Here is a 70,871-nt window from a genome sequence, read left to right as displayed (position 1 = left end):
AAGTCAAAGTCAGCCCCTAAAGGAGGGAAACGGTCTGTTACTTCTCAAGTTCTGAGGAAGGAATGACTTCAGAAACAGATGGAGAAGTCACCAGAGACCCACATGACTAAAGACTTTCTGAATATCACACTGACCAGGATGTCATTTGAAAAAGTAAATTCCTGACCATTTTCACATGGTTCTTCCTTCAGATGACAAGAGTAAGAGATGAGAGCAAGAGAGAGAGGGAGAGAGAAATAACGTCCTTTGTAAATCAACTGTGCTGCCTGGACCCAACTGGGACTCAGAATCTACCTGCACACAACTCTCTCTGATTGATTCCCCATTATCTCCTCCCAGGTCCGCAACACCTGACCTGGTAAGCGGACCGTAAGAGGTAGGGCAGGTGACTGTGATCTCATCTGATCCGTGACTGACAGATTCTGATCTGTGTCTGAAAAGTGGCTCTACCCACCCAGTTGGGCTCCATAAACTAATGTGACATTCATGCTAGTTTCAAAGCCAGCCTTCTAGGTTTCTTTGTTTTGTTTTTGTATTTTTTTTTTTTTTGAGATGGAGTTTTGCTCTTTTGCCCAGGCTAGAGTGCAGTGGTGCAATCTCAGCTCACTGCAACCTCCGCCTCCCGGGTTCAAGCCATTCTCCTGCCTCAGCCTCCCAAGTAGCTGGGATTACAGGCGCACGCCACCACACCTGGATAATTTTTGTATTTTTAGCAGAGGCGGGGTTTCTCCATGTTGGTCAGGCTGATCTTGAACTCCTGACCTCAAGTGATCCAGCCGCCTCAGCCTCCTAAGGTGCTGGGATTACAGGCGTGAGCCACCTTACCCGGCCCAGCCTTCTAGTTCTAAGCTTTTCAAATCCCAATTAAGGTCGAGGCACATTTTATATTGGGAGTGATCAAGGAGGCTCAAATGAAAGAAACATGAGGGGCTACATCAAAATGAATCTTTTTTTTCAAAACCATATGAAAATACACAAGTAATGAATAAAAAGCACATGATTTTTCACATATATTGTATAGAAAGGAATAAGAAATCTCATAGCATAAGAACGTATGTGTTCAGGAAAAAAAGCATACTAGAAGAGAAAGACACTTCTTGAAATGATTTATTTTATTTAAAGGTGAATCTCTTTGGGGTTTTGCCCTAATATCTGGAAAAAAGCTGTCTACCGTATTTACAACTCCATGTATTAAAAGTTGTCCTGAGTTTTCTAGCAAAGGCAATAGAACTGAATTACAAATAAACTGTAAAGAGAACATATAAATCCAGGAACGGGGAAAATTTTTAAAACCCATTACCAAATAATATGACAGACTTCTTAGAAAAGGTCAGAAATGACGAGAAAAAAATTGGATTTTAACAAAGGGTCATCATTTCATAGATAGTAAAAAAATACATACACAATCGTTTCTACGTGACAGAAATAAACAGAAAAATAGTGGACACGAAAATGGATTCAGAGTAACAAAAACAAGGAAAAAACACTTTAGAAACCCATTGACGGAAACAAGAGAAAGAGACAAATCTAATCTCAAAGAAAAAGCTCAGGCCAGGCACAGTGGCTCACACCTGTAATCCCAGCACTTTGAGAGGCTGAGGTGGGCAGATCACCTGAGGTCAGGGGTTCAAGACCAGCCTGGCTAACATGGCGAAATCTCGTCTCTACTCAAAATACAAGAATTTGCCTAGCATTGTGGTGCATGTCTGTAATCCTAGCTACTTGGGAGGCTGAGGCACAAGAATCGCTTGAACCCAGGAAGCGGAGGCTGCAGTGAGCCAAGATCACGCCACTTGAGGATCTGTCTCAAAAAACAAAACAAAACAAAAAAAAGAAAAAGCTCAACATTGAAAACGCATTACCATTCCTTGAATCAACCTATGATTATAAACAATTCAAACGAAATTAAAAAGAAGGTTTTACTTCTCCCAAGAGAAGAGACAACAGCAAAATGATTCCCAATTTAAATGGAAAAGAAAAAGTTACATGAAGCAGGATACCCACACAAACGTAAGACACCATTAAAAAAATAAACATACTGCTTGTAAAACATTCCTGTTAAAAATATTCAAAGGCAAAAATCAAGTGCAAAACCATTTTCATAATAAGTGGCTGGTAATCTTTTATATCGATAAATCACTGAAGAAGGCTTATACATCAGTAGGTAGCGAGGCCGAGACAGGCGGAACAAATGAGGTCAGGAGTTGGAGACCAGCCTGGCCAACATGGTGAAACCCCGTTTCTACTAACAATACAAAACTGAGCCGGGCCTGGTGGCGGGCACCATGAATTGAAGGATAAAGGCCAAAGCATCCAATACACAGAAGAAGCAGTCTCCATGGCCCATTGGGATGCATTATGCTTTGTACATTTCAGAACGAGAGATGTGAAACTAAGACTAGTGTGATATAATAATGACACTATTCGACAAAGGTTTTGTAGGTGATCATTGCTACTGGAAAAGGTTTGAAGACACAGACATTTGCAGATACCCTGGTATCAAATCAAACTGGTGCGATTCTGCGGCAAGCAAACAACCAGGTTAAAAGCTATAAAAGTAGTCATATGCATTGATCTAGACAATCTGAATACCAGAAATCTCTTCAAAGGAATGAAAAAGAATAGATAAAGTTGACTCAAATTGGCTTTGTAATTCATAATTCTAAAATGTCAGAGGACACGATGTTTTCAACGTTAGGGATTAAAGAAATTAATGTATTTTATTATATACTTAGATAGAATAGTATTTGTCAGTAAATGTCATATGATAGAAATGAGAAAACGACATGAGAAAACGTGAATAAATATTCTTATTAATAAGTATAAAATAATGTTACAATAAACAACATAGAGACCACCCGTAGGGTTAGAGGCTCTTACCAGTGAAACCAGGTCAGTTGGGGTTTGGATCTGGCTTTGGTTTGGGGGGATCAAGGGGTGCTGGGTCACCTGTTTATAAGACATGAGAGTTGTGATCATCAGTGCCTGTAGTCAAGAAAATGAAAAATCAATTGCCACAGCGACCAGAAAATGAAAAATCAATTTCAATAGCGACCAGAAAAGAAAATGAAAAATCAATTTTGATAGCAACCAGAAAATGAAAAACCAATTTCGATAGCGACCAGAAAAGCAAATGAAATATCAATTTGCATAGAGACTGTTTACTAAACAGGTAAAAATTGACCCCTGTTTTTGTCATGGTGGGGATGCCCATACTCATAGCCTCCTGCCAATTCCCTTCTGTCATCTTCCAGCTACAGGATTTAACTTCAAGTATTTTCAAAGAAAACTAAATCAGGCGTCCAGACCACCTCCAGAATTTGGGAGGTCCTGTGCAAAATGAAAATGTGCAACCCATTGTTCCAGCTTTATGAAGAACTTGAAGATGGCAGCAATACAGCAATAAACCGTGGCACCCTTGTGAGCACAGGTCCCTGTGTGACTGCACAGGTCATATGCCCATGAGGCCTGACCTGGTCAGGGGAGTCACATTTGCCTTACATTGTTCCAAAGACTGTAACCATTTTAAAATAAAAGCCAGCATACTGGCTGGGCGTGATGGCTCGCATCTATAATCCCAGCACTTTGGGAGGCCAAGGTGAGTGCACAGCTTGAGTTTAGGAGTTTGAGACCAGCCTGGTCCACCTGGCAAAACCCAGCCCTTACCAAAAGACAAAAATTAGCCGGGCATGGTAGTGGGCGCCTGTAATCCCAGCTGCTGGGGAGGCTGAGGCCTGAGAATCGCTTAAGCCCAGGAGGCGGAGGTTGCAGTGAGCTGAGATCGCACCACTGCACTCCAGCCTGGGCCACAGAGTTAGACTCTGAAACTACACTTAAAAAAAAAAAAAAAAAAAAAAAAAAAAAAAGCCAGCATACCGGTAAAAAAATAATAATAATAATCAAAAATGCAACAACAAAAATAAACAACACATGTACTTCCTCTGTTTCCACTGTCCAAACTCCATTCATTTATCATGCAAAAGAGATGTCTCGAAAATGATAATAATTCGATGATAATCAGCAAAGCCAGCAACAGAGGAGACTTTAAAAACTTCCTCACTGTTTCCTCCATCACGAAAGGCATCTGCTAACTCAAATCAGCCCCTAAAGGAGGGAAATAAGCTGTTAATACCAACGTTCTAAGGAATGAGGAAGGAATGACCCCAAAACAGGCGGAGAACACACCACGGCCCCACATTTCTAACCACTTCAGAAAAAGTGAATTCCTATTTTCACATCACTCTTCCCTCAGGTGAAAACAGTAAAAGATGAGCATGAGACAGAAAAAGAGGGAGTAAGAGAGAGAGAGACAGACATAGAGAGACGGAGAGAGAGAGAGGGGATGAGAGAGAGGCGGGAGAGAGAGAAGAGAGAGGAGAGAGAGAGAAGAGAGAGGAGAGAGAGAATAGAGGGGAGAAAGACACAGGAGAGAGAGAGCGGAGAGAGGAGACGAGAGAGAGGAGAGGGAGGAAAGAGGAGAGAGGAGAGAAGAAAGAGAGGAGAGAGATGAGAGAGAAAGGAGAGAGAGAAGAGGGGAGAGAGAGGAGAGAGAGGGGAGAGAGGGAGAGAGGAGAGAGATAGGTGAGAGAAAGGAGGAGAGAGATGAGAAGGAAAGAGGAGAGAGAAAAGAGAGAGAAAGGAGAGAGAGGAGAAAGCAAAGAGGAGAGGAGAGAGAGGAGAGTGAGGAGAGAAGAGAGAGAGAGGAGAAAGAGGAGAGAAGAGAGAGGAGAGTGAGGAGAGAGAGATGAGAGAGAAAGAAGAGAGAGAAGGAAGTAGAGAGAGGGGAGAGAGAGAGAGGAGAGGGGAGAGAGAGAGGAGAGAGAGGGAAGGGGGAAAGAGAGGAGAGAGAGAAGAGAGGGGGAGAGAGAGAGAGGAGAGAGGGAGAGAGAGAGGAGAGGGGGAGAGAGAGAGGAGAGGGGGAGAGAGAGAGGAGGGGGGAGAGAGAGAGGAGAGGGGGAGAGAGAGAGGAGAGGGGGAGAGAGAGAGGAGGGGGGGAGAGAGAGTAGAGAGGGGGGAAAGAGGAGAGGGAGAGAGAGAGTAGAGAGGGAGGAGAGAGGAGAGAGAGGGGGAGACAGAGAGAGGAGAGAGGGAAGAGAGAGGAGAAAGAGAAGAGAGACGGGGAGAGGAGAGAGAGAGAGGAAAGAGAAGAGAGGAGAGAGAATAGAGAGCGAGAAAGGAGAGAGAGCACGAGAGAGGAGAGAGAGAAAAAATGTATTAAATCAATTGTGCCACCAGTACCAGGTTGGAATTCCAACTCTCCCTGCACACAAGTCCCTCCTGCTGATTCCTCATCCCACCATCCTCTCCTCCCACGTCCCCAACAGCTTTTTTGAGGGAGACCCTAAGAGGTGGAGACAGATGACTGTCATCACATTTAGGGTAGAGGGTGTCCAAGAAGTGGCTTTCCCAACCCAGCTATGCCCCACAAACTGATGTGACAATTTACCATGATGTCAGAGGGGCCATCTAGTTTCAAGCTTTTCAAATCCCAACTACAGTTGAGGCACTTTTCAATTGGGAAGGGCGAATAAGGAGGCTTCCATGAAGGAAACTCGAGGGGCTACACGGAAACCAACACTCCTGCAAATCATCGTTATTGATGCAAGTATGGTGGTACCTGTCGCCCTATCGCCTGTCTGCCTGTTACGTGCCTTTCTTCTCCAGGAAACAGAATTCTTAGGCCACCAGAACTCCCTTGGATATATTTCCCTGACCCCAAGCACACCGTAGGTGCAAAGGAAGGAAGGAACGCATGAAGGATGAAGAAATGAATTTGCAGAGAGACAAGAGAAAAACCCTTTCTGCAGGTGGCTTGGGAACAAATGCAGCCGATAAAACCCGACAGAGCCATCCTGTCTACGGTGGTAGCCTGCCAGGAAGAAGGAAGGACAGTTAAGAAGAAAAGAGAAAATACCCAGTAGCGGGATTGCTGGGTCAAATGGTAGTTGTACTCTCAGTTCTTTAAGGAACTTCCATACTGTTTTCCATAGTGGAAAAGAAGTCATCCTATGAAAAAAATACCTGCACACGCATTTTAAAAGCAGCACAATTTGCAATTGCAAAAATGTGGAACCCACCGAAATGCTCATCAATCAACAAGTGGATAAAGAAACTGTGGTATGTATATACAAAGGAATACTACTCAGCCATGAAAAGGAATGTCATTCGCAGCGACCTGGATGGGATTGGAGTCTATTATGCTAAGTGAAGTAAGTCAGGAATGAAAAACCAAACATCGTGTGTTCTCACTCACATATGGGAGCTAAGCTGTGAGGATGCAAAGGCATAAGAATGACACAATGGACTTTGGGGAATCACGGGGAAAGGGTGGGAAGGAGGTGAGGAATAAAAGACTACCAATAGTGTGCCGTGTATACCGCTCGGGTGATGGGTGCACCAAAATCTCACAAATCATCACCAAAGACCTTCCTCATGTAACCACACACCATGTGTTCCCCAATAACCTATGGAAATAAAAAAATTAATATAAAAAAATCTGGGAGGCCAAGGCAGGTGGATCAGTTGAGGTCAGCAGTTCAAGACCAGCCTGGCCAACATGGTGAAACCCTGTCTCTACTAAAAATACAAAAATTAGCCAGGCGTGGTGGTGGGCACCTTTAATCCCAGCTACTTGGGAGGCTGAGGCAGGAGAATCCCTGGAACCCAGGAGGTGTAGAGTGCAGTGAGCCCAGATTGCGCCACTGCACTCCAGTCTGGGCAACGGAGCAAGACTCTGTCTCAAAATAAATAAAAAATAAAGAAAACGGAAAAACATGAAACCCTGTTCGGAACCTCCCCTGCAGGCTGCCAGCTCCTCTAAGGTTCCCCCTATGGAGCAGGCCTCACTGTCTCTAATCTCTACCAATTGAAAGCACAATTTCTAGGATGCCCAGGGCACATTTTTTGAAATGTGGAAAGCCATTAACAATTCCTCCTTAAACATAGAGGGCCGGACTCCTAAGAGATGCTCTAGGCTGAGTTACATACTATTAAGAAGAAATTTTGCTGAGCAAACCCGGCCTCCTCTGTCTTCCCCAGAGCCGGGCATGCAGGCTTTTAATCCTAAATATATTCAGCCCTGGTAAGTGTGGGTGGAGGATTACCCAGATGCCGAGGCAAGAAACTGAAGGCACAAACTGTTTCAGTGTAATAAAGAAAACGGTTAGAATAAGAATAGTTGTAATATAAATTAGATATAGAGATGATCATGGACATTATCAATCACTAGTATAAATATTACTAATCATTAGCTTTTAATATTACTCTTTGTTGTATTACTCATATAACCAAGGAATAACCGGCGGGTATAGGGTCAGGTGCTGAAGGGACATTGTGACAAGTGACCCAGAAGGCAAGAGGTGAGCCCTCTATCACACCCGCATAAGGGTCGCTTGAGGGTTCCTTGGTCAAGCGGTAATGCCAGTGCCTAGGAAGGCACCCGTTACTTAGCAGACCACGAAAAGGAGTCTCCTTTCCTTTAGGAGCCAGGGAACACTGCTCCACCAGCTTCTTGTGGAAGGCTGGATATGATCCAGGCCTGCCCGCAGTCATCGGCCTAAGCCCCCTCCTGTGGTGCTGTGCTTCAACGCTCCTTGTCCACTTTCACGTTCCTCCCATACTCCAGGTTCCTCTTTAAAGTTCTTAGAAGATAGTGGTAGAAGAAATAGTGAAAGTCTTAAAGTCTTTGATCTTTATGATAAGTGTATAGAAGAAAACGTTGACGTATGCTGCCTTCCCTCTCTGCTACTTGACCTTATCAATCACTTGGATGACTCACCCTCCTCACCCTGCCCCCTTGTCTTGTATACAACAAATTATCAGCGCCCAACCATTCGGGGCCGCTACCACTACCGGTCTCGGTGTCTTGGTGGTAGTGGTTCCCTGGGCCCAGCTGTTTTCTCTTTATCTATGTGTCTTTTGTCTTTATTTCTTATGATCTCTCGTCTCCACACACAGGGGAACACCCGCCAAGCCCTGTAGGGCTGGACCCTACAGGTAAGGCCAGTCCAGACACGACACTGCCTGCAAGCCGGTCTACTTAAAAGCCTGACTAGGCTGGCATGGTGGCTCACCCCTGTAATCCCAACACTTTGGGAGGCCGAGGCAGGAGGATCACCGGAGGTCAGGAGTTCAAGACCAGCCTGGCCAACATGGTGAAACCCCATCTCTACTAAAAACACAAAAATTAGCCAGATATGGTGGTGGGTGCTTGTAATCCCAGCTACTCAGGAGGCTGAGGCAGGAGTATTGCTTGAACCTGGGAGAAGGAAGTTGCAGTGAGCTGAGATTGCACCACTGCACTCCAGCCTAGGCGACAGAGCTAGACTCTGTCTCAAAAAAAAAACCTGACTATATTAAGGACCAAAAATGCACCAGGGAGTGGAAAAAGGAATTTATAACACAGGACAGCCAGCAGGTTCCCCTGTTTTATTTTAAAAGGTTGGGGATAGAAAAATGTTGTTAAAGAGTATAATTGAATCGCTCGCTACGCAAAGGATAAACGCGTGAGGGGATGAATACTGCATTCTCCATGATGTGATTATTGCTTATTGCAAGCCTGTATCAAAATATCTCATAGACTCATAAATATATACACCAACTATGTACCTACAAAAATAAAAAATAAAGAAAAACACTGTTAAGGTAACAGTGTCGGGGATGGCAGGGGAGCCTTCCTTCCTGGTATTTTTTCTGTTTTCCGAATTCTCCTCTGGTACACACGGACAATCTGGTAGGGGCACATTTCTACCCCCACGTGTCGCTTTTCACAGGGACCTGTCGCACAGCGCACGGGCTTAAATTCCTGGAGCCTGTATCCGCTAATTTTTTGTTTGTTTGTTTTCAGACAGAGTGTCACTCTGTCGACCAGGCTGTAGTGCAGTGGTCCGTCCCATCTCGGCTCACTGCAGCCTCCGCCTCCTGGGTTCAAACGATTCTCGTGCCTTAGCCTCCCAAGTAGCTGGGATTACAGATGTGCACCATCACACCCAGCTAATTTTTGTATTTTTAGTAGAGATGGGGTTTCACCATGTTGGCCAGGCTGGTCTCGAATTCCCGACCTCAAGTGATCCTCCCGCCTCGGCTTCCCAAAGTTCTGGAATTACAAGCGTGAGCCACCGCGCCCGGCCCGCAAAGTATTTTTGAACGTTTTCAGGAGTGAACATTTTTTCTAACTTTCCTTCCCCTCCCCCACCCCGGGTCTCAGGCTCCCAGCAATTCCAAATTTAGGCCCGGGATGCAGGGCGTGGCTCCGGGAGGCTGCTCCAGGGAGACCTCCCCAATTGCCCTAACCAAGACCCAGGTCCCAGAATCCTGGGGGGCGGTGGGGAGATAACAGGGGACGTGAGGGGCTCATGCAAAGGGGCAGAGATCCCTAAGAACGTCACCAGGGTTGGGGTGAATCGGATGCCACCTCTTCCGCAGGTCCCTCTAAATTTAAGAGCTTGCGATTCTGAAAAGTGTAGAAGGAAAATTAAAACTTGGAACCCCAGTTCACTCTGCCAAAATAATAATGATAATAATAATAATAATAAATAAAGCTGGAAGCTGAATTAGGCAAAAAGCTGTCTTTCCTTCTGTTCCCAAGCAGATAGATGCAGAGAAAGAATGCAACAACTCTGTTGACCTTATCTTAGTAAAGTGCCAATTTAGTGAGCGTAAGACAAACACATAATTGACTATTCTACCTGCTCCTTTTCTTTTGCAACAGGTAAATTGGGTAAAATGAGCCTTCCTCCTCCTTTCCCCTCCAGCGTGCTTCCCCCCCTTTAAATACCTAAGCCCTCAGTATCACCTTTGGAGAAAGGGCTCCTTCCTGACCTTCGCCAAATTAACTCAAATGTATTGAGACTTGTCCCAGGTACTTTTTGGTTTACAAAAGAAACGCCGACCTTTCCCTCTGAAACGGCTGCCACTCGGCCCCAGGAAGAGCGTTGTGGAGAAAGTAGGCGCCTCCTCCGGACCTGGGCCCCCGTGGGCACAGCGCGTCCCGCCGGGCAGGGAACAGGGACCGGGTGTCCCAGCGGGGTGCACCACCCCGCAACCCACATCCCCAAGCGGATCTCCAGGCCCGACCCGCGCCCCACCGCGTCCCCCGACCCGGATCCCGCCGCTCGCTCACCAGGGGCGGCCACCAGAGGGCGGAGCAGGCCGAGGAGCAGCAGCCCAGCGCGCCATGGTGCGCCCAACGCGAGCAGGAACCGTCCCCGAGAGCAGCGCGCCCGCGAAGGCTGCGGGACAGAACCTCCCCCACTAGCCGGGTGGGGCGGAGCCCGCGGAGGACTCGAAGAGGTTGGGTGAGTGGAGCAGCCCTGCAAGCTCAGCCCGGGCTGCGCCTGGCCCGCCCCACCCCGGCCTCCACGTGCACACGGAAGGGGCGGCAACGCCGGGCCCCGGGGAGGGGGCGGAGGAGGGGCCCCGGGGAGGGGGAGGGGGCGGAGGAGGGGCCCCGGGGAGGGGGAGGGGGAGGGGGCGGAGGAGGGGCCCCGGGGAGGGGGAGGGGGAGGGGGCGGAGGAGGGGCCCCGGGGAGGGGGAGGGGGAGGGGGCGGAGGAGGGGCCCCGGGGAGGGGGAGGGGGAGGGGGCGGAGGAGGGGCCCCGGGGAGGGGGCGGAGGAGGGGCCCCGGGGAGGGGGCGGAGGAGGGGCCCCGGGGAGGGGGCGGAGGAGGGGCCCCGGGGAGGGGGCGGAGGAGGGGCCCCGGGGAGGGGACGGGCGGAGGTGACCCAGGCGGCGCCGAGGGGAGCACGGGACGCCCCCCCTTCCCTTCTCAGGAAACTGTGAGTGCCCCCGGGCCACAGGCCCGTCCCCAGGACGCCCAGGACGGCGCCAACTAGAGCAAAGTGCAACCCCCGGGAAAGTGCGGGTCCCTCCCTCTTTACAGCCCCTTAAATGCACGCCCCAGGGTGGTCCCTACCTGGAGCCAAGAGAAACCACTGCCCTTCTTGGAGAGGTGTGGGCCTCTCCGCACTCGCCCTTGCTGTCCCCTCTCTGTTCCTAACAGGCACCCTCCCAGGCAGCCCCAACGGGGAGAAAATGAAACTTTTCCTGCTTCTCTGCTCGGAAAACTATGGGGCCCTCTTCCCGCTGCTCGCGGGGCGCTCAGGGCGCTCCCCAAGGGGTGCAAAGTGCAATCCCTTCCCTGCTCAGAAAGGCGTAGGCCTCGACAGGCAGCCACGGCCCCTGGTCCTTTCTGGAGCGTCCGAGCTGGGGGCGCTCAGTGGAGAGGGATGGCGGGGGTGAGGGGCTTTGGGACACACTGCGGATACCCACTCTGCGCGGGACCAAGGACGTTCGGCCACAAGCTCAGAGACAGGGTTGGGAGTGAGGACTTGTGGCCGTGGTTTGGGGTTGGGGGTAAGACCCCTATCTGGGTGGCCTGGCTGAGTCCTGGTCCTTGGCGACTCGCCCCCGCAGGCTGAGTCAGGGGCCCTTCGGTAACACTGGTCTTGTGTTGTGCCAGGCCTGCGGCGACACCGTCTTTCCCCAGACCATCTGTGCCCCTGGATCAGACACAGGCAAGGCCAGAGGGCCTGGCTCCGCACCCCAGGGCCCACCTCAGGGGTTTGAGGATTGCAGCAGTGAAACTATGCACTCCACTCCTGGAGGCGGAATCACTTTTCTTTTTTTTTTTTTCCTTTCTTTCTTTCTTTTTTTTTTTTTTCTTTTGTCTTTGCTTCGTCCTGAACCTACCTGGGATAATGACGTGATGACTGAAGTCCCAGCAGCCAGTTTGGAGCAGGAAGTCTCCTACAGGATAGAAGTTGTGTATGTGTTGTTTGTTTGTTTTGAGATGGATTCTTGCTCTGTGGCCCAAGCTGGAGTGCAGTGGCACCCTCTTGGCTCACTGCAACCTCCGCCTCCTGGGTTCAAGTGATTCTCCTGTCTCAGCCTCCTGAGTAGCTGGGATTACAGGCGTGCACCACCATGCCTGGCTAATTTTTAGTAGAGACAAGGTTTCACCCTGTTGGCCAGGCTGGTCTCGAACTCCTGACCTCATGATCCACACACCTCGGCCTCCCAAAGTGCTGGGATTACAGGTATGAGCCACTGCGCCCAGCCAGAAGTTGTATTCTAAGCATGGCAGAACACGTTGAGCAAAGGTGTCAGGGTGGCTGGTGACATAGCACGATGGCCATGCCAGCCCCAGACTCACTCTCCCAACTTATTTTACAGGACAGAGGCGTACATTTTTATCTCACTGTTTGCTAAAGTCAGGTCTCCATCAGCTTTCTTTAAATCACTTTTATTTCTGTTTTTCATTACCAGGGTCTGAACCCAACTTAGAGACCTCCTGTGAGGTTCTTGTGGACAACCAAGACCCTTAAGAGATGTCTGAGCGTTACACACCATGTCTGCTGCACAGACGATCAAATGAAGTTTTTGAGGTCAGTGGATGATGGGTGGATATAGATGGGTCTGAGGGTAGGAAGTGGTGGATGGATGAATGAATGGACAGACAGCCATCTGCATGCACGAATGGGTGGATCACTTGCTGTAAGGATGGATAAAGAGATAGATGGCTGGATGAATGAATAAATGGGCAGACAAATGGGTGGATGGATGAGAGGATGAGTGGATAGATGTATGGAAAGATGAGTGGGCGATTGGGTGGATAGATAGTTGGATGGATGGATGGATGGATGGATGGATGAATGGGTGGATACATGTGAATAAATGGATGAATGGATGGGTGGGTGGATGAATAGATGAATGAATAGATGAATAAATGATGAATGGATGGGTGGGTGGAGGAATGGATGGATAAATGGACAGATGAATAAATGGATGGATGAAAGCGGGGATAAATGGATTGATCTATGGATAGATGGATAGATAGGTGAGTGGATGGGTGGGTGGATGGATGGTTGGAAGGATAGATGGATGGACAGATTACTGGGTGGATGGAGGAGTAGAGAGATAGATGGGTAGGTGGGTGGATGGATGGATAAATGGGTGAACAAATGGATGGATAGATGGGTGGACAGATTACTGGCTGGCTGGATGGGTAGAGAGATAGATGAGTAGGTGGGTGGGTGGATGGATAGATGGATGGATGGATGGATGGATGGATGGATGGATGGATGGATGGACGGACGGATGGATAGATGGATGGACAGACAGACAGGTGGATAGATAGCTGGATAGATGGGTGGGTAGAAGAATAGATGGATGAATGGATGGATGAGTAGGTGAATAGATGGATTGATGGACATACAAGTAAATTTTTACCTGACATTTTTGTATTGTCGTATAACTTTCTATGTGTTGATTCACTGGGAAATAATTGTGATACATGGATATTGGACTTATTAGCTCATGTCTGCTGATAAGAAAAGAACACAGGGCCATAGAGTTCATTAGCAGTGGGCTGGGATCAAAACGAAGGGCTCTTTGATTCTGAGTTCAGGCCATTTGGACCACTTTGCCTTGTGACTGCCCCCAGATCACTGGAATTTTCCTCGCGGTTCACAGCGCCCAAAGGTAAGCAGTATTTGGTAGCCTAGAGTTCATACATTGGAAATTTCATGATCTGTGTCCCCTCAGTGGTACAAAGCATTTTTACAGCAATAATTAATTTGGCAATAACTTGATGTGTGAGCCTGTGTATGCGTCTTTTCAGCTGGCTAGTACAGTATCAGTGATGCCATGTTCGCATGCTAAATACCAGCCAAAGACATGCAAGAAAAGAAGGGCAGGCCGGGCGCGGTGGCTCGTGCCTGTAATCCCAGTACTTTGGGAGGTTGAGGTGGGTGGATCACCTGAGGTCAGGAGTTCGAGACCAGCCTGGCCAAAATAGTGAAACTCCGTCTCTACTAAAAATACACAAATTAGCTGGGCGTGGTGGTGAGTGCCTGTAATCCCAGCTACTCAGGAGGCTGAGGCAGGAGAATCACTTGAACCTGGGAGGCAGATGTTGAAGTGAGCTCAGATCACACTACTGTACTCCAGCCTGGGCAACAGAGCAATATTCCATCTCAAAAGAAAAAAAAAAAAAGGGGGCACAGCCTACCAGAGCTGCTCAGACACATGTTCTTTATCTGAATTTTTGGGGGTCAACTCAAAATCCAATCAACCGATGACAATGACATCCTAGAAACTGTTCCCAGATCAGACAGTAAAATTTCACAGATTCTGCCTTTGAGTCATGGGGATTTGAGTCTCTGTAGGTTCAGGAGAAATATCTCATGCATACAATTCCAGAGAGTCAGGGGCCAGCCTTTTCTGTAAAAAGAGAAACAAAATGGAATTGCACATTGGCATGGACCGGATGCAAGGAAACATCACTAATTTAAGCTCCTTTACAAACCCTATCCTAGGAAGCACTTTCCTTCTTCACTTTCAGCAGTCAAGCCTCTCCAGTGTCATTGCGTCTAAACCTGTTGACATGATGGGGCTGTGCTTCACCTGGAACATGGTCTCTATTCCTGACCATTCTGAAGGCAAAGAACTTGAAATAAGTTCAAATTCAAGTTGCAGCACATCCACGGAGCAGCTGGGAGTGCTGCCTGTGGCCTGTCGTAATGGCAGGGTAGCAGGGGGAGAGAAATGTTTTTCTTCACCCATCATCGGCTTTATGACTAAGGCCCCTAGAACAAAAACAGAATAGCAAGAGAAAAGCAGGTCCATGTATTTAGGTTTTATGTGACATGGAAGCCATCATAAGAAATAAATAGGGAAATGTGAGTATTTTTGTGCTTCGGTTTTGGTTTTTTGTTTGTTCGTTTGTTTGTTTTTTGAGATGGAGTCTCACTCTGTCGCCCAGGCTGGAGTTCTATGGCGTGATCTCGGCTCATTGCAACCTCCACCTCGTGGGTTCAAGCAATCCTCCTGCCCCAGCCTCCCGAGTAGCCGGGACTATAGGCAAGCACCACCACGTCCGGCTAATTTTTATATTTTTAGTAGAGACGGAGTTTCACCATGTTGGCCAGGCTGGTTTCGAACTCCTGACCTCAGTTGATCCACCTGCCTCGGTCTCCCAAAGTGCTGGGATTACAGATGTGATATGCTTAGTTTTAATGAAGAGTGAACAGTGATGGAGAAGTGTGATTATTGGACAAGTGTGACAGGAATGGGGTCCCGAACCAGACCCCAAGAGAGGGTTCTTGGATCTCAAGCAAGAAAGAATTCAGGGTGAGTCCACAGAGTAAAGTGAAAGCAAGTTTATTAGGAAACAAAAGGAATAAAGAATGGCTACTCCATAGACAGAGCAGCCCCGAGGGCTCCTGGTTGCCCATTTTTATGGTTATTTCTGTGGATATGCTAAACAAGGGGTGCATTATTCATGCTTCCCGTTTTTAGACCATGTAGGGTAACTTCCTGATGTTGCCATGGCATTTGTAACTGTCATGGCGCTGGTGGGAGTGTAGCAGTGAGGATGACCAGAGGTCACTCTTGTGGCTATCTTGGTTTTGGTGGGATTTGACCGGCTTTTTTTTTTTTTTTTTTTTTTTTTACTGCAACCTGTTTCATCAGCAAGGCCTTTCTGACCTGTATCTTGTATCAACCTCCTATCTCATCCTGTGACTTAGAATGCCTTAACCATCTGGGAATGCAGCCCAGTAGGTTTTAGCCTCATTTTACCCAGCCCCTATTCAAGATGGAGTGGCTCTTGTTTACACACCTCTGGCAAAAGGATCTGATCTAATGAGAATAAACTGCGAGAACTTAGCAGGGCCTGTTTGTTCAGATTCTTCTGCGTCCCTGCGTGTTCAGAGTTAAGGATATTCTCTTCCTCCTGGTATAGGGAGGGGACCTCCGGAGTGGGGGTCCCGTGACCTGCTTCAGGGTAAGATCAGAGAGTCCTTCTGAGCTTTTATGACCTACGTTAAGGAAGACCCGTGAGGGTAAGGTGAAAGCGACCTTCTTACTTACATTGTTTTCTCAAATGCCACAGTTCCGGGTGGAATGTTTCCTGACCCCATCAGGAAAAGCAAAGCCAGGAGAAAACAAGACAAGTAGATATAGCAGATGGGGGAGGTTTGTGGTCAACTGTATCACTCTGAGAGGCATTCAAGGAATATTTCAGAATTTCTGATAGCACACACCAGGAACAGCCTAATCTCCCTAAAAGGAGTCTAGTTCATTACTGAGTTTATGGCTTCCCTACATTTACTTGTTTCTGACCACAATCAGATAGATAGATAGATAGATAGATAGATAGATAGATAGATAGATAGATAGATAAGATAGATTAGATAGATTAGATAGATAGATAGATAGAATTTTTTTTTTATTTTTATTTTTATTTTTTATTTTTTATTTTTTTTTTTGAGACGGAGTCTCGCTCTGCCTCCGAGGCTGGAGTGCAGTGGCCGGATCTCAGCTCACTGCAAGCTCCGCCTCCCAGGTTCACGCCATTCTCCTGCCTCAGCCTCCCAAGTAGCTGGGACTACAGGCGCCCGCCACCTCGCCTGGCTAGTTTTTTGTATTTTTTAGTAGAGACGGGGTTTCACTGTGTTAGCCAGGATGGTCTCGATCTCCTGACCTCGTGATCCGCCCGTCTCGGCCTCCCAAAGTGCTGGGATTACAGGCTTGAGCCACCGTGCCCGGCCGAATTTTTTTTTTTTTTAATACAAGGTCTTCCTCTGTCCCCCAGGCTAGAGTGCAGTGATGCAATCTTGGCTCACTGCAACCTCTGCCTGTCGGGTTCAAGTGATTCTCTTGCCTCAACCTCCTGAGTAGCTGGGAGTACAGGCATGCACCACCATGCCCAGCTAATTTTTGTATTTTTAGTAGAGACTGGGTTTCACCATGTTGGCCAGGCTGGTCTCAAACTCCTGGCCTCAAGTGATCCATCTGCCTTGGCCTCCCAAAGTGCTGGGATTACAGGCATGGGCCACTGCATCTGGCCTGACCACTGCCATATTTAATGAAGAGGAGACCCCTCCCTCCCTGAGGGTGACGGAGGGCATCACATCCAGCCTTTGTGACAAGGAGAAAGTGTTGGTCAGCACTAGAAGTAGAAAGGGTGTGTTTTAGTCTGTTTTCTGTTGCTATCACAGAATACCACAGACTGAGTAGCTTATTAAAAATAGAGGGTGTTTTTAACTTGCAGTTGTGGTGGCTGGGAAGTCCAAGGTGGAGCAGCTGAATCTGATGAGGGCTTCATTCTGGTTCATAGCTTGGAGAGAAAGTGGACGAGGAGAGAAGGTATGTGCTCAAGAAAAACAAGGGGGCCACAGTCCCACAATAGCTAGCCCCTTCCTTCCAGAGACATTAATTCCACTTAATAACCTAATTACCTCTTCAATGTGCCACCTGCAAATGCCGTTGCTCGACGAGTAGAAAAGCTTTTCAGACCTTCTCTCCTCTTCCAGGGTCAGGCACAGTGGCTCATGCCTGTAATGTCTTTGGGAGGTCAAGGCAGGAGGATTGCTTTGAGGCTAGGAGTTCAAGACCAGCCTAGGCAACTAAGTATGGTCTCATCTCTACACAAAAAAATTTTTTTTTTGAGATAGAGTCTAGCTCTGTCGTCCATGCTGGAGTACAGTGGTGTGATCTCAGCTCACTGCAACCTCCGTCTCCTGAGTTCAAGCGATTCTCCTGCCTCAGCCTCCCAAGTAGCTGGGTTTACAGGTGTGCGCCACCACACCCGGCTAATTTTTGTATTTTTAGTAGAAACAGGGTTTCACTATGTTGGCCAGGCTGGTCTCAAACTCCTAACCTCAGGTGATTCCTGTGCCTCAGCCTCCCCAAGTGCTGCGATTACAGGCATGAGCCAAAGTGCCCACCTCCCCCGCCTCCCCATTTTTTTTTTTTTTTTTAAATTAGCCAGGCATGCTGATTGCTTGAGCCTGGGAGGTGGAGACTGCAGAGATGTAATTGCACCACTGCACTCCAGCCTGGGCGACTGAGACCCTATCTCAAAATACAACAAAATAAAAAACAAGAATGCAGACTCGGAGCACAGCCGAAACCAAGTTTTAACTGCAAGACAGGTTATGGGAGGGAGAAAGGAAAAGGCTTTGCTAGCAAAAGTGGGCTCGTTATGTAGATGCAACTTCACAGGTAGCAGCCCCCAGAGAGAAGAGATGGTGAATATTTCTTTTCAGGTCTTTAAAAGCTCCATACTCTCAGTTAATCTCTCCTAGATCCGGACAAGAGAAGAGTTGGTCACTTTACAGCTGACTGTCTAATCCAGACAAGAGAAGGGCTGGCCGCCTTACAGTAGACCCTCTACAGATCAACAGATGCAGGGTTCCCCCACAAAAGACAGTGTTTCTTCTTTTTTGTTTTCCTTCACCTTTAATTTAAAATTCAAGGGTGCATGTGCAGAATGTGCAGGTTTGTTACCTAAGTAAACATGTGCCATGGTGGTTTGCTGCACAGATCAACCCATCACTCAGGTATTAAGCCAGCATCTGTTAGCTATTCTTCCTGAGGCTCTCCCTCCCCTTACCCCCGAGCTTTTCACAGTCCCCAGTGTGTGTTCTCCTCCCTGTGCTCTCATTCTTCAGCTCCCACTTATGAGTGAGAACATGCAGTATTTTATTTTGTGTTCCTGCATTAGTTTGCTGAGGGTAACGGCTTCCACCTCCATCCATGTTCCTGCAAGGGACATAAACTCATGCTTTTGTATGGCTGCATAGTATTCCATGGTGTATATGTACCACATTTTCTTTTTTCTTTTTTTCTTTTTGAAATGGAATCTTGCTCTGTCACCCAGGCTGGAGTGCTGTGGTGCAATCTCAGCTCATTGCAACCTCTGCTTCCCAGATTCAAGCGATTCTCCTGCCTCAGCCTCCCGAGTAGCTGGGATTACAGGCACCCGCCATCACACCAAGCAAATTTTTGTATTTTTGGTAGAGACGGGGTTTCACCATGTTGGCCAAGCTAGTCTTGAACTCCTGACCTCAAGTGATCTGCCCGCCTTGGCCTCCCAAAGTGCTGGGATTACAGGCGTGAGCCACTGTGCCTGGCCACCACATTTTCTTTACCCAGCCTATCATTGATGGGCATTCAGGTTGATTCTGTGTCTTTGCTATTGTGAACAGTGCTGCAGTGAACATACGCATGCATGGATCTTTATGATAGAATGATTTTTCCTTTGGGTACATACCCAGTAATGGGATTGCTGGGTCAAAGGGTAATTCTGCCTTGAGGTCTCTGAGGAATCGCCACACTGTCTTCCACAGTGGTTGAACTAATTTACACTCCCACCAACAGTGTAACAGTGTTCCTGTTTCTCCACAACCTTACCAGCACCTGTTGTTTTTTGACTTTTTAATAATCGCCATTCTGACTAGTGTGAGATGGTGTCTCGTCATTAGTTTGATTTGCATTTCTCTGATGATCAGCGGTGTTCAGGTTTTTCCATATGTTTTTTTTTTTTGGCCACATGAATGTCTTCTTTCGAGAAGTGGAAAGATAGCATTTCAGGAGTACTCCCCAATATATTAAAGAAATATATTTTGAGATAAAATATTTTTATTTCCTTTAGTATGTTTTATTTATTTATTTTTATTTTTTATTTTTCTTTGAGACAGGGTCTTGCTCTGTCACCCAGGCTGGAATGCAATGGTGTGATCTCGGCTCTCGACAACCTCCACCTCCCGGGTTCAAGCAATTCTCCCACCTCAGCCTTCCAAGTAGCTGGGATTACAGCTGCCTGCCACCACAACTGGCTCATTTTTTTGTATTTTTAATAGAGATGGGATTTTGCCATGTTGGTCAGGCTGGTCTAAAACTCCTGAGCTCAGGTGATCAACCCGCCTCCCAGAGTGCTGGGTGTACAGGTGTGAGCCACTGCGGCCAGCCTGTTTCTTTTCTTATACAAACAAACCTATGATGATAAAGTTTAATTTATGAATTAGGCACAGTGAAAAATGAACAACAGACTCATAATGAAATAGGACAATTATAACAATATACTGTAGTAAAAGTTATGTGAATGTGGTGTGCTCTTTCTCTCTTTCATGTGTGTGTCTCAGTCTCTCTCTTGAAATATCTTAGTATTTTCAGCCTATAGTTGACCAGTGATAACGGAAACCACATGTTGTAGGCTGTTCTTGCATTGCTGCAAAGAAATACCAGAGACTGGGTAATTTATATGAAAAAAAAGAAGTGGGCTGGGCACGGAGACTCACGCCTGTCATCCCAGCACTTTGGGAGGCTGAGGCGGGAGGATCACTTGAGGTCAGGAGTTTAAGATCAGCCTGGCCAACATGGTGAAACCCTGTCTCTACCAAAAATACAAAAAATTAGTCGGGGTCATGGTGGGCACTTGTAATCCCAGCTACTCAGGAGGCTGAGGCAGGAGAATCTCTTGAATCTGGGAGGCGGAGGTTGTAGTGAGCTGAGATCGTGCCACTGCGCTCCAGCCTGGGCGACAGCAGGACTCCCGTCACACACACACACACACAAAAGGTGTCATTGGCTCACGGTTCTGCAGGCTGTGGAGAAAGCACGGCACCAGCATCTGCTCAGCTTCTGGGGGGCCTCAGGAAGCTTCCAGTTATGGTGAAAGATGAAGTGGGGGTGCGCATATCACACGAGAAAAACAGGAGCAACTCGGGGGTGGTGAGAGGTGCCACAACACTGAACCAGTCAGATCTGGCAAGAACTAACCCACTATTGTGAGGACAGACATAAGCCATGAGGAATCTGCCCCCATGACCCAAACACCTGCCACCAGGCCCACCTCCAGCATTGGGCATGACAATTTGACGTGAGATTTGACAGGGACAAATATCCAAACTCTTTCACCACAGAAAGCAAAACCACAGATAAGGGGGGCTACTGTGCATTGTGCAGGAAGGCAGTGCCTCGGAGCCGGCTGGGGGAAGGAGCAGGTCTCTCAGCTGCCGAACAGTTTTGGGAGATTACCTACCATCACTTCTCTCTGTCCCAGAATCACACAAAATGGTCAGCTGTGCCAGGTACCTTGCCCACTTGCCCAATTCTCTCCACCTTTCCATCTCCTTCCACATGTGACCACCCCCTTCACACTCCCATCGTCGCGTCTAAAGCTTGCTCCACGCATTGCATGACAGCCAGTAAGTCTAGAGACAAGGTGTGAAGGTAAGGACAGCAGCTTTATTTTGAAGAACCAGCAAGTCGAGAAGACAGAAGAGTGCCGTCCTAAAAAGCCATCTTTAAAAAAAAAATTATTATTATACTTTAAGTTCTGGGATACATGTGCAGAATGTACAGGTTTGTTACATAGGTATACATGTGCCATGGTGGTTTGCTGCACCCATCAACCTGTCATCTAGGTTTTAAGCCCCACAGGCATTAGGTATTTATCCTAATGCTCTCCCTCCCTTTGCCCCCCACCCCGCAACAGGCCCCGGTGTGTGATGTTCCCCTCCTTGTGTCCATGGGTTCTCACTGTTCACCTCCCACTTATGAGTGAGAACATGCGGTGTTTGGTTTTCTGTTCCCGTGTTAGTTTGCTGAGAAAGATGGTTTCCAGCTTCATCCATGTCCCTGCAAAGGACATGAACTCATTCTTTTTTATGGCTGCATAGTATTCCATGGTGTATATGTGCCACATTTTCTTTATCCAGTCTATCACTGATGGGCATTTGGGTTGAAAGAACCATCTTAATAGAATTTTAGGCTCCTTTTATGCTAGGGGGAGAGGGAGGGTGATAGAGGGCAGGAGGTGAGCAATGATCGTAGACATCTGGGCGGCTGTTATGGTCCAGGGGGCCTTGTGGAACTTCCTCGTCCTTGGTCAGGTCACAGTGCTCTTACAAATCTTTGACATAGCATTTTTCCTTCTGTGTACATCCTCCTGATCCCCTTGGGGGTTATTTTTGGGAAGGGACTATGATCATTCTTGCTTTAAAGTTAAACCATAATCTGAATTCATGATTAGCTTGGCCTATTTGTAGGAATGAGCAAACGCAGTTAGCTTGTGAGGTAAGAAGCAAGACGGAGTGAATGGTGCTAGATTTTTCTCACTATTAGACTCACACATAGGTTCTTGGCCAAGGAAGTACATGACGAACACATTCTCTCTCCCTTTTTTTTTTTTTTTTTTTTGAGACAGAGCTTCGCTCTTGTCCCCCAGGCTGGAGTGCAATGGTGCGATCTTGGCTCACTGCAAGCTCCGCCTCTCCGGTCAAGAGATTCTCCTGCCTCAGCCTCCTGAGTAGCTGGGATTACGGGCGCCCGCCGCCATGCCTAGCTAATTTTTTGTATTTTTAGTAGAGACAGGGTTTCACTATGTTGACCAGGCTGGTCTCGAACCCCTGACCTCAAATGATCCGCCTCGGCCTCCCAAAGTGCTGGGATTACAGGTGTGAGCCACCACGCCCACCCCAACATGTTCTCTTGTTAGAGGCATTTGAACCAGAGCAACTCCATCTTGAATAGGAGCTGGATAAAATGAGGCTGAGAACTGCTGGGCTGCATTCCCAGGAGGTTAGGCATTCTTAGTCACAGGATGAGATAGGAGGTCAGCACAAGATACGGGTCATAAAGACCTTGCTGATAAAACAGGTTGCGGTAAAGAAGCCGGCCAGAACCCACCAAAACCAAGATGGTGACGAGAGTGACCTCTGATCGTCCTCACTAATTATATCCTAATTCTAATAAATTTGCTTCTCAAAGATACTCCCACAAGTGCCATGACAGTTTACAAATGCCATGGCAACATCCAGAAGTTACCATATATTGTCTAAAAGGGGAGGAACCCTCAGTTATAGAAACTCCCGTTTCCCAGAAAACTCTTATATTTAGCATATAATATGGTATTTAGATTATATGCTAAATGCCCTTTGTTTAGCATATGATCAAGAAATAACCATAAGTATACTCAGTCAAGCAGCCCATGCTTCTGTTCTGTCTGTGGAGTGGCCATTGTTTTATTCCTTCCTTTCTTTTTTTTTTTTTTCCCTGAGACAAGATGTCACTCTGTCACCCAGAGTGGAGTCCATTGGCACAATCAGAGTTCACTGCAGCCTCAACCTGTTGAACTTAAGCAGTCCTCCCACCTCGGTCTCCCAAGTAGCTGGGACCACAGGTGCACGCCACCACACCCAGCTAATTTTTGTATTTTTGGTAGAGACAGAGTTTTGTCTTGTTGGCAAGGCTGGTTTCAAACTCTTGGGCTCAAGCATTCCGCCCGTCTCAGCCTCCCAAAGTGTTGGCATTACAGGCATGAGCCACCCTGCCCAGCCCTTTTACTTTCTTAATAAACTTGCTTTCACTCTGTGGACTCATCCTGAATTTTTTTCTTGCATGAGATCCAAGAACTCTCTTGGGGTTTGAATTGGGACCCCTTTCTAGTAACACTTTGACTCCTCTGTTCAGATGTCATCACTCCCTCCAGCAAACCTGGAGTGTTCAAACTCTTTTCCATCCATCCTTTCCTCTCAAGGCAAAGAGGCAACTTGGCTATTCTCATAGACAAACAGATAGGAGATGTAGGAATTCATAGGCAGATGTTAGAGCTATTGATAAACAAGATGGCAGCTTGTCTTGCTGCTTAGATATGAAAGATGCCATTGCTTGCTTGTGAAAAAAAATGAAGCATGTTCCTGGAGTTCACCAATATGGCGTGGACTTTATCTCCTTATCAGTATCAGTCAGTGCAAGACGGTCCAACCTCTGGGTGCCAAGACACGCGCTCATTTTCCCAATGGCATTCTCTTATCCCTTGAGCCTGCTTTCCCACCTGCTATGGTTTGGATCTGTGTTCCCACCCAAATCTCATGTCAAATTGTAATCCCCGATGTTAAAGCTGGGGCCCGGTGGGAGATGGCTGGGTCATGGGGATGGTTTTTCATGAATGGTCTAGCATCCTCTTCTTGGTGCTGTTCTCATGCTAGTGAGTGAGTTCTCACAAAATCAAGTTGTTTAATAGTGTGTGGCACCTCCCTTCTCACTCTCTCTCTTGCTCCTGTTCTAACCACGTAAGATGCACCTGCTTCCCCTTTGCCTTTCACCATAATTGTAAGTTTCCTGAGGCTTCCCTAGTCAGGCTTCCTGTCCAGCCTGCAGAACTGTGAATCGATTAAACCTCTTTTCTTTATCAATTACCCAGTCTCAGGCATTTCTTTATAGCAGTGAAAGAAGGGCCGAATACACCACCCATTGAGCAGATTGGAAGTGCAAGAAAACTAGCACATGCCCCCGTCCTAGAAGCAGCCTCAGCCAACACATTTTGGGAAATGACCGAAAAAGACCCCAGTCTTCCTCACTCCTCAGGTGGGATGACCCTGAGTCTCCAAGCTCTCATTGCAGTCACTGGCTTGATAATATCTTCTACTCTCTGTCTTCCTTCCCTCTCCCCTCCCACCCTCCCCAAACACAAAGGCTTTGTAGTAAAATCGTGGTCTCGAGGTCTGCTTTCACCTCCTTGAAATCTAGACTTTCTGTGCTTCCAGAAAACATGTTGAAATGTTACCTGTCAATTAAATTCTGGGAAGCCTGGGTGTATCACAATTTGAATCATACAGAGAGACACCATGAAGAGCCTGGAGTTTGGTGAACTTTGTTGAAACCCCTCCTTCACTTTCCTTGTTGAATCCAATCCAGTCCTCATGTCCTCATGAGTTCGTTTTCATTTCCTAAATGACATCCATGGAAAAATAATGGGGAGAAAGGAAAGCACAATTTTACATTTGTATCTGACAGGCTCTGAAAGGGAGCCAGAGAATGTAGTTAGCATCCACAAATTATGGAATAAGGTATTTCCCATCTTCTTAACACACACAGCACTTCTAAGGGGCCTGCAAAAACCCCAGCGGCCTTTCAGTGTCCCACACATCTTAGCACACATAGATATTTATATCTCTCCTATCAAGAAACAAATATGCATGCATATCATTATTTTGGAGATATAGCATGAGCACTTTGTTTGCAAGAAACAAATATGCACGCATATCATTTTGGAGATATAGCGTGAGCACTTACATTTTTTGCAAGAAACAAATATGCATGCATGTCATTATTTTTGGAGATACAGTGAATGCACTTTTCAGTTACATGCTCAAAATGTTTGGTAAACTGAAAGTGGTTGTCATTACCCTTAATTTCTGCAAGGAATAAGCAAGTATGTCCTGGTGGCACATTGCTACGAATAAAGCAGACTATGTCAGTGCTACGGGAGTTCTATGGAAAGCATGAACCACAACATGGTTTTTCCTGTCTTGTTCGTGATGCTTATTTATAACGGGAGAGAACAGAATATTGGCTTCATTCATGTCCTTGATTTATGATGGAATCCATAGGAATCTGCCATCTTGGGTGAATGAGCAATACCTAAAGGAATGTCCTATATGATACCGAGCTATACCACCACCCAAAATATGACTTAGGAGACCAAGATTGCGATTTTTATAAAAAGCTCGTAAGCAATCATTGGTGTTAGTGGGTTTTTTTGTTTGTTTTTGTTTTTGACAGAGTCTCACTCTGTCACCCAGGCTGGAGTGCAGTGACATGATTTTGGCTCACTGCACACTGCAACCTCCATCTCCCAGGCTAAACCAATTCTCATGCCCCAGCCTCCCAAGTAGCTGGGAGTACCGGTGTGTGCCACTGCACCTAGCTCATTTTTGCATTTTCCTTTTAGTAGAGATGGGGTTTCACCATGTTGGCCAAGCTGGTCTCTAACTCCAGGCCTCAAGTGATCCACCTGCCTTGGCCTCCCAATGTGTCGGGATTACGGGCATGAGCCACTGCACCTGGCCAGTGTATGTTGTAAGGTTCACCCACATTGTAGCATGTGTCAGTACTTGAAACCTTTTTCTGCCCGAATCACATTCCACTGTATGGATATGCCATATTTTGTTAAATCCGTTCATTGGCTGAGGGATGTTTGGGTCACCTCCACTTTTTGGCTATTGTGAGTATTGCAGCTATCAACATTACGTGTACAAATGTACGAGCTCTTGGGTGGACACATGTTCTCATTTTTCTCTTGAGTATATGCCCAGAAGCAGAATTGCTGGCTCATAGGGTGATGTGGTTTGGCTGTGTTCCCACCCAAATCTCATCTTGAATTCCCAGGTGTTGTGGGAGGTAATTGAATCATGGGGGCAGGTTTTTCCTATGCTGTACTCATGGTAGTGAATAAGTCTCATGAGATCTGATGGTTTTATAAAGGGGCGTTTTCCTGCACAAGCTCTCTCTTTGCCTGCCACCATCCATGTAAGACGTGAGTTCCTCCTTGCCTTCTGCTGTGATTATAAGGCCTCCCCAGTCACGTGGAACTCTAAGTTCATTAAACCTCTCTTTCTTCTGTTAATTGCCCAATTTTGGTACGTCTTTATCAGCAGTATGAAAACAGACTAATACTTATGGTATGTCTTCGATTAACCTTTTGAGGAAACATCAGACTCTTCCATCTCTGTATCTTTCCAATTTCAATCTAAATGGACTCAGATCTGACTCTTAGACTCCACTCCCATGGGAAATGTGATCTCGGCTATTATTGCAGTTCCTGTCCTCCCTAGAGTCTCCTAAGAATTTGGGTCACGCTCCATTTTGAGCCGATTTGAAAACTGGTCCATCATGGTCTCTGCTCTGAAAAGCTTCATTCTCATCCCACCTCCTGCCCCAGCTTCCAGCAGCCTCCCTTAAAATTCTGGGGATGCAGATATCTGTGCTGAGGCTGAGAAGCCAGGAGCCTGGAGACCAGTGTCCCTGGGCAGGTGCAGTAGAACCAGCTGGCCATGCACCAAAATTCCTGTGACCCTGGTACTGTGCTGTCTGCGCTGAAAGCTGGCCGCCTGCTTAGGCGTCCCTGGATCTTACACTGGATAACTGGATAAGTAAGAAATAATTATTTAATTGTTAAGCCACAGAAATTCCAGGGCTCATGTGTTACAGCCAGTCATTTCTCATGAACTAATACAGTAGATGGCTTGGATCAACCCCCTCTGATGGGATGCTGCTTCTCTTCTCGGTTGGTGGAAAACAATTTCCATCAGTCTCTGTGTGTGTGTGTGTGTGTGTGTGTGTGTGTGTGTGTGTGTGTGTGTCATTCTCTCTCTCTCTCTGTATTCCTTTCCCTTTCTGTCTCCATCTCCCCCTCCCTGACTCTTCTAGTCCCTCCCTACCATTGTAAGATAAAAGATCAGGTTGCACGCGGTAACGCACATGTGTAATCCTAGCACTCTGGGAGACTAAGGCAGGAGGATTTCTTGAGTTCAAGAGTCCAAGACCACCCTGGACAACATAGTGATACCTCATCTCTACAAAACAAACAAACAAACATATTAGCTGGGCATGGTGGCACATGACTGTGATTTTAGCTGGTCTGGAGGCTGAGGTGGGAGGATTACTTGCCCCCAGGAAGTCAAGGCTGCAGTGAGCTGTGATGGCACCACTTCTTTCTAGCCCGGGTGACAGAACAAGACCCCCATTTCAAAAAAAAAAAAAGACACAACATCATCAAAAATAATACTTAAATATAAAGGTTTGAATGCTTAAAAATCTCCCACAGCAAGCAGGCTTTAAAACTCCAAAATCTATCTGAACACAGTAAGCATGTTTTTTTTAATTTCACTCTTCTCAGATCTGAAAACGATGACAGGTGGCCATGGTGCTTTACATCCCCTTGCAGGGATGCAGGGGTACACACACCTTTTTTTTTTTTTTTTTTTTTTTTTTTTTTTTTTTTTTTGAGACGGAATCTTACTCTGTCACCCAGGCTGGAGTGTAGTGGTGAGATCTTGGCTCACTGCAAACTCTGCATCCTGGGTTCACGCCATTTCTCCTGCCTCAGCCTCCTGAGTAGCTGGGACTACAGGCGCCAGGCCATCACGCCAGGCTACTCTTTTGTATTTTTAGTAGAGACAGAGTTTCACCATGTTGGTCAGGCTGGACTCGAACTCCTGACCTCATGATCTGCCTGGGCTTCCCAAAGTGCTGGAATGACAGGAGTGAGCCACTGCGCCCAGCCTCCGTGAAAACCTCAGAGGCAGGCAGCTTATTCCCTGCAGAACCGGTAGGTGGCGCAGCCAGATAAGCATTAACTAAATCACATCTCACTCTCCCCATCAGAATCTAGAGGGTAACCCCAAACCTGAGAATTTGGTCAGGTCCCCACACACACAGGCATCATCATTCTTTAGCACCATTATGAAGGGCTCTTCTCCCACCGTTAAAGGAAACTAACACATAGTCTTCTGAAACAGCCAGTCAAAAACTCTGTGATGCAGGAAAGAAAAAAAAAAGGATGATTACAGAATAAATATTTACATTTCTGCCTATAACACAGACTCTGAAGCATTGGAATAATGAGGACTTGCACACTGCAAATGGGCATCAAAATCTGGCTTTAGCCTTGAAAAATGAAGATTTGTGTCAAAGAAAAGGAACATTTCAAACACCACATTTATGTTTGACCCATATATATATGTATATACGTGATTTTAGCTGGTCTGATATAATATTTAATGTTATAATATATAATATATATAATAGATTGTAATATATATTATATATAATATAATAGATTATATTATATATTTGTTTGTCTTGAGACAGAGTCTCACTCTGTCGCCCAGGCTGGAGTGTTATGGAGCAATCTCGGCTCACTGCAGTCTCCGCCTCCTGGGTTCAAGTGATTCTCCTGCCTCAGCCTCCCAAGTAGTTAGGACTACAGGCGCCCGCTTCCATTCCCTGCTAATTTTTGTATTTTTAGTAGAGATGGGGTTTCACCATGTTGGCCAGGCTGGTCTCGAACTCCTGACTTCAGGTGATCCACCTGCCTCTGCCTCCCAAAGTGCTGGGATTACAGGCGTGAGCCACCGCGCCTAGCCAGTACCTTTATACCCTTCTGGAAACAGAACATGTTCTTTCCCCTAATGACACTGAATTATGTCAACAGTTCTCCCCCAAGTAATGCACGGGTTTAAATCACACGGGTGATTTCACCTGGCTGCCCCCACTATTTCATTTGAAAAAGGGACACAGTCATGCCTACGTGAGAGGCAGTGGCTCTATGTAAAAAGTTTTAACACACAGGAAACACCATTAAATGGTTAGTGACTAACCTGTATTTCCTGTTTTTGTTTCTTGTTTTTCCCAAATATCCCCACTGGCCTGAATGAGACCTCAGGGTGTCTCATTCTTACTTTATCTTACAATCGCTCTGATGGTCAAGAAGGTTGACCACATGGGAATTCTTAAATCAAGGCACATGATTGTTACAAAGAATAGACACCGAGGTGGGCGGATCACCTGAGATCAGGAGTTTGAGACCAGCCTGGCCAATATAGTGAAACCCCTTCTCTACTGAAAATATAAAAATTAGCCAGATGTGGTGGCAAGTGCCTGTAATCCCAGCTACTGAGGAGGCCGAGGTAGGAGAATCGCTTGAACCTGGGAAGCGGAGGTTGCAGTGAGCTGAGATTGCGCCACTGCACTCCAGCCTGGGCAACAGAGTGAGACTCCATCTCAAAAAAAACAAAAAAGTTGTTGTCAGATGTCCAGTGGATAAAGCCATGAGATCTTCTTGGTATGCCTGTCTTTTTGGAAAGGCATGGGGTTGAGACAGAGGGACAGCTTGTCTTAAAGGAATTAAAGGAGAAGAGTTAAGCTTGTTCGAGCTTTTCTTCTCCAACTCAGCGTTTTCATACAAGCTGTCCCGGAGCAAGTATGTGACAATAATCTGCATCTGCTTCCACCCCCACCCAGGATATTTTCTACTTTTCAGTAGGTTGGAAAGCCATCCTGAATAATGATTATAGAAAGTAATGTAAACTGGCTGGGTGCTGTGGCTCATGCCTATAATCCCAGCACTTTTGGAGGCCAAGGCAGGTGGATCACACAAGGTCAGTAGTTCGAGACAAGCCTGGTCAACATGGCAAAACCTCATCTCCACTAAAAATACAAAAATTAGCCAGGCATGATGGCAGGTGCCAGTAATCACAGCTACTTGGGAGGCTGAGGCAGGAGAATCGCTTGAACCTAGGGAGCAGAGGTTGCAGTGAGCCGAAATCGCACCACGGCACTATGGCCTGGGTGAAAGAGCGAAACCCCATCTCAACAAACAAACAAAAAACAAGAAAGCAATATAAACTCTCCTAGACTTGGAGATTTTGCCCCCTTCTCACAATTCAGACACAGACCATCCGTTTTTGTCAGGCAGCTACTCTCCTATCTACATAAAGGGCAAAGCTATAAAATATGGATTGAAGTTGGGTCTCAACACCTCATAATTAAAGATTGTTTCAAATGTTAATTGAGAAGCCACAGATTTGTATGCAAATCATAACAAATCCCATATTCTGTACATAGTAGCCTGAGAAATAAAATGATTGCATACAACTTATAAGAAAATTTTAAATGGAGACGATAAATTCAATCAGTACACAGTGTTTTATAGCTTCCAAACACTGTATAAAGAAATTTATCGCCAGGTGTGGTGGCTCATGCTACTAATCCCAATATATGGGGAGGTCAAGGCAGGAGGGTCACTTGAACCCAGAAGTTGGAGATCAGCCCTGGAAACATAGCAAGGCCCCATCTCTACAAAAAATTAAAAATGAGCTGGGCATAGTGGTGCGCACCTATAGCACCGGCTACTTGGGAGGCTGAGGTGAAAGGTTAGCTTGATCCTGTGAGGTCAAGTCTGCAAGGAACCATGACTGCATCACTACACTCCGGCCTAGGTGACAGAGCAAGACCTTATCTCAAAACACAAACAAACAAACAAAAGAGAAAGCAAAAAATGTGTGATAATAATTCAACTTTTTCCAAGGGAAAAGGCCCTTCCTTTCCAAGACACGGAGGCAGGAAGAAATATTAACTTATGTGAGATGCCAGTTGAAACAGCCTACAATATCAAAAAGCAATGTACAGCCCTTAACAAAACTCCCCTCAAACCAATGCTGAAACCACTAGTCGACAAAGAAATTCAGTTTGATTCGACTTAATTTCAACATTTTTTTAAGTCGCCAGGCACGGTGTGGCTCATGCCTGTAATCTCAGCACTTTGAGATGCCGAGGCAGATCGATCACCGAGGTCAGAAGTTTGAGACCAGCATGGCCAGCATGGTGAAACTCTGTCTCCATTAAAAATGCAAAACTTAGCCAGGCGTGGTCATGCCTGTAATCCCAGCTGCTCAGGAGGCTGAGGCAGGAGAATCGCCTGAACCTGGAAGGCACAGGTTGCAGTGAGCCGAGATCATGCTACTGCACTCCAGCCTGGGTGACAGAGTCAGACTCCATCTCAAAACAAACCAAAAAAACAAGTTAATTAGAATGCATGGCCAATGTTGTGTTCCCCAACTCTGTTGGTTTTCATATTTTTTCCTACAAACTAAATAAAAATGAGAGCAAAGCTTAAAGCTAAAAAGCATACCCATTTAGACAATCTGGAAATATATACTCATTGTTGAAACAACACTATGAGAGTTTGTGCATATTTCTTTGGTCGTTTTTGTCATCTGAATCTATGACTGACTGGTTCCCGCTCTGCTATTTTAGAAATAAAATGTCCTTTCTTCTGTCATTCATATGGTTTTGTCACCAACCCATACTTGCTGGAATAAGGTAGTAAAAAACATACACTAAAGTTTCAACTCCCCATCAGCTCTGCTAACTTATTACTAGTTTTCACACATACTGAGTTTAATGAATCTGTGTTTTGGAACAAAGCAATTACCTTAGGAACCTAAGAGATGTTTCTGGCCGGGCGCGGTGGCTCACGCCTGTAATCCCAGCACTTTGGGAGGCCGAGGCGGGTGGATCACAAGGTCGGGAGATCGAGACCATCTTGGCCAACATGGTGAAACCTCGTCTCTACTAAAAATACAAAAATTAGCTGAGTGTGGTGGCACGTGCTTATAATCCCAGCTACTTGGGAGGCTGAGACAGGAGAATCGCTTGAACCCAGGAGGCAGAGGTTGCAGTGAGCTAAGATTGTGCCACTGCATTCCAGCCTGGTGACAGAGTGAGACTCTGGCTCAGAAAAAAACAAAAACAAAAAACAAAAACAAAACAAAACAAAAACTAGAGAGATGTTTCCTTGTAAAACTACCCCATTCTAAAAAGCAGGTGGGTGATACCTGCTTCCCTGTAAAGATAACTCTTGGCAGTGTGAGCTCCTCTGTTCATAGAGGAAAAATGCTGCACACCTAAAATGTTAGTTTAAATTTATTAATAGCATCTACATAAAATCTTAGCTATTTTACACAACACTGCCCTGTATCATCTTTGAAATAATTTGAGCAAATAGTAAAAAGACATATCCCAAAGGCAACAATACTGGCGGACTACAGAAAAGCAGCAACCATGAACTAAGAAAGTAAAATGCTTTTGAACCTCTAAGCAACTCCTGCTACTACAGAAACATCCGTTTTCGTCCATTGGGTTTTATCGGTTTTTATCACTGGCTTTGTGTTTTGCCTAAATTAGCAAATATAGCAAGTCTGTTTATGCCTCAGTTAAGCTGTAGACTTAACCTCACTAAAAATAACACATTAGGAAAAAGTATCAGAAAAAACAATAACTGTTATTTTGACACATGTCCACATCTCCACCCCAACACAAAGGCACACATAAAGAGGGACTGGACACAAATCCATACCACAAGCTTGATTTGGTTTACAGACTTGATTTTGTAACCCAAATCTTTTTTGTTTTTGAGATAGAGTCTCACTCTGTCGCCCAGGCTGGAGTGCCCTGTGCAATCTCAGCTTGCTGCAACCTCCGCCTTCCGGGTTCAAGCAATTCTCCTCCCTCAGCATCCCGAGTGACTGGGACTACAGGCGCATTCCACCACGGCCAGCTAACTTTCGTAGCTGGGACAACAGGTGCCTGCCACCACACCCAGCTAATTTTTGTGTTTTAGTAGAGACAGGGTTTCACCATGTTGGCCAGGTTGGTCTTGAACTGCTGACCTCCAGCAATCCATCCACCTCAGCCTCCCAAAGTGCTGGGATTATAGGCGTGAGACACCACACCCAGCCAAATGAGTTTCATATAGCAAATTGTGAAAGCTGGTCACTGGATCACCTGAGTTTGAATTATTTTCAATATCGATGACCTAACATGCAGATCCAGGAGACAGAGCCAGGACCCAAGATTTTCAGTCCTCCAAAGGAGCCCAGGATTGTAAAGAATTTGGGCAAGTTTCCTCTGGTTAAAAAACAAAATGCATGTTTCAGCATTCAAAGTGAAACAGAGGAAAAGCACTTATTATTCAATTACTTTAGGCGATTGAGTCAAGCCAGAGATAGACACGGTCCAAAAACTCTTGGGAAAGATGTTCCATCTTCTATATGGAATGCTGGACCTATCCCAAAGTTCTCCAGGGATACCCTGAAGAGTTGTAGCACATTCAAGAAAGTGCACACATTTCTTCAATAAACAGACCCAGAGAGAGCTGTCCACCTGGAGCAGATTCTGGTCAGCCCATGAGCAGCTCTTACTCACACAGATACTGAGCCAATCAGAAATGATAAAATCCTTCCAATACTTTCAATCACCCAGTAATGAATTGGTCAATGGGGGACTTTCCCTGCCCTCATCTGCCTGCCCTAGGGCTCATGGTTCATCTTGTCCATGAGTTTCTACATGCAACTATAAGCTAAAATAAAAACACACCGGCCCAGGCACGGTGGCTCATGCCTGTGAGCACTTTGGGAGGCCAGGCAGATCACTTGAGGTCAGGAGTTCGAGACTAGCCTGGCCAGCATGGAGAAACCTCATCTCTACTAAAAATACAAAAATTAGTTGGGTGTGGTAGTGGGTGCCTGTAGTCCTACCTACTCGGGAGGCTGAGGCAGGAGAATCACTTGAACCCAGGAGGTGGAGGTTGCAGTGAGCTGAGATTGCACCACCGCCCTCCAGCCTGGGTGACAGAGTGAGACTATGTCTCAAAAACAAAAACAAAAACAAACAAAGAAAACCCAGATACACAGATTAAAAAGGAGAAGTCCTAATCACTCATAGTAAATCAATAGATTACTGTCCCTGTTAGAAGCTCTGCATCTCAGGAGCAAACAACTGCAAGCCATATATAGAAAGAGCATTTAGTAGTTCACACATCGTGATTTAGGAAGCAACCACTTCTCTGATTCTAAAATAATTCCCTCTAGGGAGAGTGGCTGCACTGAAACATTGCCTTCCCACCGGATTTAGTTCGAGAAGTCACTCAGGGATGAGGAAAATGAAGGATATGTACCTGACTGCAGGATTAAGCAGCAGAAACAGCATCTTATTTTTATTTTTATTTTTATTTTTGAGACAGAGTCTCACTCTGTTGCCCAGGCTGGAGTGCAGTGGCGCGTTCTTGGCTCACTACAACCTCGGCCTCCTGGGTTCAGCATGTTGGCCAGGCTGATCTCCAACTCCTGACCTCAAATGATTCACCCGCCTCAGCCTCCCAAAGTGCTGGGATTACAGGTGTGAGCCACCGCACCCAGCCACTAGCTTCTAATAACAATAATTCTACTCTCTACTTCTATGAGCTCAACTGTTTTTTAGCTCCCACTTATGAGTGAAAACATGGGGTATTTATCTTTCCATGCCTGACTTTTTTCACTGAAAATAATGTCTTCCAGTTTCATCTGCGCTGTTGAAATGGGAGAATTTCATTTTTTATGGCCAAATAGTATTCCATGGTGTATAGATACCACATTTTCTTTATCCGGTCATGTGTTAATGAACATCTTAGCTATTATGAAGAGTGTTGCAATAAACTTGGGGGTGCAGATACCTCTTGGATAGACGGACTTTCTTTTAAGAAATGTATAAAGTAGTGAGATTACCGAATCATATGGCAGTTCTACTTTGAGTTTCCTGAGAAAGTGCCGTGTGGTTTTCCATCCTAGCTGTATTCATTTACATTCCCACCAACAGGGTATGAGTTTCCGTTTGGCCCAGTCCTCACCAGCATTTTTTACTTTTTGTCTCTTTGATAATAGCGAATCTAACTAGGACGAGTTGGCCATGAGTCTCTCTTCGTTGGGTGAAATTTGTATTCAGATCCTTTGTTTTTTGTTTTTTGTTTTTTGTTTTTTTTTTTAAGACAGAGTCTCACTCTGTACCCCAGGCTTGGCACCATCTCAACTCACTGCAACCTCCGCCTCCCAGGTTCAAGTGATTCTCCTGCCTCAGCCTCCCAAGTAGCTGGGATTACAGGTGCCCCACCACCACACTCAGCTAATGTTTTGTATTTTTAGTACAGACAGGGTTTTGCCATGTTGGCCAGGCTGGTCTGGAACTCCTGACCTTAGGGGATCCATCTGCCTCAGCTTCCCAAAGTTCTGGGATTACAGGCGTGAGCCACCACGCCTAGCCCCTTTGGTAATTTTTAAATTGGATTACTGTTTTTACTCTTGAGTTGTTTGAGATCCTTGTAATTTTAGAGATTCATCCCCTGTCAGATGAGTAATTATTGTCTCCCAAATATTTGTAAATATTTTCTCCTATTCTGCAGCTTGTCTCTCCACTCAGTTGATTGTTGCCTTTGCTGTGCAGAAGCTTTTCTGGTTTAATATAACCCATTTATCTATGTTGGGCTGTGGTACCTGTGCTTTCGAGTTGTGGCCACAAAAGTGTGGCCTGGACCAAGGTCCTGAAGCATTTCTTCCTCTTTTAGCTTTAGTCATCTCATCGTTTGGGGTCTTATATTTCAGTCTTTAATTCATGTGGAGTGTGTTTTTGTGTATGGTGAGGGATGGGGGCTAGTTTTATTCTTCTGAGTACAGTATCCAGTTTTTCTAGCACCATTTATTGAATAGAGGGTTCTTTTCCCTGTGTACATTCCTGCTGCTTTTGTCAAAAGTCAGTTGGGTGTAAATCCATGTTTCTTTTCCTGGGATGTCTATTCTGTTCTGTGTCTTCCTACATTAAAAATCACATTCTAGGCCAGGCACAGTGGCTCATGCCTGTAATCCCAGTACCTTGGGAAGCCAAGGTGGGTGGATCACCTGAGGCCAGGAGTTGGAGACCAGCCTGACCAACATGGTGAAAACCTGTCTCTATTAAAAATACAAAAAATTAGCTGGACGTGGTGGCGGGCTAATCCCAGCTACTCAGGAGGCTGAGGCAGGAGAATCACCTGAACCCGGGAGGCAGAGGTTGCAGTGAGCCAAGATCGTGCCACCACACCTCAGCCTGGGTGACAGAGCAAGACTCTGTCTCAAAAAAAAAAAAAAAAAAAAAATCAAATTCTATTTGTGACAAAGGAATCGTGGTGTATTAGCTCTGACACCTGCCTTATACCTTTCCACCTGGATGTTCTTTCTGCTCTTGGCTTCACTGTGGGTATCTGATAAATCGTACAGACAAAATTAAGTTTAACCAACTGTCTGAAACTTTGGTGTTTCTTCCCCTGAGGAATTCTCTTCATGTGCAGAGAAGTGGAAGTATAGAAATTCAATTATCCCTCTTCTCTCAGCCGATGAACAGCTAGAGGCTGGAAATGCAAGTTCAATTGAAAGTTAGAAGCTGCTGCCCTGGAAATGTGCGCGCTATCGCTGCTGAGCGGGGACCTTTTCATGCAGCACACTGACAGTTCACCGTGTGGGCACGTGCACACACACACACATACACACGCGCGTGCGCACGCACAGACACGCACACGCACACACACACAGGCGCGTGCGCACGCACAGACACACACACACAGGCGCGTGCGCACGCACAGACACACACACACACACACACACGCTTGATTTCCTCTCTAAAGTGGCAAGAAGAAGCTGCCTGGCTGCAAGCCCTGCTGGCATGGGTCATACCATCCACAAAACTCTTCCCTTGCTCCCCACTTTTGCTTGAAAACCTTTCACAGACTGCAGATTCAAGGGAAAGCCATGCCAGCCACGCCGCTGTCTGCTGGGAGACCCTGAGGTGGGCTCTCCTCTTTGCCCTCAGCAGGAAGAGGGTCTCCTCCCTCCCACCTGTGTCATCTGGGGGAAGAGCTGTCTCTGGAATGGAAACACTGGGAAGGAGGGTGCAGAGGACAGACTGCATCACCACTTTAGTGCTTGACGAATTCCTTTCCCCCAGACCCGCACAGCCCTCTGATATTGTGGTACATTTTCCTGGCATCCTTACTCAGCTGCAAATCCATCCTAGACCATAGCAGGGGAGGCTATTTTTACCTGGGTCAGGTCGTATCTTCTCCTTTGTTCCTGTTTCTGAAGGTCAGGAATGCCTTACCCTCGGGAGCCAGGATCTCAGACAAAGGCTCTCCAACCCTGAAGCTCTTTCTGTCTCCCAGAACCGCAGGGCATCGGTGCTGGGGTCACTGCATGCAGGTATATAATTTTCCCTCAGCAGTGCGTCACTGCAGGCAAGCCAAGACTTCTACCAGGCATCGGGGACCAGCTCCTGCTCACCGGTGTTAGGGGCCACAGGTAGCGGAGACAAAAATCAGGGCATGAAAGGCCCGAATTGTGTATTTGCTGGGAAACTGGGTGGTCCCCGTTCTTCCATGTCATGGATTCCTGGTGCAAGCCCTACACCCCTGTCCAACACCGCCAGCTCCCTCCCTCCCTTAAAGAGAGTATTCAGGATGCCCAGCTGGGGAGGAACTACCTTCTTTCCCGATAATTTGGGCTCCTTCGGCCTTCTGTGCTGTGCCCTGACCTGTTCGTGTCTCCACCAGACATCAGCCCTAAACGCAGCTCACGCTTCAGGAAAAATGTGTGTGCACCCACGTGCCGCAACGCCTGTCTCTCCATTCCCCAGGGCTAAGCCCCAAAGAGTAAGAGACAAACGTGGTGTGGAGGGCTTTCTGTGATGCAAGGGCAGAAACCTGGATTCTTAAACTAAGGCGTCTGTGTGCATCGCCCTTTATCACGGGACTGTGAGTCTCACACCAAGACGTCTTCCTCACCCCTTCATCACAGAACCCAGTCGCCCCCTTCCCCTTATGTAAGCTGTGACTCTGGGCAAGGGTGTATGCTTTTTTCCTGCCTGGACCCATCCTGCTTGGTGTCAGCAATGAGTTAGGTGCAACTTGAAACCCCCTTCCCTGTACAAGAGACAGAGAGAGAGAAGGGGCAGCCTGTCTCCATTGGCACCTTCATTCTTTGATGAGAATATCGCAGCTCACCCATACCGGGGTGCAGGGTGAGAGTGAGGGAAAGAGGAAAGAAAGGGGACTCCCAAAGAAGGGGTGACATGCAAGACCAGGACGAGAGAGACATCCACCGCTGCGCTGGAGGGAGGGGACCGGGGAAAGCAGAGAGGTGGGAGGGGTGATGGAGAGGCGCGCAGTAGGGGACGCCTGCTCTCCCCGCACCCTCCCCATCTGCAAAGGGAGGCCCCCCGCCCAGCGCCGCAGCCCCTCCCCGCGCGCTCGCCCCCGCGCCTCCCTCCCGCGCCCCCGCGCCCCCCGCCGCCGGTGGACGGCAGCGCGCTGCTGCCCGCGGGGCTGGCGTTTCCACCTGTCACCGCGCCGCCGCCGCCCCAAGTTTTCGGGGGACTTGCCCGGCGCGCCGCCTTCCTCCTGCTCTCCCCCATGGCCGCCGCCCCCTCTTCCCGGCCGCCCCCCGGGGCCCCCGTGCCCCCCGCCCAGCCCCACGGCCGCCGGGCCCGGTGAGCGCCAGCAGCTGGGGGCACCCGGACGGTGGGAGCCCCGCGCGCAGCCGCCTGCACCCGAGCGCGCCGGCCTCCGAGCAGCCACCACTGCCACCACCGCCGCCGCCGAGCAGCCACCCAGGCAGCGTCTGTCCCGGGCACGGAGCATTGCGGATGCGGCGCGGGGCCGGCGCGGGGCTCCGGGCGCGCTCGGGGGTCGTGAGCGCCGCGCCCCGCGCCCCCGCGCGCCCCCCGCTCTCCCGCGCGCCCCGCTGGGGCCATGCAGTCTCTCATCTCGCCGGTGACCAAGGCGATCCTGGTGGCCCTCTTCATCTTCGCCATCCTCCTCATCCTCTATGTGATCCTATGGTACATCTGCCGCGATGTGGACTGCGACCATGGCATCTGAGCGCCGCGGACCCCCGGGGTCGCCACGCAGGGGGCGCCCCCAGCGCCGGGGCCATGGGGACTGAGCCGTCCCGCAGTGCCCCCCAGCTCAGCGCCCGCGCCCCCTACTCCGGGCCCCGCCGCCCGCCCTGCACCTCCACCGCCTCCTGGCCTTGACCTTCAGGGACGCACCGGAGAGAGCGGGTGAGTGCGCTCGTGCGGGCGCTTTGGGGGGCCACGGTTGGGGAACCCCAACTTCGGGGAAGGAGCTGAATCCGGACGCGGGACTGAACCCGAGGATTCACTGAGCCCGGGGCTCCCCCATGGGGCACGGGAAGCGGCAGGTGCGCGTGCAGAGGGGTGGGCGCAGGTCCTCCCGTGCCCCCTCCAGGTCCGTCCCACCCACCCCCTGGGCGCCTTGGGTTCGAGAAGCATAGGCGCTCCCGCCTGTGGCCGCCACTGGTGCAGCAGAACGCGGGTTCTCAGGTGGGTCCGCTGCGCTATGGCACACCAGGCGCTATCAAGTCCTCAGCCCTCTGCTTCGGCGATGAGGACCCTGCACTCAGGTCCCCTATAACCTCCACGGACAAACACGGTGAGCGCGGGGCTAGGAACCGAGCGAGGGTTATCCACGGCCAAGGGACACCTCTAGGGAGCAATGGAAAACAAAATTTAAACCAGGTCGGAAGACTGTTTGCCTTTCTCACACTTCCGAGCGCCCCCAGGGAAGCCGAAGCCTTGGGGGTGGGGGGAGGAGGTGTCCTCCAAAGTCCTCTGGCCCCTGCTCCAGAGGGGAGAGGGACAGATGTGACAAGGATGAGGCTTTGCCCTACACCAAGCGTGCCGGGCAAGTTTGGGACGGTGAAGCAATCTGTGACTTAAATAAATATCTTCTTAGCCAGAAAAATGCCTCCCTTTGAATATTTCTCTGGGAAACAAATAAATAAATAAAACGGTGAGGTTTGAATATTTCTCTGGGAAACAAATAAATAAATAAAACGGTGAGGAAAAACACCCAGTTTACACAGACTGCCAATTGATACGTGGGTATGGCTTCCTTTGGTAATCAGGGCAGACAGAAGCTGTTTGGGGGCTCACTTCGGATTTGAGAGAGCTCGGCTTGGTGTTATTTATGTTCATGGATTCCTCTCAGATTAACAGTTTCCAGCCGCTTATGGGTTAAGGAAACTAAAAATCCTGGGATTTTTTTTTTTTTGGGTCCAGGATAACCTATGGATTGCTTGTCCCAGGAATCTTTGGAAATCCAATGGGACTGCAAATGTCTGATTTGGGATGGTTAGGGTGTGAGTGTGAGTGTGACTGTGTGTGTGTGTCTGTTTTCTGTAGTTAAAATTGGAGTTGACACCGTGAGTGATTCTGCAGCACCTAACTCATGTCCACAGACAACAGTGTCTGCAAAGGTGGCGGGGGGCCAGGGGGTGTTAGGCGGAAGACACACCACTTTCAGAATAACAGATATGCCCTAAGAAAATGAAAACATTTGCAAAGTCCCCCACATTCTCCATTAAAATACCTTCTCATGGGACTCTGTGGCTGGGTATGTGTATTACATCCCCCAAGATGCCAAGTTTGTTTCTGGAATTTGTTGCCTCTCCTCAACCTGGCCCCCAACTCCCAGGTCACGTACCCAAATGTACCATTTTTACAGCTCAGTCCGAAAAGACTCTCTGACACCAGAACGGACCAATATTTTTGAAGTACTGCCTGTGCTCCAGGTATTAAATTAACTGAAAAGAAATATTATGAAAATCCAAAATGGGACGCTTTGCAGATTATTCCCGGCATAGAAGAAAAGGCTACTGGAGATTCACACAAGCACATCCCACCCAGGGGATCCAAAATTACGCCAAGCACATACCCAGTGGGCTAGTCGAATAGAAAAAGGAAGATTTAATCCAAGAAGCCTGTTTCTCAGGTTAGGATTTGGGAAGAAACAGGGTTATAGAGTCAGCCACTAGCGGGGCTTGTCTGGGAATGATATGAAAATACAGTTGCAGCTGAAACTGGATGTGAGCCGCTAACCAAGCTCACCCTAAACATGATAGCTGAAGTCCTATTCACATCTGATAATTCCTTAGGGCTTGTACATTCTCAGCCTCTCTTGGATTATTTTTTTACATAAAATTTCCATTCCAATTGAGCACTGTTTATTCAATTTCCCAGAGAATGCCTTCTCATAAATTAGAAACTAGCCATCTACATATTGATTCTACGAATGATTACATTAAATTTCCTGCTTAATAGTCACTGCCATGTCTGCTGAAAGCTCATCACCAAATGAGAACAAAACGCAGGGATTCAGAATTCAAATGGCAGGGCGCTCACCAAGTCACCAAGTGAACAGCTAATTAACGCTCTTGGAAAACAACACTCACCCCCATCACATAGCCTTGTCTCCTTCCCCCAGATAGACAAGGCTAGAACCAGAAAGAAACCTTTAGACAAAAGGAAATCACAGTAACTCGTGTCTGTGTAGCCTCCTGTGTAATCTACAAAAGCCCTTCCCATGCAGTGTTCCTCCACATCTACGCCACTGTCCTGGGAAGACGCCAGGTTGGTGCTCACATCCCTGTTTCAGGTACACAAACCAAGGCAGGTAGAAGTGCTTCTTGCCCAAGGTCACACAGCAAGTCAGTGCAGAGCTGTCACAGTGACAGCAGACTACCACTTGGAGCTTTTGGCTACAGATTGGGGGGCATTTCTTTCCGCGCGTGTGACTCTTCTCTGTGGTCCTGTTTTATGTCCATCAGTGCACACTGACATCCAACAGTTCTCCAAGGGAGTCCTTAGATCATGGTGACCATTTGGGTATTTCTTTTCTTTTCTTTTTTTTTTTTTTTTTGAGATGGAGTCTTGCTCTGTCACCCAGGCTGGAGTGCAGTGGTGCAGTCTCGGCTCACTGCAACCTCTGCCTCCCAGGTTCAAGCGATTCTCCTGCCTCAGCCTCCTGAGTAGCTGGGATTACAGGCACGTGCCACTACGCCCGGCTAATTTTTATATTTTTAGTAGAGATGGGGTTTCACCCATGTTGGCCAGGCTGGTCTCAAACTCCTAACCTCATGATCTGCCCGCCTCAGCCTCCCAAAGTGCTTAGGATTACAGGTATGAGCTACTGCTTCTGGCCCGTTTGGGTATTTCACACCTAAAGAAGATATGAGTATCAAAACAGCAGCATGGTCACTCAGGATGCTTTCCTGGAACCTAGAAAGATAAGCCCTGACTGGAAAAAAGGACAATCTCAATTAAGCTGGGAAGAGCATGATGACACAGAAACCTGTGTGCTATTATCTTAATTTTCTATGGACAACCCACACATGCCAGGGTGGTTATGATTACTGTCAAAAGACCTACAGTTTCCTATGAATAACAATTACACCTAATAGTTGCTGAGTCTTTTACTGAACACCAGACCTGGAGCGAAAATAATATTATATACATTGTATTTTACCCTCCTGACAGCAACATGAATATAATTAGTATCCCAATTACACAGAAGGGAAAAATAAGGCTGGGAAAAAAAAAAAAAAAGGTTATGTAACTTCCCCAAGAATAAAAGAAAAATCTCAATCATCAGTAACCAAGCTTTTACCAACGGACCTGTGGCACACATGTGTGTTTATGGGGGGTGTGTGTGTGTGCATGTAAAATCTCACATATATTGCAGTGGTATTACACAAAAGTTTTAAATTATATTTCTACTTGCAGCTCTCCTTTAGGGTTTAAAATTAATCATTCTCTTTAAAGTTTTTTAAAAATTGATTATGGAATAACTGCTAATTATCTGTTTCTAGATGCTGCTCACACAGGTTTCCATTTTTAAAACTTTTTATGTATTTTTTTTTTTAAGACAGGGTCTGGCTCTGTCACCCAGGTTGGAGTGCAATGGTGTGATCTTGGCTCTCTGCAACCTCTACCTTCCAGGCTTAAGCAATTCTCATGCCTCAGCCTCCTGAGTAGCTTGGACCACAGGCCTGAGCCACCATGCCCAGCTAATTTTTGGACTTTTTAGTAGAGACCTCATTTCATCATGTTGGCCAGGCTGGTTTCGAACTCCTGACCTCAAGTGATCCACCCACCTCGATCTCCCAAAGTGCTGGCATTACAGGCTTTTGATGTATTTTTTGATATTGACAATCAGTCATAAAAAATTTAAAAAGTCAATTCAAGAGTTTTTCCATCTTTTAGAAGTTGTCAGTTATATCCCTAGAATAAGGAAAACTCTCTTATTTTGTAAGAGGATCTTTATATATATATAATGTGTGTGTGCGCGCTGTTTTTTTTTTTTTTTTTTTTTGAGAAGGAGTTTCTCTCTCTGTTGCCCAGGCTGGAGTGTAGTGGTGCAATCTTGGCTCACTGCAACCTCTGCCTCTTGGACTCTAGCAATTCTTCTGCCTCAGCCTCCCGAGCAGCTGGGATTACAGGCTTGTGTCACCACATCTGGCTAATTTTTGTATTTTTAGTAGATATGGGGTTTCGCCATGTTGACCAGGCTGGTCTCCAATTTCTGACCGCAAGTGATCTGCCTGCCTCAGCCTCCCAAGGTGCTGGGATTACAAGGGTGAGCCACCACACCCAGCCAATATATTTTATGTGTTCCAAACTGTAAAGATTTTTATGAGTCTAAAAAAAAGTGAACCTTAAAGCGAAGATGCTGAAAAACTGGCCCTAAATGCATTTTTTCTTGGGATCCCATGTAGTGTGAATCCTGCTCCTAAAATCTCCCTTTTATGGTTTTGGCAGCTTCCGAATTTAAGGGGCAGGTCCCCCAAGGGGCAGAGAGGGCCTCCTGGAAACCTCAGCTTCTGTACAAGAAGAGTTGAGGGAAGAGGGTAAGTTAGATGTGTAATGAAGCCTGAGATGTAGCAAGACAAAACATCTAGACACCATAATGAGGGACAGTTGGTGGCAGTGATGAGAGAGATGTGGTCAACTAGATGAGAGAGAACTTTCTCAAGCTGATCGTTAAAGACAGGGTGGGCACGGCGGCTCACGACTGTAATCCCAGCACTTTGGGAGGCCGAGGTGGAAGGATCGATTGAGCCCAGGAGTTCGATACCAGCCCGGGCAACATAGTGAGACTCTATCTCTATAAGAAAAAAAAAGTAGGGGCCAGGCACGGTGGCTCACACCTATAATCCCATCACTTTGGGAGGCTGAGGCGGGCAGATCACTTGAGGTCAGGAGTTCCAGACCATCCTGGCCAACATGGTGAAACCCCGTTTCTACTAAAAATGCAAAAATCAGCCAAGCATGGTGGCACACATCTGTAATCCCAGCTACTTAGGAGGCTGAGGCAGAAAAATCGCTTGAACCTGGGAGGTGGGGGTTGCAGTGAGCCGAGACTGCGCCACTGCACTCCAGCCTGGGCAACAGAGTGAGACTCCATCTCAGAAAAAAGAAAAGAAAAGAAAAGAAAAAAAAACAGGCTGCCTCAGAAGTGGTCGGAGGTGTTTGCCTTGTTGTGTACACTTCCCCAAGGGAAGTGTAGCGGGGAGGAGAGACGAAGAAGCAAGTGTTTGGGTCATAGGACTTCACACTCAATAAGAATATTTACATACCTTTCAAATTTATATCACTGGAAAAAAAAAAAAAAAAACAAGGTTCTTTTGCAGAAGAAAACATTTTGGAATTCAAGATAAGTGACGCGGGGGACAAAGAATTGGGTTGAAAATCTCACTGTTGCTTTCAAAGCTGTTCTCAGTTAATGAAGATGGAGTCTGAGAATGTGGCTCAGGTTATTGAGATGCTCCTTAACGATTCTTCTCCTCCTTTACCCTAAAATTAAGATCCTTTTATATCTCCTCTTCTCAGGCCCTGTTCCACAGATGTTCATATTGGAACTTGCCTGCATTGCAGATGTCTGTAAAAAAAAAAAAAAAAAGAAAGAAAGCAGGGGGAGAGGGGAGGCAGAGGCTGAAAGATAATAGAGAATTGCAAGGTGCCAACAGAGAAGGAAAGACCAGTCTGGCTCTTACATATTAGCTCCGTGATACTCTGAGCTCCACAGTGTCAAGCTAAATCCCATTTAGAAGGTGAAGTAGGAAATAGATGTGGATTTGGAGTAGGAGGGACAGTACTGAGGCCTGACTCAGAGAGCTGGGTCCTTTCAGGATGTGGGAGACACGAAACGGAGGGCTCCTAAGGGGAAGAGGAAGCTGCGTTCACTTTCACGCACTTCCCAAGGCAGCGTGTCAGGCCGGGAAGCTGTACAGTGAGAAGAAGAATCTGTAACAGCGCCTCAAAGCAGGAAAACAACACCGTAACATAAGCCAAACCCCTGCTGTGCTTTCTGAGTAATGCCATTTCTAAAAAGATCATGTTTCCATGAGTTATTTTTTCCCCTCCGCCGATTTGGTCTAGCAACATGTAAAGTGTAAATTCAAGGGAAACATGAGTGAAATAGAAAGGGTGACTTTGGAGGTACCTACAGTCAATGCAGTGCTGGGGTAGGGCGTGCTGACCTAGAGGGGGATATACCCCCATCTGAGAAGGGTCCCAGCGCCCTGCTGCTGTCTCACAAACCTGAGCGCTTCCTTACCGAAACTGTCCCCAGAGGCAGGATCTTTCAAGAAATGTTGTCCTTGGTCCTTGTCTTGCATCCTTAGCTAGGGAGCCTTCCAGGCAGAGGCAAGGATTTTTGGAAATACCTAAGCCTCCTTCAGCGCCAAGTCTGGGGGATAACTTTAGAAGCCAATTTAATCAATATGGCTTTTAGCTCAAAATAGCGCCAGCGTAAGGTAAGGTCTAGACAGGCGCTTGGAGGCAATTCTGAAACAGTTCCAAAAATAGTTTGAAGCAAACTGGGCCCTTTGAATGAGTAGCCTGCCTACTGGAGGGAAGGGATCAAACTCACTCGTGTGCAAAACCTCAGGTGCAATTTCTGTTGTAAACTCTCCTCGCTCACCTCCTAACTAGGACTTTTCGGGTGTGGGAGCAAGATGTATACATTTATTGAATACCTACTGTGGATTTACGACAATTTTATGCTTTTATTACGAAACCTTTGGATAGGCTGTTATGTTTTCTTCTGGGGAAGGTGAAAACTGTCTGTAATTATGTGCTCTAAAAGCTGTCCATGGCCGGGTGCGGTGTCTCACGCCTGCAATCCCAGCACTTCGGGAGGGCCAGGCTGGCAGATCACTTGAGGTCAGGAGTTCGAGACCAGCCTGGCCAACATGGTGAAACCCCGTCTCTAGCAAGAATACAAAAATTAGCCAGGTGTGGTAGTGCACACCTGTAATCCAAGCTACTTGGGAGGCTGAGGTGGGAGAATCACTTGAACCCGGGAGGCAGAGGTTGCAATGAGCTGAGATCGTGCCACTGCACTCCAGCCTGGGCGACAGAGCGGGACCCTGTCTCAAAATAAATAAATAGTAAATAAATAACTTTCCACTAGCGATCTCAAGGCCAGGTTGCCCGCGGTCAGCGGTGGCTATTTTTCATGTCATTGTACTATCTCTTACCATCTGACCAGGCACCCTTCCATTCCGTCCGCCTACCCCTGTCTCTGAGTCATCGGATGACTAAGCATACCTATGCTTTGGTTCTGTTGGCGTGAATGCAGTGATTCAGGTCAGAAGTGAGCCCACCATACAGAAGGCTCACGAAAAGATCCTCGGGGAAAATGGACGGACATCATTCGTGAAAGAGAAAAGCAAAGTATCCCCAAAACCGACCCATTAATGGTGGTCTGACACAAGGCATTGCTGCATTACTCTTCATTGCTCCCTCATTCCCATGTGTGTGAAGTGTGACTATAATTACGATGAAAGCTAAATGAATTAAATATGATTCTCTTTTTTCTTTTTTTTTGGAGACGGGGTCTCGCTCTGTTGCCCAGGCTGGACATGGCGTGATCTCAGCTTACTGTAACCTCCTCCTCCCGGGTTCAAGTGATGCTCCTGCCTCAGCCTCCTGAGTAGCTGGGACTATAGGCACCCACCACCACACCCAGCTAATTTTTGTATTTTTAGTAGAGATGGGGTTTCACTGTGTTGGCCAGGCTAGTCTCGAATCCTGACCTCAAATGATCCGCCTGCCTTGGCCTCACAAAGTGCTGGGATTACAGGCATGAGCCACCATTCCAGGCCAATTTTCTTTAATATCTCATCTTTTAGTATGACACCGATGGACAAGTCTAATGGGAATTACAATAACATGGAAATTGGATCTTTCCTACCGTCAGCAAAAATGTCAAGACCACAAAAGACAAAACAAAAAAAAACTAAGTGAATAAAATAGTAGAGACAAACAGAAATATGAGAACAAAGGCATCTTAAAAAGATGCTTAAGAAAAAATCTTTGGGGAGACCAAGGCAGGCGGATCACTTGAGGTTCAGGAGTTCGAGACCAGCCTGGCCAACATGGCTGTAGAGACAGGCCAACCCTGTCTCTACTAAAAAAAACAAAAACAAAAAATCAGCTGGGTGTGGTGGCAGGCAATCACCTGTAATCCCAGTTACTCAGGAGACTGAGGCAGGAGAATCCCTTGAACCCAGCAGGTGGAGGTTGCAGTGAGCCGAGATCCGGTTCAAGTGATTCTCCTGCCTCAGCCTCCCGAGTAGCTGGGACTACAGGTGATTCTCTCACCTCATCCTCCTGAGTAGCTGGGACTACAGGCATGTAACACCACACCAGGCTAATTTTTGTATTTTTTGTAGACATGGGGTTTCACCATGTTACCCAGGCTGTTCTGAAACTCCTGGACTCAACTGATCCTCCTGCTTCAGCCTCCCAAAGTGCTGAGAGTAGAGGTGTGAGCCACCCTAACCATGGCAAACATCATTTCTTTTTCTTCTTCTTTTTTTATTTTTAACTGTTTTTTTGTTTTTGTTTTTGTTTTGAGACAGGGTCTCACTCTGTCGCCCAGGCTGGAGTGCTGCAATGGCACGATCTCAGCTCACCGCAACCTCTGCCTCCTGAGTTCAAGTGATTCTCCTGCCTCAGCCTTCCGGGCAGCTAGAATTACAGGCATGTGCCACTGCGCCTGGCTTAATTTTGTATTTTTAGTTTTGCCATGTTGGCCAGGCTGGTCTCGAACTCCTGACCTCAGGTGATCCACCCACCTTGGGCTCCCAAAGTGCTGGGATTACAGGCCTGAGCCATCCTGCCCAGTGCAAACATCACTTCAATATCCCCTTGCATCCTGCAAGGGCTCTCCGTCTGGGGACAGATGGTGGGGCAGTAACCTTCAGAAGTGCAGAGACACAAGGGTGCTTTCCTCAGGGGTAGGGGAGGTGAATTCAACCAAGAACACGACTTGTGAGGAGGAAGACAACTGCAGTGTTGGAACCACCAACCATAAGTGGCTATTGAGTATGGATTCATTCAAGGCTTGAATATTTATTTTTATTGAGCTATAATTGATTGAAACATAAACAGCCACGTGTGGCTGGTGGCTATTCTATTGGATAGCACAGCTAGAATTGTAATCTATGTGCTGTTTGATTCATTCATTGTATTAGTTTGCTAAGGCTGCCATAACAAAGGACCACCAACTTGGGGGCTTCAACAAGGGACGTTGATTCTCCTGGAGTCCTGGAGGCTGGAAGTCGGAGATCCAGGTGTGGACAGAGCTGGTTCCTCCTGAGGCCTCTCTCCTAGGCTTGGAGACACTGTCTTCTCCCTGGGTCCTCAGAGGATCGTACCCCTGTGTGTGTCTGTGTCCTCATCTCCTTGTCTTATGAAGTGTCTTAGTGCATCTCAGGCTGCTATCACAGAATACCATAGACTGGGTGGCTTATAAGCAACAGGCATTGATTCTCCCACAGTCCTGGAGGCTGGACGTCTGAGATCAAGGTGTGGGCAGGGCTGGTTCCTCCTGAAGCCTCTCTCCTGGGCTTGGAGATGCCGTCTTCTCCCTGTGTCCTCACAGGGTCAACCCTCTGTGTGTGTCTGTGTCCTCGTCTCCTCTTCTTTTAAGGGCACCAGTCCTGTTGGATCAGGCCCTATCCTTATGACACAATTTTCGCATAATTACCTGTTTGAAGGCCTTATCTCCAAACACCGTCACAATGAGGGCTAAGGTTTCAACATAGGCGTTTCGAAGAGACACAGTTTAGCCTGAAACACTCATTTCACAAACCTCTCCTAGTTCTTCTGTACCAGCAGGTATAACACTGGACAAACCTGGTTCCTGCTCTCTGAGTGTAAATTCTCAGCGGGGGAGATGGCAAGGTCATTGGATCATCATGGTACATTTGGATCCAGGGTGTAACAGAAGTCTGGGCCACATGCCATAAAACAGCTGGCAGACAGATCTCAGAGTCTCTGTGCTACAGGAACAGGAGGAACCCAGGTGGGCCTGGGAGGAGATGTTTAAGGCATTGTGATGCTTGGTGTAACCCTGAAGGTCAAGATACGGTTATCCAGATAACGCGAAGATTCGTTTCAGGTAGAGGAAGCCACAGCAAGTGAGATCATGCATGCATACATATGCGCACGCGCGCACACACACACACACACACACACACACACACACACACACTCTTTCATGCCCAAAGGCAGCAAATTCTGCAGCCCAGTTTGTATTCCAGAGCCTGCTGCTGACCACATTGAGCTATGTCCTGAGACCAAATCATGCCTCAGTGCCTTTTTTTTTTTTTTTTTTTTTTTTTTGAGACAGAGTGTTGCTCTGTCGCCAGGCTGGAGTGCAGTGGCACGATCTCAGCTCACCACAACCTCCGCCTCCCGGGTTCAGGCGATTCTCCTGCCTCAGCCTCCCAAGTAGCTGGGACTACAGGTGCACGCTGCCACGCCTGGCTAATTTTTGTATTTTTAATAGAGACGAGGCTTCACTATGTTGGCCAGGATGGTCTTGATCTTTTGACCTCGTGATCCGCCCGCCTCAGCCTCCCAAAGTGTTGGGAGTACAGGCGTGAGCCACCACCCTTGGCCGGTTTAGTGCCTTTTTAAACGGGCTTCCCTCCCTCCCTCTGCAAATGCTCTATGCCTTTGAATCCCAACCTCAGTCTCTGTGTCTGCAGAACCCACCTTATGACAACGCCTTATGCACACATGAGCTTTGGCGGGTAAGTAACATGATCCTCACTCGCAGACGTGCTGCCTGAGACCCGAGTCACCTGGCCGAGGTCCACCACTCACATGGAGCACCATGGTTCTCCATGTTGGAGCTCTACCTCAAGAATTCATGAAGAAACAGAGAAAGTAAGGGGCTGATAAAGGTTCTTGTGTACTAAAATTGCACCTCTGGAAACTGACTCTGAAAGCGGTGGCGTACCTGGAACATAATTAGTGCAGTTCAAAAGCAAAGCCATCATCCTGCGTATTGTTCCCTCTGGCCCTTCTTCCTGCTCCCCGGAGCCGTGTTGGCGTTAAACAAGACAGCATGAGTGGGTATGTTTACACCTCTTGCAGTATTGTCGGATTTTCCTGAGACCTCCCAGAATCTCTGTGTCTGAAAGCAAGCCAGGGATGCTTTGTGAAGGTGGCAACCCCAACTCTAAGGCCAGCCAGAAACAGCACTCTCTGTGCCTCTCGAATTACTCCAGCTTCTTGGCCGTCTGACTCAACCCTGTTGGGCGTCAGTCTCATGGAAACACACAGGAATGGGTGGAGACCTACCCATTCCTTTTGTTTGTTTGTTTGTTCTTTGTTTTGAGATGGAATCTAGCTCTGTCGCCCAGGCTGGAGTGCAGTGGCATGATCTCAGCTCACTGCAACCTCCGCCTCCCGGGTTCAAGCGATTCTCCTGCCTCAGCCTCCCGAGTAGCTGGGACTACAGGCGCCCGCCACCACGCTCAGCTAATCTTTGTATTTTTAGTAGAGACAGGGTTTCACCATGTTGGCCAGGCTGGTCTCGAACTCCTGTCCTCAGGTGATCCATCCGCCTCAGCCTCCCAAAGTGCTGGGATTATAGACTTGAGCCACCACGGCCAGCACCCACCCATTCTTAAAGATAAGATTTAGAGAGTTACAGGTGAGGAAAAGACAGACAGGAATTAGACTCCTTGCAAAAGCTGAATTGGATGCGGCTGGTTCCTGGGGCTAGCAAGTGTGATCATCGTGATACTTTGTGGGGATCAACCCATTCTCTTACCAACAGCTGCGATTCAGGAGGTGGTAGAAGTCATTCCCAGCTGAACATTTGAGATACTCAAGTGAAGGAAAGCCCTTTTCAGTAGGCTTTGAATTCTTTGAGAAAGTATCAAGGAATTCCCTGTACCCCCAAGCTTCGTCCCAAGTGCTCAGAATAACTATCTAGTCACTTCCAAGTTGCTCCAGCTGATTTGCCTGGAGCAAGGACGGCTCCCTGGGGCACTGAGTCTTCCTTGATCCAGCTGTTCAGGTCATCCTAATTGGGAAGAGTCTTCAAGCCGCTGTGAAAGGTGGAGGGGCTGGGGTTCACAGGGGTGAGAGATGGAGCGGCAGCCTGCCCGGCCCAGTGTCCATAGAGATCATGGGGGTTTGGGGGGCCTCTGGGGAACACAGCTACGTGACTACAGCCCCACCTAGTACTCCACTGAGGTACCCGGAGCCCTGTTTCTGTATTTTCCCTGGATGCCCCGGGTTTTCAGGGTCTGGAACAACTCTGCCCGTTAGAAATACAATATGGGCTGGGTGTGGTATCTCACGCCTATAATCCCAGCACTTTGGGAGACCAAGGTGGGTGGATCACTTGAGGTCAGGAGTTTGAGACCAGCCTGGCCAACATGGTGAAACCCCCTACTCTACTTAAAATACAAAAATTAACCGGGTGTGGTGGCAGGTGCTTGTAATCCCAGCTACTCAGGAGGCTGAGGCAGGAGAACTGCTTGAACCCAGGAGTCAGAGGTTGCAGTGAGCCAAGATGGCGCCATTGCAGTCCAGCCTGGGCGACAGAGTGAGACTCAGTCTGAAAAAAAAAAGAAAAGAAATACAATATGATCCACATGAGCAATTGAAAACTCTTTGCTAAACACATTAACAAAGGAGTAAAATGAAAATGGTGAAATCAATTTTAATAATATGTTTAATCACTATATCTAAACAGTCTCCTTTTAACAGGTATATATATTTATATTTACATAAATATATAAATTTATTTTTATGTATGTTTTTAAATTTATTAAATTTGTATAAAATTTATTAAAATATATATGCAAATATGGTATTTAATAATAAATATGGTATTTAATGGCACTATTTAGTGTCATTTTAACATGTATGTATATTTCTATGTTTACATAAATATATAAATTTACAGTTTATATTTTAAAATTAATTAAATATGTACAAATTTTATTAAAATATATTTTCATATATATTCAATCACTATATCAAATAGTCTCATTTCAACATGTATATGTTTATATTTACATAAACAAATTTAAAGCTTATGTGTATTTTTCAGTTTATTAAATTTGTACAAATTTTATTACAATATATTTATATGTAAGATACTTTATCACTATATGAAATAGTGTCATTTCAAAATGTATATTTATATAAATATATAAATTTATATATATATTTTTAATGTTAAATATGTACACATTTTATTAAGATATATTTCTGGCCGGGCGTGGTGACTTATGCCTGTAATCCCAGCACTTTGGGAGGCCAAGGCAGGCGGATCATCTGAGGTTGGGAGTTCGAGGCCAGCCTGACCAACATGGAGAAACCCCATCTCTACTAAAAATACAAACAATTAGCCGAGCATGGTAGCGCATGCTTGTAATCCCAGCTATTTAGGAGGCTGAGGCAGGAGAATCGCTTGAAACCGGGAGGCAGAGGTTGCAGTGAGCTGAGATCGTGCCACTGCACTCAAGAGTGAAACTCAGTCTCAAAAATATATATTTTTTTCCTATATAAACATATGTTTATAAATATCATAAATGAATATATGTATTTTATAAGTATATGAAATAATTGTATACATATACACATAATTTATTTCAAATTTATATATTTTTAAATATGTGTAAATATATTTAGAATTGTATATATGGGTATAATTATTTAGAATTGTATAGTTATTTAGAATGTATTTAGAATTTTCTATATATAGTTATTTAGAATAGATTTAGAATTGTATAGTTATTTAGAATAGATTTAGAATTGTATATGTAGTTATTTAGAATAGATTTAGAATTGTATATGTAGTTATTTAGAATAGTATATAAAGTTATTTAGAATAGATTAGAATTGTATGTATAGTCATAAGTGAGATAGTGCACATTCTTTTTTCGCACCAAGTCTTCAAATCCAGTGTCTATTGTACACTTAGAGCACATCTCAGTTCAGATGAACTGACATCCTCTGGGGGTTTGTCCCTTCCAAATCTCCTGTTAAAATAGAATCCCCAGTGTTGGGGGTGGGGCCTGGTGGGAGGTGTTTTGGTCACGGGAACAGATCCCTCGTGAATGACTTGGTGCTGTCCTCACGGAAATGTGTGAGTTCTCACAATATTCGTTCATGTAAGAGCTGATTGTTAAAAAGAGCCTGGCTGCTCCTCCTCTCTCTCTTGCTCCGTCTCTCATCCTGTGACACTCTGGTTCCCCTTGCCTTCCTCCACGCGTAAAAGCTTTCTGAGGCCTCACCAGAAGCTGAGCAGATGCCAACGCCATGCCTGCTTCTGATACCGTTTGCAGAACAGTAAGCCTAATACAGCCCTTTTCTTTAGTAAGTCACCCAGCCTCAGGTATTCCTTTATAGCAACACAAAATGGACTAAGATGCAAACCACATCCAAATGCCATTTGTGACTGGTGCCCCCAGTGCTGGGTAGCACAAGTCTCATTTTGTCTTCCAGCTAACACTATGCTGTTCTTACGGAATTTCTCTGCCCTGGCCCTGAAGACAGCATCTCTTCCTTCCCTGGCTCTTCTCTCGTCATCACTCTCAACCGTCTGGTAGTTTTCTACGTGTGCTCTTTAGCCAGAACTATCCCCGACAGAGGGGCCTCCCCGCACACAGCCCAAGCAAATTCACACAGGACTACAGTCTGCTTCTTTACTGGATCATTGCCTTTCTGGGTAAACTGAGAGTCAGTGGGGGTTCAGAATTTCTGTCAACCTCCTAGATAGGTCTTCTCAGGCTCCAGACACCCTAGATGCTTGTGTCTTGACTTTCATTTGGTTCTACCATATACAGAATACAAATAATCTATAAATGGAAAAATGCGGCTAGGCGCGGTGGCTCACACCTGTAATCCCAGCACTTTGGGAGGCCGAGGCGGGCGGATCACGAGGTCAGGAGATGGAGACCATCCTGGCTAACACGGTGAAACCCCATCTCTACTAAAAATACAAAAAATGAGCCAGGTGTGGTGGCGGGTACCTGTAGTCCCAGCTACTTGGGAGGCTGAGGCAGGAGAAATGCTTGAACCCGGGAGGCGGAGCTTGCAGTGAGCTGAGATCGCGCTACTGCACTCCAGCCTGGGTGACAAAGTGAGACTCCTTCTCAAAAAAAAAAAGAAAGGAAAAATGCTAGTTATATGCTAGTTATGCAGGTACTGGTTAGGGTGTCCTGGCCGCCCCCCACCCCACACCCTTTGTAATCTCAACTCTTCTGTTGACTGGACTTCACTGCTTTCCTCCTGATATCCTCTTTCTGTCCCAGGATCTCATCCAGAACCCACATTACATTGAGTCATGTCTCCTCTTGGCTGTGACAGTTTCTCAGACTTGTCTTGTTTTTCATGACCTTGAAGCAAGGTCTTGTACATGACTCTTGCATGGGTTTTTTGATTTAAAAAGATATTTATTTGGCTCACGGTTCTGCAGACTGTTCAAGAGTCAAATACAAGACCTTACTTCAAGGTCATCCAAAGCAAGGCCTGCAGACCATACAAGGACCCCTAGCCACAAATGGCACTTGGATGTGGCTTGTGTATTAGTCCATTTTGTATTGCTATAGAGGAGTATCTGAGCTGCATGATTTATAAAGAAAAGAGGTTTATTTGGCTCACGTTCCTGCAGACTGTACGAGAAGCATTGTCTTGAGGACAACGGGTCAGGTATTTTGTCAAGCTGTCCCTCTGTTGGGATTTGTCTGCAATTTTTCTCATGGTGAGACTAGGGTGCTTGGCTTTGGGGAGGATGACGGCAGAGATGAAGAGTCATTCTCATTACATCATATCAAGGTACATACTGTCAGCATGACCTACCACCGTTGACATTGGCTTGATCACGTCTGAGGTGGTGTTTGTCAGATTTCTCCACTGAAAAGTTATTGATCTCCCTGACCATGCTCTTTGAAAGGAAGTCTCTACATGCAACCCACACTTAATGGAGTGGGGAGTTGTATTTCATCTTCTTGAGAATAAAATATCTACATCAATTATTTGGAACTCTTCTGCATGGGAGATTTGTATCTCCTCCTTCCTTTATGTATTTATTCAATTATTGACTGCCTTGAATAAATCTAATATTATTTCATCTTATTGCCCAAGTCATTTCAGCTTTGAGCACCAGGAGCTCTTTCAGGTTGGCTTTTGCTTATCTTTCACACACCCTCAGTTTTTTGTGTGTTTGAGCATTTTCTTATTTGCTTGTACTACAAGATGGTCCAGGCATATCTGTATCACCCAAGCTCCATTCTTAGAATTAACCATTATTCCAGAGAGCCCTGGTACTTTTTATCTGAACATGATACTAGGAACCAAAGTGCTGGGTGAAATGACTTGTCAGTAGCATTAAAGAGACATACTGGCTGGGCACAGTGGCTCTTGCTTGTCAGCACAGCACTTTGGGAGGCTGAGGTGGGAGGATTACTTGAGTCCAGGAGTTCAAGACCAGCCTGGGAAGCTTAACGAGACAAAAAAAAAAAAATTTTTTTAAATTAGCTACTTGGTGCACACACCTGTAGCATTAACTACTCAAGAGGCTGAGGCAGAAGAATTGTTTAAGCCCAGGCATTTCAGATGACAGCTATGGTTGCGCCAATGTGCCCAGCCTAAGCAACAGAGCCAGGCCCCATCTCGAAAAAAATTTAAAAGTGCAAGAGTTTGAGATTACAGTCAGCTGTGATTGTGGCACTGCACTCCAGCCTAAGCAACAGAGCCAGGCACCATCTCTAAAAAAATTTAAAAGTGCAAGAGTTTGATCGCTATGATTGTGCCACTGCACTCCTGCCAGGGTAACAGAGCCAGGCCCCGTCTCTAACAAAATTTAACAAGTGCAAGAGTTTGAGATTACAGTCAGCTCTGATTGTGCCACTGTACTCCAGCCTGGGTAGCAGAGCCAGCTCCTGTCTCTAAAAAAATAAAAAAGTGCAAGAGTTTGATTGCTATGATTCTGCACTCCAGCCTGGGGAACAGAGCCAGACCTTGTCTCTAAAGAGAATGAGGGGGTGGCAGGGAGTTGGGGGAGGTAATCTTTCATCAGATCACCATTGATTTTTTTTCTTACTCTTTTTTCCTTTCCTTTGCATCTACTTAGGGCCCCTACAATGATGGAGAGCGCTGGTGGCTGTGGAGTCTTCAGTTTGCCTGCATGCCAGGTGCAAGCCAGGGAGCGGTAACATCATCCCCCTCGTAAGCCACCAGCAGGCCAGGACTCCAGTGTGGAGGGATGGATCTCTGAAGGTCACTGCTCGGCCCTTCTCTGAAGACTGTCCACCAGCATGTCAACCCAGCTGCACTGCGGGGGTGAAGGGTGGGATGACTGTCAATAAGGATTAAGGCCATCTCCCCCACCCGTCACTCATTCTGCCAAGCCATCACCGGGCAACCAGGACTCATGGGCAGTGCCACCTCCGGGGCCGTGCTGGCATCTGTAACCTCCATCCATCCTTGTGGTCCCATCCAGCCATCTCTGACCCCCTGCCTGGCCCACTCTGTTGTGAAGTTTTCATCCGCCTTCCTCTTGTGCAGAGTCAGAATTCACAGAGGTTCCAATGCCCAAGGGAAGCCCAGTGGAACTGTTCACTCTTAGTACTGGCTGGAGACGTCCAGAGGACAAATCGGCTTCAGATTATACCATCGTTAAAGTGGGTGCAACTCGGAGGCTTGCCCTACTTAACTCTCCGATGCAATCCCTGCTGCCAGCTTCATACAGACTCTATCCAGTGCAAATGGCTTCCTTCTGTGTGCAGAGCAAATGCTCCAGGGAAGAGACACACAGGATTCCCCGTCATCATTGTTGCCAAGTGACCCCAAATATTCCTATCCTGTCTGTTGCAAAGAGGAAAAGTCACATCTTGGAAGAACGGCATCACCCTACAAATTCAGACTAGACACTTTGCACATGAAACAAGAATCCCAGAAATTTCTTGAAGCAAATCTTGCATTCGTGACCGTCGGACTCTATGGGATGTGTAAGGCACATTCCCAGTCTCATCACCTGTGACAGTTGCATTGCCGAGTCCAGCAGCCGCGGAGGACTCTCTGCTGTTCTTCCTCTGCTTCACTTAACATATGAGAGTGAAGAGATGAAGATTGAGGCGGGCCCTGCACCAGGGGACATGTGTATCTCTCTGAATGTCCTTGACAGACAGCAGCAGCCCAGCGACACCCAGCCCCCATCCTGTCCGTATGCACCCTGGTGAGCATTTTCTACAGTCTCCTAAACACTCCCATTATTCTGTTTTGCTGGTGTGATGTGTGACACCTCAGTGTTGTCATAGCTTCTGCCTCCTCCGTGTGGAGAGAGGGCATAAAGACAGAGCTGAGATATTATGGCTATTCCAGAAAATAAAATATTTTTTGAAACCACACGGCTCAGGTGCAGCTCTTTGTGTCATTGTGAAAACAGAGCCCTAGCCTGTATACCATTAGCTTGGTGGCACTTGGATAACAGAGTATTCACTGGCCCTGCAGAGGAGCATGGGTGGAAATGTATTTATCAGCTGATGTTGGCGCAGTGTGCTGTTTGTGCACTATTATTATTATTACTTTATTATTATTATTATTTAGACGGAGCCTCACTCTGTCGTCCAGGCTGGAGTACAGTGGCACGATCTCGGCTCACCACAACCTCCGCCTCCCGGGTTCAAGCAATTCTCCTGCCTCAGCCTCCCAAGTAGCCGGGATTGCAGGTGCCCACCACTAGGTATGGCTAATTGTTTTGTATTTTCAGTAGAGACGGGGTTTCGCCATGTTGGCCAGGCTGGTCTCGAACTTCTGACCTCAGGTGATCTGCCCGCCTCGGCCTCCCAAAGTGCTGGGATGACAGGAGTGAAGCACCGCGCCCGGCCTGTCGGTGCATTCTATAGAATGAGATGCCTCTCACAGGGTCTCCAGAGCTGTGGGAAGGGATGCTTTCCATTAAAACAACAACAACAAAAAGTGGCTGGCAAAGTTCACACAATGATGTTAACAATCGAGTTATTCAACAGTCATTTTCCTCAAGGAGGTCTGGTTTCTGTGTGTCTCAGAAAAACTCAGGAAGGCTCCTAACCCTTTGCACAGGGGAACACGGCACTCCACCCTTGCTGGTCTCAGCTTTGACTGGGCAGGCGCTCAACGTGCCAGTCAGACAACTAGGCAGAAAAATTCACACAAGTACCTCGACCTACCCCAGAACAGGGTCAAAAGCTAAGAGACAAAGTTTGAAAAGGCATATTTCATAAGCACAATTTTAATTGTATTTATGATTAAAGAATAACATGTTTTTCTTTTTCTTTTTTTTTGAGTCAGAGTCTCACTCTGTCCCCCAGGCTGGAGTGCAGTGGTGCCGTCTCAGGTCACTGCAACCTCCATCTCCTCAGCTTCAGGCGATTCTCCTGCCTCAGCCTCCCGAGTAGCTGGGATTACAGGCATGTGCCACCATACCTGTATACTTTTTTTTTTTTTTCAGTAGAGACGGGGTTTCGGCATGTTAGCCAGGCTGGTCTTGAACTCCTAACCTCAGGTAATCTGCCCACCTCGGCCTCCCGAAGTGCTGGGATGACAGGCGTGAGCCACCGCATCCCATCGACTCAAGTTTTAATACATTTAGTTTATTATTAGCCCCAAGAAGAAAAACTTGGCAGACATATGGCTAAGGGTTAGTTTTCATATCTACACAGCTAACAAGATGTCTGGGTGTTTGAGGGGGCTGTGAGGAGGATACATTCCTCTGGGAAGGGGCCTTTATTATCTTGGGGTGACAGATGGCATAAGATAGTTTTCGTTCATCTAAGAAAATGTGGGAAGATCATCAAGAAGTGGCTGAGACTCGGTGCAGTGGCTCATGCCTATAATACCAACACTTTGGGAGGCCATGGAGGGAGGATCCCTTGAGCCCAGGAATTCAAGACCAGCCTGGGCAACACAGTGAAACCCCATCTCTACTAAACATTTTAAAAATTGTCAGGTGCAGTGGCTCATGCCTGTCATCCCAGCAGTTTGGTAGGCCAAGGCGGGCAGATTACCTGAGGTCAGGAGTTCAAGACCAGCCTGACTAACATGCCGAAACCCCGTCTCTACCAAAAAAAAAAAAAATACAAAAGTATACAGGTATGGTGGCACATGCCTGTAATCCCAGCTACTCGGGAGGCTGAGGCAGGAGAATCGGTTGAACCTGGGAGGCGGAGGTTGCAGTGAGCTGAGATTATGCCACTGCACTCCAGCCTGGGTGACAAAGCAAGACTGCATCTCAAAAAAAAAAAAAATTAAAAAAATTACCAGGCATGGTGGTGTGCACCTGTGGTCCCAGTAACACAGGAGGCCAAGATGGGAGGATTACTTTCGCCTGGGAGGTCAAGGCTGCAGTGAGCTATGATCGCACCACTGTGGTGAGCCGAGATCATGCCACTGTACTCTGTTACCCTTGTCCTGGGTAACAGAACAAGACCCTGTCTCAAAATAAAAAAAAAAAAAGGAAATAAAAGTGGCAGGCTTGGTGGTAGTATGGGGGCCCAAGCATTGGTGGGGAGAGCTCTAGAGGAAGGCAGAGCTTCCCGACGGGTTGACGGAGCATTGTCGTAAGACACATGCAGACTCATGGGTGCATACCCAACATTCAACATTGCCATACAGACTTGATCTCTCTACCGCTTGTCCTTAGGTATAAAATAAGGTGAGAAGCCTCTCCTAACGGAAGGGGTCAGGGTCCATCCAGTACAAAGGTCTGGACAGAGAGCATAGTCTAGATCTAGAATCGGGTTGCTTTGGCTTAAAGCCCAGTTTGGGCATACAGTTGTAACATAACCAGAGCCAATTCCTTAACCTTTGCCTAACTAAGGTACCCCAGTTTGAAAAACAATGATAACGATAATATAATGCCTACCACAACACAATATTTCTACATGCATATCACACAGAAATATGTTAATACAGACTGGGAACAGTGGCTCACACTTGTAATCCCAGCACTTTGGGAGGCTGAGGCAGGCAGATCACTTGAGGTCAGAGGTTCTAGACCAGCGTGGCCAACATGGTGAAACCTCATCTCTACTAAAAATACAACAACAAAAAAATTAGCCGGGCATGGTGGCACACGCTTGTAATCCCAGCTACTTGGGAGGCTGAGGCAGGAGAATTGCTTGAACCCGGGAGGCGGAGGTTGCAGTAAGCCGAGATCGCACCACTGCACTACAGCCTGGGCAACAAACAGATTGATACTCTGTCTTCAAAATAATAGTAATAATAATAATAAAGAAATATATTAATACTTGCAGAATATGCTTAAAAATTTCTAGCACAGTATAAGCCCAGGATACTCACAGCCATTACCGTTACCATTATTCTGAATATTTTATTTTATTTATTTATTATTTTTTTTTTTTATTTTTTATTTTTTTTTTTTTTTGAGACGGAGTCTCGCTATGTCGCCCAGGGTGGAGTGCAGTGGCCGGATCTCCCCTCACTGCAAGCTCCGCCTCCCGGGTTTTTACGCCATTCTCCTGCCTCAGCCTCCCGAGTAGCCGGGACTACAGGCGCCCACCACCTCGCCCGGCTAGTTTTTTGTATTTTTTAGTAGAGACGGGGTTTCACTGTGTTAGCCAGGATGGTCTCGAACTCCTGACCTCGTGATCCGCCCGTCTCGTATTCTGAATATTTTAAATTCACCAAAGAACAAAATGAGAAAAAATAGATGTGTGTGACCCTAAGTGTGAATCTTGTTGAATTAAGCAGGCAGGATTCTGTAATTAAGTCACAGCTGCAACTTTATCCTTGAATGCTAGGTAACAAGATAAGAATTTACACTCCTCTTTAAAAATTTACGTTTTTTTGAAAAGGGCCTTGAACCTTGTCTAAAACTCTGAATGGCGAAGATACTTCTTTTACATTAAAAAGACTCTGTTGAAGATTGCAGTCGTGTTTTTGGCAGCAGCTGTGAAAAGATGGTGTGATGGTTAATACTGAGTGTCAACCTGATTTGATTGGATGATGCAAAGTGCTGCTCCTGGGTGTGTCTGTGAGGGTGCTGCCAAAGGAGTTTCACATTTGAGTCCGTGGGCTGGGAAAGGCAGACCCTCCCTTCACCTGGATGGGCACCATCTCATCGGCAGCCAACTCAGCTAGAAAATAAGCAGGCAGAAAAATGTGCAAAGAGAGACTGGCCTAGCCTCCGAGCTTGCATCTTTCTCCTGTGCTGGACGCTTCCTGCCCTTGAATATTGGACTCCAAGTTCTTCAGTTTTTGGACTGGCTTCCTTGCTCCTCAGCCTGCAGACAGCTTATTGTGCGACCTTGTAATCGTGTGAGTTAATACGTAATAAACTCCCCTTTGTGTGTATATATATATATACACACACACACACGCGCGCGCACATATATATGTGCGTGTATATATATATATGCACATATATATATATGTAGAGAGAGAGAGAGAAAGAGGATTCCATCAGTTCTGTCCCTCTAGAGAACCCTGTACAGATGGGAAGACAGGTATATTTGAGATTGACCTGAAAACTCTGAATATGAATGAAAACCGGGCACAGTCATACCTGTGCAAAGTCATGCATGGGTTATCGGGGGTTTGCTGAAACCTCTGTATGTCTATGAGCAGCTCTGATGAGACACACTGATTTGGGCGTCTCAGATATACTGCGTATACTGGCTACAGTGGACTCAGTGTCCTTCCTATAATTTGCAGATACGACCATAGCAAAAAGAAATTGTTAAGGTAATTAACTGTTAATAGCTGTTTCATGCCCTATTGGGAGTTTGGAGAAAGTGTTTAAAATCAAGTACTTTCAGATAATACTTTTATGTATTTATTTATTTATTATTTTGAGACAGGATCTCACTCTGTCACCCACGCTGGAATGACATCATAGCTCACTTCAGTGTTGACCTCCTGGGCTCAAGCAATCTTCCCATGTCAGCCTTCTGAGTAGCTGGGACTACAGGCACACACTACCATGACTGGCTAATTTTTTGAAGATATTTTGAGAGATGGGGTCTTGCTATGTTGCCCAAGCTGGTTTCAAATTTCAGGGCTCCAGTGATCCTCCCACCTCAGCCTCCCAAAGTGCTGGGATTGCAGGTGTAAGCCACTGCACCTAGCTGAGAAAACTTAGAGTGTTGTGAAAAAATAGAAGGGAACCATGCTAACATGCCCCCTGCTTACTCTGGAAATGAAGAATAGAGAGCTCCATTTCCTAGAGTCAATTCTGAGAGAGTAAAATAAGGCATCGTTTTGGCATAAGCACTTTCACATAGCACAGTGTCTGTTGTAACATCATGTTGTAGCATGATGTTAAATAAAAATATGTCATTGGAGGTCGGGCGCAGTGGCTCATGCCTGTAATCCTAGCACTTGGGAGGCTGAGGCGGGCAGATCACGTGAGGTCAGGGGCTCGAGACTAGCCTGGCCAACATGGTGAAACCCTGTCTCTACTAAAAATACAAAAATCAGCAGGGCATGGTGGCGGGCACCTGTAATCCCAGCTACTAGGGAGGCTGAGGCAAGAGAATCGCTTGAACCCAGGAGGCAGAGGCTGCAGTGAGCCGAGATCATGCCACTGCACTGCAGCGTGGGTGACAGAGTGAGAGTCTGTCTCAAAAAAGAATAATAATAATAATATACACACACACACACACACACACACACACACACAGTGATTGCCACAGTGTAAGAGTCAGTGCTCCCAGGATAAATAAAATTTCATTTAATCGTCAGCAAGCCTGTGAACCTGCGTGGTAATAACCCTTACCTCTGTTCTCACTTGCATTTGGATTTGTTTCATTCATTGGCTGAATGGAGACAGCTTCTTGTTCTTCCTGTGTTTTATACAGGGTTATTCATCTTCCACATTGTGGTTGACACCCCTGTGTTTTTATGACATGTCTTATTCCAGATAACTTTGGGCTCCCGTTTCTTTTATTGGAAGAGATGTAAATTCAAAAGTAAGGTCACTTACTTTGAAGCGATACACAAATGGACAGGGTTTGCGGTTGGGAAATGACTGACCTCATTTTTTGAGTCACGGAAGAGGACTGTCCTGAAGTGCATTTGAAGAGGCACATTTAATGATCACTCTCCGAATTGTAGTAGCATCCCTTCAGCTCTCCCTACTGAGGACCATTCTCCACCACTGAGACCCAGATTTTCTCGCATGATTCTCGCAGCCATCCTGTCCTCTGCTTTAAAGATGTGACGGGAGCAGAGAGGTTGAGTTACATGAACAAGATAACACAGCCAGTCCCTGAAGCTGCTGAGAACAGCACACCTGCTTAGAACTACTGTATGGGACCACCCATTTTGCACCCTCTGGGACCGCCAATCGACATGAAAGGTGGAGAGGAGCTGGCATTAAACTATGAAGTTGAGAATCTTCCATCTGTCCATCCAACCATCTATGCAATTATCTATCTATCCATACATATATTCATCTATTTTTCCATCTGTAATTCATCCAACCAAGTACCTATCCACTATCTACACATCCATTCACCCATGCAGTCTGTCCGTCTATCATCCATTTATCTCTCCATATAACCATCTATCCAACTATCTGCCCATTCGTCCAATCAACTATCCAACTATTTATCTACCCATCATCCGTCTACCCATTTATCAGTCCATCCATCACCCATATATCCATCCATTCATCTCTCCATATAACCATCTATTCAGCTATCTAACCATCCATTCATTCAATCAATTAACCAACTATGTATCTACCCATTCATCCATCTACCCATCCATCTGTGCATCCATCATCCAAATATGCATCCATCCATCTCTATGTATAACCATCTATCTATCCGTCCATTCATCCAATCAACTATCCAACTACCTAGCTACCCACTTATCCATCTACCCATCTATCTGTCCGTCCATTAATCCATTTAACAATTCATCCATCTATGCACCCAACTTTCTATCCAGCTATCCATTCATCCACTTACCCCGCCCATCCATCCATCTATCTGTCTATCTACCTATTACTTTCTGAGACCAAATGTTGGGACCCATATATATGCAGGCATACTCCAATATCTGGCACAGTCTAGGTCATTAATATTCATTAAATGAATGCATACAACCATGAATGAATGAATTGACTTTGTCTGGATCACCCTAGAGAATCTTTGCAGGGCTATTCAATTTTTGCCACGGAATAAATTCAAGGGAAGAGAACAACTTGGTTGGAAGAAGCCTGAGTTCCCCATTTCATTGGGGGAATCATATTCCCCTGGAGACAGAGCCAAACTCATGATGCAAAAAGATCACAAAACACATTCTGTGAAATGTGCATGAACCTCTTTACAGTTTTCTCTGCTTAACTATTTGTTCCAGCCAGAGGGGAAAAAAACAATTAGATTCCAAAGAGTTTTCATGACTTTATATATTTAACATTGGCCATGTGTAATTGCAAAATTGATGCAAAAGCTATGGTTCATAAATAACACTAAAAAGAAGCACTGTATTCTCCCGACGGCTCAGGAAATTGGAAACGACAGGTTGCAATACTGAGTATTACTCACTGTTTAATCTCAGTCTAGTTTCCAACAATTGCAACACATTCTACACCAGAAATTTGGAAAATAAAGGAATGATGTTTATAATCTAGTGTTGACAAATGTTTGGATGGGTCTGGAGTACTTTATATGCTAACTATTACTCATTACATGGTCCCTGAAAGATCTCATGTAATTTTTTAAAGAAACAAAATAGATCTTTATATTAATATCTTTGATTTTAGAATGTCCACTTTAATGCATTTTTTGCCAGTGCCAGTAAGTTTAAATAGCCAATTACCCTGGGTGAAATTAATCATTTCATACCACTGAGGCAGAAGGATGTTGAAAAGACGGTAAATGGTGACATTTCAGCATCTAGATGCTAGATAATTTCAGCATCATTTATTATCATCAGCAAGCACTGACCTTCAGACTTTTCCTTTTAAACCTGAGCCCCCAAGCCCTCTGGGCAAATGCACTTTTCTCAATGCAGAATGGCGCTACCCTCTCTTATCCTCCAGAGAAGTCCACGGGGAGCCCTCACACACCAACTTTGTCTCTACGAACAACAAGTTCTAAAGGCATCACCTTAGCAAGACTCCCTTTTTTGTTTCTTTCTTGGTTTTGGAAATGGTCTCTCTGTGTAGCCCAGGCTAGGGTGTAGTGGCACAATCACAGCTCACTGCAGACTCAACCTGCTGGGCTCCAGTGACCCTTTCATCTCAGCCACCAAGCCTGGGGGGCTCTGCTCAGTTTCCTTCCCTCCTTCCTTCCTTCCTTCCTTCCTTCCTTCCTTCCTTCCTTCTCTCTCTCTTTCTTTCTCTCTTCTTTTCTTCCTTTCTTTCTTTTTTTGAGACAGGGTTTTGCCATGTTGTCCAGGCTGGTCTTTAACTCCTGGGCTCAAGCAATCCTCCTGTCCCAGCCTCCCATAGTGTTGGGATTACAGGCATGAGCCACCGTCCCCAGCCAAGACTTCCTTGTCCCTGGGTGACAAGAGCCATTTCTGCATCAGGGACCAACCTCACATCAGCACGGAGGAAGATGCTACCATAGGACATGAATCCAGCCAGGTAGCTATCATTTTAGTTGTTTCTACTAGTACTGATGCATTTGAGCTGATCCATCTGGGGCATTTACTTTGTCTTTCTTGTGATAAATTGTCGGGACATATGCAATTCCTGCTAAGGGTCAAGAAAGTGCCAATCCCAAGTTCCATGCCTGCCTACTGAGTTAAGCCAACCCAGGGACCCCTACATTGCACTCTGCTACCATTTTCTGTAGTGTTTTCTGTAGTGAGTTTATACAGGGTATCACCTATATACATAAACCTATCTACACCTGTGTTGTAAAACCTCAAGACACAATATATGGTCCATGGATGAGCAGTATCAGCACTGCCCAGGACTTAGACACAGAATGTGAAGCCCCACCCAGACCCACTGAAACAGAATCTGCCTTGTAGGAGAACCCCAAGAAATTCACACACATGATAGACTAGGAAGCACCACGTATCTGAGAGCACAAAACAAAATTAGGTAAAAGCATGTTGTTTTCTTATGAAGAAATCCACGCAGAGTTTTTAAGGACAACCAAAGCCCATCATTATTTTCTCTGCCCAAGACCACTTCAAGAATCTTGCGGAAGAGAGAATAAAGGCAGAAATGAGGATACAGAAAGCATGTCGCTTGAAGGTCAAGAAGTCAAGCTTAAATGCCAATGGTAAAGTGGTAAGCCTACTGGTTTTGATCTTGGGCGTGGAATGAGTTTACCAGACTTCAACTCTGAAGACAGTTCTAGAAGGACCTAGACTTGCGACAGAAAGTGTATTCCAAGTGGAATGAGAATTTTGGGTAATGTATGCCACAAGACATTGGTCATTTGCAGAGTGGAGGTCATCATTAAGTACTTGGCTCTCAACTACCCTTGATTATCCCAACTAGTCAGGAACTCAGCTACCAGAGATATGGAAGTTTCCAACCCTAACCCCAATGGCAGCCACACGTTTAAATCCAGCAGACAGGTGTTGTAAGCCCTTTCCCTCACCAACTATAACCTGAGTCTTCCATCCTAGACTGAATGCATTACCTAATCTGCAATACTTTGTATTTTCAATTATGTTTATGCCTGAAACAGGAGTAGGTAAGATCAAAGGCTTGATTTGGTGGCTGGAATGTAAAGTAAGTAGTCATTGAGCCTGTTGGAGGAAAAGACATCTAATTTGGAAGTAATGAGTGTGATGAACGAACACAGCTGTAGAGAGTCGATTCTAGGTGAGGATGGGGTTGGCTTGGTTATTTTGCTATGGAGCCTTGGAAGTTCTGTTTTTTTGGCTTGCAGATTTATAGAAGTTCTAGTCTAAGATGCAACATGGGAGATACAATTTCATGCCATGACTGACATTGGCCTCCCATGAGTTAGAGAAGTGTGTGTTTAAGAGGATAATCTGATTTTGGAAAATAATATTCAAACGCCATCATGTTTTCGTGTTGACCCCTCTCCACACTGGCTCAGCGCTCTGTTATTAAAAACAATTTCCTGCCGAACACGACGGCTCGCGACTGTCATCCCAGCACTTTGGGAGGCTGCAGTGAGTGGATCACCTGAGGTTGGGAGTTCGAGACCAGCCCGAACAACATAGAGAAACCCCATCACTACTAAAAATACAAAAATTAGTCGGGTATGGTGGGGCATGCCTGTAATCCCAGCTACTCAAGAGGCTGAGGCAGGAGAGTCACTTGAACCCGGGAGGCAGGGGTTGTGGTGAGCCAAGATCACGCCACTGCACTCCAGCCTGGGCGACAAGAGCAAAACTCTATCTTAAGAAAAAAATCAATTTCCTGCTGATATCAATGACGTTAAACCACTAAAATACATGTAAAGGCCGGGCGCGGTGGCTCAAGCCTGTAATCCCAGCACTTTGGGAGGCCGAGACGGGTGGATCACGAGGTCAGGAGATCGAGACCATCCTGGCGAACACCGTGAAACCCCGTCTCTACTAAAAAATACAAAAAACTAGCCGGGCGAGGTGGCGGGCGCCTGTAGTCCCAGCTACTCGGGAGGCTGAGGCAGGAGAATGGCGAAACCCGGGAGGCGGAGCTTGCAGTGAGCTGAGATCCGGCCACTGCACTCCAGCCGGGGCTACAGAGCGAGACTCCGTCTCAAAAAAAAAAAAAAAACATGTAAAGGTGAAAGACTGGTAACTGTGATTTGAAAATGAAAAGACATTGACAGCTAGACAGATCAAAATAAAGGTTTTGCTCCAGAGAGCCAGAAGAGAAAGTTTTCTGACCCCTTTCTTAATTTTGTTAAATCAGATATGTCTGGCTCATGGTTCCGTAGCTTAAGGATGTTATGAAGCCATTTTGAGTGGCTGAGTATATTAGCCTGTTCCCATTACTACAATACCATAGATCTGAAGTAGGATGGATTACCTCTACAATACAGATGTAGCACCCAAGGACCTAGAGGCAAGGTCCTTTGTCCAGTGTAATGAGCAACCAATGGCAGTTCTGGGACCACATGCTTATGTCCCCTGACCCTAAACCCAATACTCTTTCATCTTCTGGTAGAAAAAGTGATGGCCCCAATGATGTCCATGTACTAATCCCCATGTGATAGACAACATAATGGCTCCAAAGATGTCAACATCCTAATCCCCATGTGGTAGACAGAATAATAACCCCCAAAACGTCCATATCCTAATCTCCATGTAGTAGACAGGTGATGGCCCCAAAGATGTCCACGTCCTAATCCCCATGTGGTAGACAGAATAATGGTCCCAAAGATGTTCACATCCTAATCCCCATGTGGTAGAGAGAATAATGTCCCCCAAAGATGTCCACATTCTAATCCCCATGTGGTAGAAAGAATAATGGCCCCAAAGATGTCCACATTCTAATCCCCATGTGGTAGAAAGAATAATGGCCCCAATTATGCCCACATCTTGAAATCTGTGAATATCTGAACTTACACGGCAAAAGCAACTTTACAAAAGTGATTAAATTAAGGATTTTAAGATGAGAGGATTATCCTGGATTACAATCAGGGTATCTCAGTGTCATCACAAGCATTCTTATACCGGAAAGAGGAGGCAGGAGGGTCAGAGTCAGACAAGAAGATGTGGAGATAGAAACAGAGGTCTGAAAGGAGGGAGATGTGCTGACGTGTTTAAGGTAGAGGAAGGTGCCACAAGCCAAGGCATGCAAAACAGCCTCTACAAACTTCAAAAGGCAAGGGAGTAGGTTCTGCCCTGGAGACTCCAGAAGGAATCAGCTCTGACAACACCTGGGTGTTAGCCCAGCAATACTAAGTTCAGGCTTCTGAACTCCAGAACCAGAAGTTGATACATTTCTGTTCTTTTAAAGCCACTAAATTGGTGGTGATTTGTTATGGGAACCGGAGAAGATAAAAATGCACATCTTTTATAAAATGACAGTGATGTGGTTTGGCTGTGTCTCCACCCAAATCTCAACTTGAATTCCATCATCTCCCAGAATTTCTGCATGTTGTGGGAAGGACCCAGGGGAGGTCACTGAATCATGGGGGAATGGTCTTTCCTGTGCTATTCTTGTGATAGTGAATAAGCCTCACAAGATCTGATGGGTTTATCAGGGGTTTCGGCTTTTGCTTCTTCCTCACTTTTCTCTTGCTGCTGCCATGTAAGAAGCACCTTTTGCCTCCCACCATGATTCTGAGGCCTCCCCAGCCATGTGGAACTGTAAGTCCAATTAAACCTCTTTTTTTTCCCAGTCTCAAGTATGTTTTTATCAGCAGTGTAAATACAGACTAATACAGACAGTGTCAGAGGCGTTTGAACCAGAGCAACTCCATCTTGAATAGGGGCTGGGTAAAATAAGGCTGAGACCTACTGGGCTGTATTCTCGGGAGGTTAGGCATTCTAAGTCACAGGATGAGATAGGAGGTCAACACAAGCTACAGGTCACAAAGACCTAGCTGATAAAACAGGTTGCAGTAAAGAAGCTGGCCAAACCCCACCAAAACAACGTGGCAATGAGAGTGACCTCTGGTCATCCTCACTGCTACACTCCCACCAGCGCCATGACAGTTTACAAATGCCATGGCAACATCAGGAAGTTACCCTGTATGGTCTAAAAACAGGAGGCATGAATAATCCACCTCTTGTTTAGCATATCAAGAAATAACCATAAAAATGGGCCACCAGCAGCCTCCAGGGCTGCTCTGCATGTGGAGTAGCCATTCTTTTACTCCTCTACTTTCTTTTTTGTTTGTTTGTTTTGAGACAGAGTCTCACTCTGTCACCAGGCTGGAGTGCAGTGGCCCAATCTCGGCTCACTTCAACCTCCGCCTCCGGGTTCAAGTGATTCTCCTGCCTCAGCCTCCTGAGTAGCTGGGATTACAGGCGCACACCACCACGCCCAGCTAATTTTTGTATTTTTAGTAGAGATGAGGTTTCACCATGTTGGCCAGGATGGTCTCTGTCTCTTGACCTCGTGATCCACCCGCCTCGGCCTCCCAAAGTGCTGGGATTACAGGAGTGAGCCACCACGCCCGGCCCTCCTCTACTTTCGTAATAAACTTGCTTTCACTTTACTCTATGGACTCACCCCGAATTCTTTCTTGTGCAAAATCCAAGGACCCTCTCTTGGGGTCTGGACCCTTTCCGGTAATAACAGGTCAGAACAAATATCCTGGTAGGGCCTCCCTTTACTCATCTTAATGTGAATGTGGACCACCCAGGGATCCTGTTAACTACAGAAACTGCTTCCTCAGCTCCGACAGTACCACAGCAGCGTGGTTCTAACCAGTTTCCGGGCGATACGGATTTTGCTAGTCTCAAGACCACACTTTGAGCTATAAGGTCAAAGGTGTTTTTCAGCGCTGTGTTTTTTTTTTGTTTGTTTGTTTGTTTTTTTTGGAGATGGAGTGTTGTTCTGTCACCCAGGCTGGAGTGCAGTGGCATGATCTCGGCTCACTGCAACCTTCACTTCGTGGGTTCAAAGGGATTCTCCTGCCTCAGTCTCCAGAGTAGCTGGGATTACAGGAGGCTGCCACCACACCTGGCTAATTTTTGTATTTTTAGTAGAGGCAGAGTTTTACCCTGTTGGCCAGGCTGGTCTCGAACTCCTTACCTCAAGTGATCTACCTACCTTGGCCTCCCAAAGTGCTGGGAGCTGGGATTACAGGCATGAGCCACTGTACCTGGCCATGCTCCCCCCGGCCCTGGCTTTTTTTTTTTCTCGAGATGGATTTTTGCTCTTGTTGCCC

General features: G+C 46.5%; 1 protein-coding gene and 1 long non-coding RNA gene across 10 annotated transcripts; both read left to right on the top strand.

The window, feature by feature from the left end:
- The first annotated feature begins 10,146 nt into the window (after positions 1–10,146).
- LOC107128460 (uncharacterized) lies at positions 10,147–31,939 on the top strand. 9 transcript variants are annotated; one of them, XR_010584275.1, is made up of 5 exons: positions 10,698–10,775; positions 12,265–12,383; positions 13,442–13,479; positions 17,054–17,148; positions 19,485–19,894. It is a non-coding gene; the product is annotated as an uncharacterized lncRNA (long non-coding RNA). The 9 variants fall into 9 exon arrangements; XR_010584274.1 differs by having other exon boundaries at positions 13,406–13,479; XR_012429901.1 differs by lacking the exons at positions 10,698–10,775; positions 13,442–13,479 and adding an exon at positions 10,147–10,295.
- A 4,435-nt stretch (positions 31,940–36,374) lies between these two features.
- On the top strand, positions 36,375–57,503 carry LOC141409471 (uncharacterized). Its single transcript, XM_074030204.1, has 4 exons — positions 36,375–36,435; positions 37,059–37,150; positions 38,140–39,030; positions 56,228–57,503. Exons 1-3 carry the CDS (start codon positions 36,375–36,377, stop codon positions 39,001–39,003), a joined length of 1,017 nt encoding a protein of 338 aa, XP_073886305.1. The 3' UTR covers positions 39,004–39,030; positions 56,228–57,503.
- The last annotated feature ends 13,368 nt before the right edge of the window (positions 57,504–70,871 follow it).

The sequence above is a fragment of the Macaca fascicularis genome, chromosome X (assembly GCF_037993035.2).
Source record: "Macaca fascicularis isolate 582-1 chromosome X, T2T-MFA8v1.1".
Lineage (NCBI taxonomy): Eukaryota > Metazoa > Chordata > Mammalia > Primates > Cercopithecidae > Macaca > Macaca fascicularis.
The sequence above is the reverse complement of the archived record's forward strand: the minus strand, read 5'-3'. Positions and strand labels throughout refer to the sequence as shown.

Excerpts from the sequence above, each read along its gene's own strand:
- LOC141409471 (XM_074030204.1), top strand. The coding sequence starts at position 36,375 with ATGTGCGCGCTATCGCTGCTGAGCGGGGACCTTTTCATGCAGCACACT. Across the intron at positions 36,436-37,058 it reads GCACACTGACAGTTCACCGT|GTCAGGAATGCCTTACCCTC; the intron begins GTGGGCACGTGC and ends CTGTTTCTGAAG. Across the intron at positions 37,151-38,139 it reads CCCAGAACCGCAGGGCATCG|GGGACGCCTGCTCTCCCCGC; the intron begins GTGCTGGGGTCA and ends GGCGCGCAGTAG.